This window comes from Podarcis melisellensis (assembly GCF_964234715.1).
Source record: "Podarcis melisellensis genome assembly, chromosome: 10".
NCBI classification, from domain to species: Eukaryota; Metazoa; Chordata; class Lepidosauria; order Squamata; family Lacertidae; genus Podarcis; species Podarcis melisellensis.
This window is the reverse complement of record NC_138542.1, coordinates 34,631,693-34,692,640: the sequence shown is the minus strand read 5'-3', so window position 1 is coordinate 34,692,640 and position 60,948 is coordinate 34,631,693. Positions and strand designations below refer to the sequence as shown.

Genomic DNA, 60,948 nt, shown 5'->3' with positions numbered 1-60,948 from the left:
TAGATTTAACCATTATTTTACTTTCCAAAGAAAGAAGCATACCGTATGTATCTAGGTATTTCAAATAGTCTTACGTAATGCACAACCCTATGATAACTTGACCTTTTCAATGTCTTGCAACATGGTTGCTTGACTGTGCCAGTTCTTTGATTAACAGCCATGGCAAACTAAGCATAAGAGGTTGCATGGGCAAAACTGTAAGTCACATTTCCTGCCTTTATCATCAGGCTCTGAATCAATGCGCTTGTCTCTTCAAGGCTGGGCTCAAGCCACATGTTTTGTGCCTGCGGTATTTCAGCCTTGCCACACCAGAGGCATAAGAACTACAGGCTGGTCCATAAGGTCCACCACAGGTGGCCCAATTGTGTCTTGTAATGGTTGACCGGCATTGTCCGCAAAATGTCATCTCTTTGATGAATTATTATGACAGCATCATAAACCTCTAGCAAAATAGATTACACACTCAACTTTCAGCAAACCCAATGTGTCTTATTAATTAATGTACATTTGTAAACATGAAAGTCAGCTGTTGCATTTTTAAGAACTAGCAAACAAAAATAGCCCCCAGAGTAGATGTGAAAAGTGGGAACTTTTTCAGTTTCTTTCAAGACAAAAAATATGCAGCACTAAAAAGAGAGAGTGTGAGAGAGTGGTGGCCCTTAAAAAAAGGATGAACCCCTTTAACTGATTGGAATGGGAAGGACAGCTTGCCTTGATCAAACTGCCTTACCCAATTCAATTTATGTACATACCCTTCCAATTCATCTTCTCCTAGGGGCAAAAGCTAACCTAAAACTTCTGTCATCAGTTTACCAAAGGCTTCCTCAACCTTGGCCCTCCAGATATTTGGGGCCTACAACTCCCATGATCCCTAGCTAGCAGGACCAGTGGTCAGGGATGATGGGAATTGTAGTCTCAAAACATCTGGTGGGCCAAGGTTGAGGAAGCTTGGTTTACTACAACTTGCATAATCTCTGGCAGAAAATTGCAATTGACAGGGATTGTGGGAATTGTAGTTCAAGTCCCATGATCCCCAAGCAGAAGGAAACTTGCTGTGTCAGGACACTGGCTGTGCCTCTTCTCAATTTTGCAGAGAAAGGAGTGGGAGGTGAGATAGGCCTTTTTCACCCAAGGAGTAAGCACGCTGGCTAGAGCGTCCACTGCTACCTGCCTGGTTCCAAGTTAGCTTTTGCCAAAGAGCAAAGAGGAGGAGGAAAGGAGGGTGGGTGGAATTAAGGAAGGAATCAGTCACAAGAACTGATGTTCAAGAGGGCTTGATTCATTTTCAGGGTGAACAGCCTGCTGCTTGCCTGTTCCTACACTGCATATAAGCTGAAAATGAGGACAAATTATTTATTGCATTCGTACATAAATTTCAGAAATATCAGCAACTTTTGAAATTGCTGAAGACAACACTGGAAGGCAGGACATATATTTCGGATTATATGTTACTAGTTCATCCTAACACAAGTGCATTTGTTTCAGAAAATGCATTTCCCAGGGTCTTGGCAGCCATAATATAGCTGCAGGGTGAATGAAGGCTATAGCAACATCTCTTCTTATTGATGTCACCACTACCTCCAGCTAAGTTTCAGAAGGAAAGGAGAAAAAGCAATCACAACTTAATTATGAACTGAGCCTGATCTTTATAGAGGTTTGCCATAGACATGTGATTAGCTTGAAAGTTCCAAGCGGCAGATGTTCTTGCTACAGGTTCCCCCAGTTCTGAATTGAGGCAATATCACAAACCCAGGTTCATTTTGCTTTTGTGTTTATTTCTAGTAAATGAAACAGACACTTGTGAAATGCATTGGATCAATAACACTAGGAGCAAAATTACTTCAATAATTTATGAAACTACCACAATTCAGTGGCAGCTAACAACTCTAAGCTGAACTGAGTTAAATTGGGCAGGCTGTGGGGAAATTAATTCATGCATATGACACATTTAGATTTTCTCATGAATCTAGAAGCAATAATTACTGGCAGGATCAACCCTATGTCTAAACTGGAATCAAAAGGGAACCAAAGCAAATACCACCCAATTTTCTAGCCCAATATATAGTTCTCTTTTATTCACACCCGCCCCTTTTCCCCTAATATAACTTATACAAAGGTTTCTAAATTTTGTATAACTCAAATTGTAAATATCTGTAGGTTCACCAAATAATGTGTTTCAATATGGATTGACAATATAGATTACGGGTTGTATGTAACTAAATCCTACTCAAAGTAGACCCAGTGAAATTAATGGATCCAAGTTAGTTATGTCCAGTAACTTCCATAAAGCTACTCTGAATGGGACTAATGTTGAATACCTCCCAAAAAAAATCTGGTATAGGCATTATGTTGTACACTAGTGTTATGATTTGCCAATAGCATAAGAATTTTAGAAATTTTCAGATTATATTTCATGTAAAAACTTTTCCCTTTTAGAATAAATGTACAGTTGCAGCATTTGGTGTTATTCTTACAGATTTTTTTCTTTGGGATTCCATTTGGTGTAGATAAGGAGTTTCAGATAAATAAGCTAAAGGTGAATTCACATGTTACATTATTCAGGTTTTATCTGCCATCAGCACTTGATAACATGAACATGTGGAGCTTCTGTAATCAGCCTCTGCATAAATCATTGGTTGTTATCATTTCACACCATTGTTCAATAATGGAAGTCAAGGTGGGAGGTAAATTGGCTATCACCCATCTTGAGTCTACCACTTAAAATGGATGTATGAACTTGCCCTTGTTTTCTTATGGTTTTTCACATACTGATAAGATCTACATTCTGTCCCCTTTTTTTGCTCTACTGAAAGTTTTTGTTCAGTTGTGTGGAGAGAAAAAATGGGAGTACCAATAATTTAAGGAGACTATGGTTAGGCATTTATATATTGTTTATTGAAACAGATTTATTGTCTTTATCTTGCAAGGTTTTGAACCAAGGCAATATACTACGAAGATCATGTTTGTTTCGAAAACGAAGAAAGCAGACCACATCCTTTCCAGAGAGACTGAGTCATCTGGTATGTACATTTCCCTAGAAAGACCACATATCTGCAGTTGAAATGCATGGTTTTTATTTCACTAAGAAAGGGGTGGGAAACCTCAGACCAAGGGACCAAATGCAGCCCTCCACCTAGTCTCTCGAAAACTCCCCATGCCACAGCCCTCGCTTGCCCTGCTTTGCATCTAGCTAGAATGTGTCCTTCATCTCTGACAATGCCTATTGTTTATCTGAATGGAGGATAGGGTACTACAACACAAACATTGGTTTATATTTGTTTATTTACCCAACTTTTGTCTCTGGGCCAGCCTACCATCTTATGATGGTACCAAAGGAGGGAACGCAGCCCTCAGGCTAAAAAGGGCTTCTGATTCCTGCTGTAAGACATGAAATTTTAGTGTCAGTGGAACGTTCCTAATTCCAGATTGTAGAATTAGAATTGGATGTAACTATATTTCTCAACTCTGTGGCAGGAAACAAAAACTAAGGGCTTATCCATACTTACCAAGGAAATTACAAATTGGAACAAGCTTGTTTTCTCCTGCTGTGGAGAGTAGGTCTCAAACCAATCGCTTCAAGTTATAAGAAAGGAGTTTCCAACTAAACATACAGAAAAACTTTTCCCACGAGAAGTGGTGGATTCTCCTTCCTTAGATGTTTTTAAGCAGAGGTTGGATGGCCTAATTTCATGGATGCTTTATCTGAGATTCCAGCATTGCAGGCATGACCCTTGGGTCCCTTCAAACCCTACGATTTTATGCTATTTGTTGCACTTCAACTTTAAAGAGCGGATTTTTGCAGGGAAAGCTGCAAGTCAGGGGGGAAACATACTCTCCAACAATCTTCAGATGAAGATGGGGACATTTCTCCCCCTTCCCCTCACTGACCCTACTTGACCCCCCCCATTTCTACCAACATGAGCATTTCCTGTCAGAAGACGGGTGTCACCGCTAACACAGCACAGACAGCTTCCACCGTCCTGAGAAAACCCCTTAAAAATAAAATAAAATCAGGATTGTTTTTGTTTTTGTTTATTAGGTAGATTTACAAAAAGAAAAGCACACACTACTAAACAAATTTCAGAAAGTCACAAAACTAGACATGGATGGACAAAGCATTAAAAAAATAATAATCAAGACTTATTACCCCATCATAACACCTGAAGAAAGCTGTATAAATGGCAAAAAAATGCCCTTGTTTCGCCTAAGATTTGACATCTTTGCGCAGGGCCTGAAATACAGAGCTGTTCTGACAGGCCTTTGGTCGGGGCCCAGTCTGCCCCCTACTATTTCTGGGTTAGCGGAGTCTGTAACCTGAAGTGTCTGTAACCTGAAGCGTCTGTAACCCGAGGTACCACTGTATTCTGTGGGAAGGATTTGACCACATCCATAAATTTAGATTGATGCTGATTTAGTGCAACAAATCCACCTCTTTTTTAAAAGGACTTTTTGCAGTTAAGAAAGCATATTGTTAATAATTTCCTTTTTCTTTTAATTTTCATTGTTTAATTTGTTATTGTTATATCCTGCTCTTGGGTCTTAGGGGGCGAAATCAGAAAGAGGGCGAAATTATTTTATTAATAAATAAAATAGTTGAACATGGAATTGACAGTGCAGGCTTACCAGGCAAGTTAAAAATCCGTTTTAAAAGTAAAAAAAAGCCAGGTGTTCAATCACCATCATATTAGCAGACCTTAAAAGTTGAAAATGGAGCTATTTCTATAAGGCAAATCTTGTTAATTACCAGGACCAGAGTCTGTGCTAGTGTATTTGTACTGAAATACACTGAAAACGGCTCACTGATTTTGGATCCTGGCAGCTGCAACTAAGAAAAGCAGAGAGTACATCTCATGCGTTGTGTTTTCAAGACATCTCCTTTTACAGCTATCCATATGTTCCACTAATAATTTCAGGTGTTAAGCAGCAGGGCTCAGAGAGTCATACCATGCCATAATCCCCTAAACAAATGGGGCCTTAAAATATGTTAAAGAAGCAGGTCCCTCCTCAAAACAACTTTGTTTTCTGTCTGTGTGCTCATAACAGTTGTTGCAATAGCTTGTTCATATAGGACCAGCATATACAGCATTAAGCCTAAGTAGCAAAAGTCACTGACATAGGCTCTTTGTTGTTGTTTAGTCGTTTAGTCGTGTCCGACTCTTCGTGACCCCATGGACCAGAGAAAGCCAGGCACCTCTGTCCTCCACTGCCTTCCGCAGTTTGGTCAAACTCATGCTGGTAACCTCGAAAACACTATCCAACCATCTCATCCTCTGCCGTCCCCTTCTCCTTGTGCCCTCCATCTTTCCCAACATCAGGGTCTTCTCCAGGGAGTCTTCTCTTCTCATGAGGTGGCCAAAGTACTGGAGCCTCAGCTTCACAATCTGTCCTTCCAGTGAGCACTCAGGGTTGATTTCCTTCAGTATGGAGAGGTTTGATCTTCTTGCAGTCCATGGGACTCTCAAGAGTCTCCTCCAGCACCATAATTCAAAAGCATAATTCTATTCTACAGGACAAAAAAAATGAATTTGATGGGCAAAGCAACCTCAAAATACTGGGTTTTTTCACTCAGCAAATTTGAGAGATTATGCGCAGAGGCCCTGAAAGTCTTGATTCCCAAATATCACATGAGACCTGAGAGATGCCAGAACTGCGTTCCAGGTGTAAAAGCCCAGGAAAACACAGAACAGTGTCAACACATTTTCACCACATGAGGGGGCCCTGCTAGGAAGCAGTTGAATCTTCAAGTCTCATATTATAATTCCTTTCTAGAAGCACAATATTGTATTTTTTAAAAAACCATGTCTACTTCAGCCTTATGTTTTATATAGTTTTTGCTTCTGAAGTAGGACTGGCTTTTCATAAGCACTCTCCCACCCTATCAAATAAGGCAACTAGTGGTCTATAATTCACTAGCAGGCTTGACTATTGTGAAGTCCTATTTTTTAATGCAACAGTTACCGGTAAGTGGGGAAAGGGGCACTGGAATTTATTAATTTCAAGGAATCGTACTATATTTCAGAAACAACAAAACTATCAACCATCCCTTTACACACCAAAAGTAGAGGTGGTGTCTGTTTTATGTTCTGGGTCACTTTTTCATTTTTACTTTTCTAAAAAAGCTTCTAAAAAGTTCTCCTTTTTAAAAGTCTTGTAGTTTCTTTTAGGTAGCTGAGAAACGGCTAGAAATATCTTGTAGACTGGCAGTCAAAGCTATAAGTAGTAAGTCATTTTCTGTTGAGGTACAAAAGGTCAATAAGGACCTGAAGGTCTGAACATTAGTAGAAAAACATACGTAAGGCTATTTGTCAATCCCATTTCTACCTTGAAGCAAAGTATCAGAATACTACAGAAGACATAATACACAAGAGTCTATTCCCTGCAGAGTAAAGTAGAATTTGCTACTGGGGAAGCAGATCCAGGCAAAGTGAATCTGGTGTTAAATCTGAGTCATTCCTTGAAGCATCATTGGCATCAAGCCTGAGAAGATGAACCTCACAACTGGATCTTCTGATATCATACATTTCCTGGAACAAGTGATGCTATCCAGGACCCCCACTAAGCAGAATAAACAGAAGGGTATCCAAATGCAGCCGGCCAGCTCACCACGTTTTGAAGCAAGTTAAACAACACACATTAGCCTCCAAATCAAGGGTGGGAAACCTGCCCCCCCCCCAATGTTACTGAGCCACAACTCAGCCCCAGCAAGCATGGCCATTGGCCGGAAATGATGGAAGATGTAGTAATGCAACATCTGCAGAGCCAGAGGTTCTCTACACCCGCTCTAAATGGAGAATCAAGACACACACTTTATTACAACCAGAGTCTGCACATTGCATGGAAAATCTCAGTGCAATGATAGTACACCCCAAAGTAAGCCAGGCCGAATTGAGACCTTTAGAGGTCCTAAGCACCAAAAAGATTATTGTGCTACCTGTATATGTAATTCAAAATAAAAGCAATAAAATAAAAGGTTGATTTTTCATTAAAAAATGAAACTTACAGGTATGCTGAAATTAAAATATATTCTTTCTATATTTTCTAGATGACTACTTTTATATGTATCAAATGTCATATTCCTTTATTTTGCCCCTGCTTTGTAGGTGCCCCTCGTCAGGTGCTTAGCTCGTCAGTAGGGTAACCCAGCACTGAAAGTAAGCATCTCTAAATCTTATGGGTAGGGCAGGGATCATGCACTAAAAGCAAGTTGTTTCCAGCAGCGCCCCATGAGGTCTATATACACCGGCTCTTCATTTCATGCTTCTCATAACAACTTCCTTTGGAATATTAGGGAAATATTGGTCTTGACAGAGATTTGAATTGCAGCTGAAGCATTTATCCTCTTAGCATGGAAAGAAAGGGAGAGGGAGCTTATCTTCTTAAGGCAAGACTCAGTCCTACCATAATGCTGCTAGTATTTATTAGCATTTGAGAAACAATCCTATTCTCCTCCTCCAGGTTTTAAGGTAGTCAATGTCTTTGTCAGGACTGCATAATCGCAACTAGTCTTTACTTTCTTTTTAAGCACACAGAAACATCGCCTCAACTATTTCATTGTGGCAAAGCTCGCGAAATACAGTTGTCAGACATCATAACAAAATGTATTAAATGTCAGTCAGAAATTTCTCCTTCAAAGGATAATCACGTTAAAGCTTATGTCATAGGCTTCTGAAACCCTACAGGGGAAAAACCCTCTAAAAATAACCTGGCTTCAAATACCAGTGATGGGACACCTGTGGCACTCCAAGTGTTATATTTATTTTATTAAATTTATATCCTGCCCTTCACCAGTTCCATGTTGGACTCTGGCTCCCATCAGCCCTGGCAACATGGCCAGTGACCAGAGATTATCAGAGTTGTAGCTGTAGATAACTTGGGGGGTGCAGGGCAGGGCATGTGGGACACAATTTTTTCCTCTAGCAGTTGGAGTGCTACTGCCACTACCTTCCAGTATGCTGCCTGAGGCAGTTACCTCATTCTGCCTAATGTTTGGGTTGGCCTTATCGCATCAGCAGGGCCCACCAGTGCTGATGCCTGGTCCAGCCAGACCTGCTTTTTATTGGTCTGTTGGCCATTACAGACAGAAGCACGAGGGCCATGCAGCTGACCCTGTCATGGTAAGGGTGGGACAATGTGTACGGCCCCAGTGCTCCTTTCTATGCCACTGCTGGGCTCCCTTCCCACCTGACACCACCTGACACCACCTCAGCAGCACTGGCTATCCAGCAGTGCTGGGTCCACCACACCACCATGTCTAGCTAGCAATGCCATACGTATGAACAGCGCTGCAATATGGGGAAATTAAAATGAGGAAGAAGCACATAAGATTCATGTTGTAGTCAGCACCACTGGATGCTAACCTTTGGAAAGCTGCTACCACCACCAGGTAAACTGGCTTGGAGCTCATTCCATTGGGCCCACTGAGGACTCTCTAACCAAAAGCCCTCTTGCATGTGAAACTGGCCCTGTCTCTAATAGCAAAGTCAGTGGCTCATGCTAATCAGTTTGGGAGCAAAATTGGAGAGGGGGGATTGACTGAGATTTTTGCAGATGTATATAGTGGTGTGCTGCTCAAATTGGATGACCTGCTCTCTCAAACTTGTGGAACAAATCCTCTTGCTTGCACTGAGGTTGCTTCCTCTCACCTAAGATACCCAGCTCTCAGGCACCCTGTTTGCTTTAGCAAACAGCAATAGCAAGGAACAGGCAGGTGAGTGAGGAAGGACAGCAGCACTTGGTTTCCTTGAATGCACTTCTCTCCTTTCATCTGCAAAGCAAAGATCTGAAGTATGAGCTGTGGGTTCTGTTTTTAATGTTACGTCAGTCTACTCTTGGGCTCTTAAGGTGAATGGCAGACAATTGTCTACCCTTTCAGCCAGTTTGAAGGAAGTCTGCAAAAGTTACAGGTTGATGCCAGGCGTTGCAGTCAAAATTGAGACTATAGAAGGATGACATGGGTCAGTCATTCTGCAAAGATAGTGAAAGACTGGCCTCTGGGGCTGCTCTTCAAAGAGTCTAGCAGTTCCCTAGAGAGAAAAAGCAAGAGTTTGCTAAGTTAAGAGGCTTTTGTTCTTCCTCGACTTGAGTTGCTTTGATCTAAATTTGACAACGGATATGATGTGTGTATTGCTCAGTGAAAACAGTTGTTTAGCTTTTAGATTTTTAAACAAATAGCCTGTGGGTCAAAGTCTACTCTGCAATAGGCACACACAGCTCCCACTGACTTATAATTATTAAGTATGAAAAACTGCTCAGGGATCTTGAGCATCAAACAAAGGCTTTCCTTTCTAAGAAATGTAACCTCCAGTCAAGCAGTTGGATTTATGGACATGAGACCAAACTTATTGGAAGGGATTTTGAGATCTGTGCTGCTTAAATTCAGCACCAAATGCAAACCTGCTGCTTTCTGGCAGAGCTCAGAGACACTCCTCCAGATCGAATTGATGCTATCATATTATGTCAGGTGATTCACAGGTAGGCAGACCTGCCCACCAGTCAAATGTGGCCCATGGAGAGTTGGCCTGTTTTTGATCCAACCCACTAGATAGAAATGGTTCTACATCCCTGATGTAAAACAATGACAGTACACTAATAACGAAAAATTCCTAAGGGCTGGGGCAATCCCATTGCAAAGGAATACACATATTTGACCATTTTGATCTGCAAAATTCACACTTTTACAAGTGCCATATAATGTTTGCATTTGCAGAGCATTGATATTTCAGTGCGACAGCACTTATGTTTTGAAACTCCCTGCCTATCACTTTTGATTTCAGCAAGCCTACCCATACATATAATACATCTGTTATTGTATAGTGTATATTTGTTTTAAAATATTTTGATAATTTTGATCTGTGTTTTACAGATAATTTTACTATATATACCACTTGGGCAGTTTTCTGATTAAATCATATCTACATCATTCTAAATAAAAATAAATAAAACAAATAACATATCTGTATAAAATAATTCACACATCTTAACATTTGAGTGGCATAATCAGTCGGGAATGGCAAAAATTTCCTTTGGCAGGAGCTCCCTGGACTTTCCATACAGATTCTCCCCAACACTGTGGATATCCAGAAATGATGCAAGCCATTCAATTTACACAAGTTCTTTGCCTTGACTGGCTTGTATCATTTTTGGGAATGCAAAGTCCTGTGTAGTACAAAAACCATCTACATCTTTGGCAAAAAGCATTATCCTCTTTCAATATTGTCTAAATAAATAGCAGTAATAGCATCAATACCTTCAACAATCCATGCTTTAAAGTTTCTACCTGCATGTTTTCAAGACTGACATGTCAGCAACTATCACAGTCCTTTTCACAATGTTTTAGCCATGCTTTGATGCTCACCAAGCCTCTTGATTTTGATTAATTTAGTGTGTGTGTGTGTGTGTGTGTGTGTCTGTATACCACCCAATTAACATTGTCCTCTGGGCAGTTAACAACAATTAACTGTGCCTTAAAACTATTCACTTTTAAATGCAAGCTAAGACAGAAACTTTGCTAAATAAATGACACCCCCACATGACTTTCAACTGACATATAATTCTGAATATGCACACCCCCACAGGTATTGTCAAACTTTTTCCCGTTACTGATTATATTTTTTTAAAAAGCACATTTCCATCTCGCCTCCCAAGAGACCTAAGTGGCACGTGTTACAATATGGCAAAATTAGTACAAAATGATGCAGTGTAGCACTGGAAATGGAAGTAGTAGATGCCTGCAGGTAGTGCTTTTTTTCTAGAAAAAGAGGTGCTGGTACTGTGTGCCCTTGAGTACCCCTTGGAAAAAAGGCACTAATTATATGTATGGTCCCTTGAAATCAAGTTCCACTAAATTTTGTGGGGTGCTTTTGTCCCTTGCAAGTGAGTGTGTGTACATATGATTTATTGATTTTTATCTATATTTTGATAATTTTATTAAGTCTGCTTGTTTATAAAGTATGTTGATTTTGTTGGGGGTTTTTATGTAAACCACTCAGATGCTTGCCAAATAAATAAATAAGGTTGCCCTCCCACCTTTCCCACATAGTGCTCCCAAAGTTCACAAATGATCTCAGCCAGTTTAATTAAAGTCATTTTGATCAAACTGGAAGCACCGAGCCAGTACACTTGGAGAGACGGGTTGATTGCTCTAAAATCTCTCTGCAATTGTATCTAGTGCAGCTACATTTTCCCTTCACAGTAGCTAGAGTGAATGGAAGCCTCCTATTAATTCATAGGTAGAGAAACCCTTAGTGTGTCTCTTCCAGATACCATGATAAATGGAAAATATGTAGGTTCCCTGGAGGGTTCAGTAATAATAACTCTAAAGCTATGTCATCAAGAAGGAGCCCAGATAGTAAAGTAAGAGTAACAAAGCAATAAACTTCAGACTAGCACTTCAGACTGTCCCTAGTGAAATGGTCCCTTTTTTTGTAAGTGAGAAAGCAGACTGTACAAATGGGTTTTTCCTTTCTTTTCAATTTCTCCCCTTCTTTTTAGCAGCTGCTTTCCCCTGCCCCCAGCAAGAACTTTATTCCAAGAGCCAACAGAAGAAAAACGGCTCGTTCAGGAAAGGCAAAAGCTCAGGGACAGAGGACTCCCTTCATTAAACTTGATGATCCCAGGGTGGTTTTACCTGTGAAAGGCTCCATGCCTTTCAATGTAGGGCCAGTGTGGTGTAGTGGTTAAGAGCAGTAGTCTCGTAATCTGGGGAACCGGGTTCGCGTCTCCGCTCCTCCACAAGCCAAGTGATAAAGCGGGATATCAAATGCAAACTCCTCCTCCTCCTCTTCTTCTTCAAGGAAACACACCTGTCTAAAATACTGCTAGCAAAGGCAGGCCAGTCTTTCCCAACCTGGTGCCTTCCAGATGCTTTAGATAAGAACTTCCATCAGCCTCAGCAACCATGACGAATATTCAGGGATGAAAGAAATTGTCCAAAAATCTGGACACAGCAACTTGGGGGAATGCTGGTGTAGATAATGCTGAGCTAGATAAGGCAGGTTTAAACATTATTTTTCATTTCCTCATGCACTAGATACTTCATGTTATCACTCATAGCTATGACTGCAATTTTTTTATAAAGGTAAGGCTGTTTAAATCCCACTGAAGTCAATGGGATCTAAGTCTGCACAATTCTGGAGCATTACAGTGCAATCCTATACTGTACATGTCTACCCAAATTCAAGTCCCACTGAGTTCAGTGGGGCTTACTTCCAGGCTAGCTAGTATACATTGGAGCCTAAACATCTTGCATTACGAGGGTAGCATATACAAATTCTCTCTGCAGATCTAATCCTGTAGGACTGTGTACTATGGTTCAGAGGTCTTTTTCCAATATCCTACAGTACTGATGATGTTATTAAATCATTCATTGATTTAACCAGGAGCAACATTTAATTCCAGACCAAAAAGGGACTCACTCTCAATATATACTGCTATGTGTGTTTAAGCATGGACTTGTTTTAGCATTTCCCCTGGTGTCTGAAGTAAACCTAGTCTTCCATAATGGAAATTTTACAAATCTGAATGCCCAACTTATACTTTCCTCAATATTTATTTGCCTACAGCTGACAAAAGTTAGTGGCCTTTACTGCTGGGTTTAAATAGTTGCAACATATTCTGTTTGGTAAAAAAAAATATAAGCTAAACCTGGCAGAAATTCTGAAATCAAGGTCCATAGGTTTTGGTTTGCTGGAATCAGTTTTTTTAAAAAAGCAATGGGCAAAGAAATGTACAAAGTTTGAGCTGAAATAGATTGCTCACACTGTTTTGCTGCCAATGGGTTTTTTCTTTACAGCCTCAAATGCTCTGATCAGCCAATAAATAAAAATGGAAAGAATCATTTCAAGCATTTGTCATAAGTATACAGGAATAATAAAACACCATACACAAAAAATGTTCTAAGTGCAAAACTGGCTCTCAGGATATGTATTCCTGGAATATGAAAAATAGTGACAGGAAATTGATTGCCTTCTAAATGCCCTATATCTACCTCACATTAAGTTTCAAATGCTAAGCATCAGAGAAGGGCTATTTGCTTTGACAGAAGAGTGTGAAGAATCCATGTACAATATGGCAGAGCTTAACTTCTTATACTAGTCTAACCAGATCCAGGGTTTCTTTGGATGCAATGACACTAATTGACTGAGGCTACAATTCTATACTCGCTTATCTGGGGACAAGACCCATTGAAATCAGTGGGGCTGACTTCTGTGTAGACATGTACAGGATTAAACGGTATAGGATTACATTTAAGCCATGAGTATTAAATGAACTAAATAAACCAGAGATGAGGATTCCGTGGCCCTCCAGATGTTGTTGAACTACGACTCCCAACATCCCTGGCAATTGGCTTGGGATAATAAGTTGGAGTTTCCCGGTAGTGATGTATGGAAGTGAGAGCTGGACCATAAAGAAGGCTGATCGCCGAAGAATTGATGCTTTTGAATTATGGTGCTGGAGGAGACTCTTGAGAGTCCCATGGACTGCAAGAAGAAGAAACCGATCCATTCTTAAGGAAATCAGCCCTGAGTGCTCACTGGAAGGACAGATCGTGAAGCTGAGGCTCCAATACTTTGGCCACCTCATGAGAAGAGAAGACTCCCTGGAAAAGACCCTGATGTTGGGAAAGATGGAGGGCACAAGGAGAAGGGGACGACAGAGGACGAGATGGTTGGATAGTGTCTTCGAAGCTACAAAAATGAGTCTGACCAAACTGCGGGAGGCAGTGGAAGACAGAAGTGCCTGGCGTGCTCTGGTCAATGGGGTCACGAAGAGTCGGACACGACTAAACGACTAAACAACAACAAATAAGTTGGAGACCAACAGCATTGGGAAATAAACCATATGATCCCTCTTATATCTCACGACAGGAGATCATATGACCTGTACTAAAGAACCTCTGGTGCCTGACCTTTTGAAGACCTCCAAAGAAAAACAGCCCACAAATTCCTGAGGCAGCTTGTTCCTTCCTTGAATTGCTCATACATTTGAGAAGCTGATCCTAATATTTAAATGGGAATCTACCTTCTGTTAGAAAATAAGCAAGTAAGGCTCTGTTCACGCATTCTCAGTGTGTGGATGAGAGTTCTCCTCTGGTGTTTGGAAGTCTGAGGATACTTCCATTATCCTGTTTTCTGAACAGTCATCAGGTTAGGAGAAGTTCTGAGTTCTGTCCGGACCCCATAACTAGAAACTTTGTCACAGGGGGGCATAATGGAGAATGCAATCATTGAAAGAACATACACATAAACACAGGCAGCTTGTTTTTTCAAAGCTATTGAATATTAGTACAATTAAGCTCAGGAGTGCTTGTCATTTATCCCAGAGACTATGCACCAACTGGTAAGAATGTAGAGATTTATTTATTGTAAGTATTTTTATATCTCTCTATCTTCAAGTCAAATTTCCAGGCAGCGGCAAATTTACTTTATCTCCAGCAATGGTATAGAAGGCTAGCCTGCCTCATGGTTTCGCCTAGTCAGACGAGATCAAATGATACCTGAGCAAATGATGAACCATTATTTAAGAATGCAGCCAGGGCTGGCAAAGATGTTTCCCCCCCACCCAAAGTGTTTCTATGGAAAATAAAAATCTTATCATCATGGGTAAATTTTCTCCGTTTTAAATTTTACAGTCCATACACGCAAGCACTATGAAAGCATTGTGCTTCAAATATAATAGTCCTTCGAGAGTGTAGAATATAGCACAATGCCCCTACAATATTTTCAGCTTAACTAAAGCACCTTGCTAGTAAGCTAGCAAGGCAGGAGCAGCCACCCCACCCACAAAAGAGGGGCTGCTGCGATGCAAGATTTTAGCTGTTACCACACCAGTCACTATAAACTCTTGTTACATACTAATAAAATACTAAATAATTGTCTACCCTCCTCAGGTGGTAGAACAACTTTTGTGGGACTTAAATAGTGTCATTCCTTTCAAGAATATATTTGAAAAACGTCTAATGCACACAGGAATCTATCAATCAATATTTATATTTTATGGAATCTATCAATAACTAGCATTTTGGGTCAAGAGCTTTTATAAGAGCGTGGAGGCTAAAGCAGATTTTATAGCAAAATAAAGCAACAACATTGTCCTCTTATTGCAAACGGCAAAACCAAGGGATATCCCTATTTGAAGACATATGTTAATTGAAAGCCCTGGGAAAGTTATCCTCGTTACACACACATATGCGTTTTCCTCACATTTTCATAAATTATTAGAAAGCTGTGATGTCAGTGTTCGAGGAAGAGACAAGAATAGGTAAATATAAATTAGCTGAGGGAATTAAAACACCTCACAATAGCGGTGCTTGGTGCATATAAAATAGCATTTGGAAAAGGCCTTTGGCATCTTGGGTATAGAAGGAACCCCTCAGAACTCCAGCAATGGATTTTGAATTTCAAATATTTCTTTTGGGTCCTTTTCCAGCCTCATATGCATATTAGTCCACCTGCTAATTCTGCTGCAGAAAAAGAAGTCGCACAAAAGATAAGAGGCTTGTAAAAATCAAGAACTGAATGTGGTGAATGGAGTGTGTGTGCATTTGTATTGTATTCTCCAAGGCACAAAGCCATCTATTTTATCCTAAATTGAGTGAGAGCAGAAAGTTAAGAGAAATGAGATATTAAAAACAAATCCCTTTGGGGCTTGCTACTCAGATGGCTTTAGCCAAACCTAAGCAGATTATTGTTATTGTTTTTATTTTGACCTCAGATGGTATGCAATTAGAAATTTTAAACTTTAGATATACACATGAATTAACACATGTAGGATCTCTTATATTAACAATAGAATGAAAAGCATTGCTGTTTTTTTCTTCTCTTTTTAGGGCCCAGCCCTGATATTCTGATATCCAGAAATTCAGCAAGTGAAACTTTTTCTGGCATGGAGATAAGTAGTAATTTATCAATAATCTGGGATGTAAGATGGCGCCATTTTCTGTTCTGGTCTGTATTCATTGCATGCAGTGCTGTTTCCATTCCGCTCCAATTCACCTTCCACCAAAACCTTCCATTGTGGCAAAATTATGTAACTTCTGATTGTGTTATCCCACCCCATTAATTTCAGTGCAAAGGAAATAAAGATACGGTATGTATCATTTGCAGACAGAAAGCAACAACAACAGCAAAGACCGAATGTATTCACTCAATTTGTTTCTGTTATGGACGTGGAACAAATAAGTGAATTCAGTGGTACCTCAGTTTTCGAACGTAATCCGTTCTGGAAGATGGTTCGAGTTCCAAAATGTTCAGAAACCGAAACTCAATAGCTGACAACCAGGCTTCAGGTATTGCACTCAAAGAAAGCTGCATAGCATGTTTGACTTCCAAGGCATGTTCAAAAACCAAAGCATTTACTTCCGGGTTTATGGCGTTCGAGTTCCAAAATGTTCGTCAGTGTTCAAAAACTGAGGTACCACTGCAATTTCCTCTCCCATTTCCCTTGGAATTCTCCAACATCCCTACCAGTAACATGTCATGAAAATATGAATAGCCATTGTATTGTTTTCTCTCAGATAGGATGGCAACCCTCCCCAAGTAGGAAGGTGGCTGAGTAAGAGCTTCGCCCAGAAAACTGAGAGGAAACGGATAAGAAGAAAGAAGAAATGAGCAAAGTAATGGCAGGAAAATGGTGAAAATGCTGACTGTTGGACAAGCACAAAAGCTTGGTTCACGCCACATGGTAAGCCAGAATATGGTTTGTCATGTGGTTACAGGTTGTGGTTTAAGGCTTTTTGTGCTTTTTGAAAATGCCGTTTCTAGTTGCCTAAATAGCAGATTGCATGAGGCTTAAGGTTCACCATTTAATCTTGTCTCCATTGTTCAGAGATCAATAAGGTTTAAAGCACAGATGGAGATCATGCACACATTACAGAGTTCAGGTGTTCATTACACCATTCTAATGGAATCTCTGGCATGTAATCTACAGGGTACAGGAGCACTACCCTCGACAAAATGTTTTCTTAGTCACCAGCTGCACCGTGGTAATATGCGTTATCATTCATACAGTGCAATCTTTGCGATGCAGGGCTGCATTTTTATGTGTAGATTTCTATAAAATTATGTCCGGAAATCAATCCCTGACTGTTACTGAGCAACAGCAACAGTTGCTGTGTTACAGAAAAGGAATGGCATATATGAACATCTTCTCCTGTTTTGCTTCCGCCTTTACAATTTACCTTGCCTTCCCTCACACTGTTTTATGCTGGCATTAACCCCATGCTAGTGAGGAGAAAGCTTCAAGGGGAGAAAGATGAAGTGCAAAATCTTTACGGCGGAGCCAGATTATTATGTAACAGAGAATAATTCACGGTGGGAAGTAGAACTTGAACCTAAGTCAATAATTGAAGCATATCACGCTCGCTAACGCATTTGTCAATAATATCCCCTCTGAGCTAAGTGTATCCTATCCAATATTCCAAAAAAAATAATGCTGAAATAAAACAGAGTTCTATTTTTTTATTCATTTCTTTCTAAAGCAAAGTTGGTGGCCCTATGTCAAGCAGTGTAGGGGGGGTGGACAGACCCAGCTACAAACAAGAGGAAAGTTTTTGGCGGTGCTGAAGGCAATCCGCAAGATTGCTGGCAACTGTAGTTTGTTAAGGGCCCTGGAAATTGTAGTTCTATGGGACTACAGTTCCCAGAACTCTTTGGATAAAGCCATGTGCTTTAAATATATGGTGTGGGCGTGACCCTGCAAAAATAAACATGGACATATCCAGCCATTGTGATGAGCTATAATATTGTGTAGTTAATTTATTTATTAGAAATATTTGTTCAGATTAGACTCAGTCACTCAGTGGATGCCCATATGAGTAACATCTTGAGTTGGGAGATGTTATGCCAGAAAGACAGTGGTCTGCTTGGCCAAGTAGTCCTGAACTGAGAATCTTATAAGACTGCCATGAAAGTAGGGAAGAGTTAAACTGCATACCATTTTGGTCCCTTCCAGCTCTTTGGATTTCTTTAAAAAGAATGAGCACATTTACAGGCTCTCACTCTTTTGGGTGGGTTTCAATCACAGAATAGCAAATTCAGGTTATACAACTAATATTGATTTGGAGCTCCTGCGCAACAACCACCCTCTCCCCCAAAACCCCCCGACTTCTTGTGATAAGGAAAGGGATAGGAAGATGCACTAGAATTTGACAGACATGTGCAACAACATCTAACCACCTCACAAAAAATCCAGAATGAATGCTAAATACATAGTGTCGGCTAATCTCCCTGCAAACTTTGTGCAAACAAATCAAGTTGAATGCTCATTGAACAAGTCATTGGGAAGAGACCTGTAAAGCAGAGAGAAACATGAAGAAAATGCCACTATTTCCAACAAAATGCATGAAATAAAATCCTCCTTTTCTTTTTCTCTGCAGTTGAAGCATAACCTAACCTTGTATTTTACAACTGCAGCCGGCGATAGGTCATTTTGCTTAGAAGTTGACTCATTCCTCCTATTCAGGTGCTAGGAATAAATATCATTTCAGAGCAAAGCAATTCTAGTATTCGCAATAGCACCTTTTTCAATCAAGGCTCAATGTTTATTGCACATTTGAAAAGGCAGATTATCACCTTGCATTCACTTCTATTTCAGGATCTTCTTCACACCTTCTGCCAAAAAGCCAGCAATATGAATCACTACTGGCTTAATTTTTCCATAAGCAAAATTAATGTAATTTTACACATCCCTCCTACATTTAGCCTTGTTAACCAGATTAGGAAAACTTAATAAAATTAGTTTATTCTAATTACAATAACATGTTGCCACCCCATATAATCATGGGTCTAGAGGAGGTCAATGAGGTCCAATCCTTTACCCTGAGGATGACCACTCAGGGTCTTTCTGCACTAATCATTTTTAGTGGTGTAGTTGTTACTTTTTCAGGATTTTTGGCATGCAGCCACAAAGCTTTGTCATTATTCAGCTAGTATTCTGGAATAATGCACTAAAAAAGTGCTTTCTATATTGCAAAAGGTCCAGACTAAATCTTCAGTGTTTTCATTTGTGTGGCATATGTGCAAGCATCTTCCTGCATTTTTTGTATGGAGGGGTTGGGGGGCATGGTTTTGGAGAGACATGTTTTGTCCCGTTTTTCTCTTGACTAACACAAGTTGTCCACATGTGAAGTCAGTTCAAAGAAGAGATATAGCAGATAAAGATGATGGCACTGAGTCAAAGTACTGCCCATGACAGCAATCATTAGCTGCAGACAAAATTTTGTCACAATAACCAGGCTGGCCATATTTCAAGCCTGGATGTTGGCCAAGAAAGTCAACGGGCGTCTAGCTTGTCTGAAGTATAACAGCAAAGGATTGTGGGAGTGTCTCTTCACTTTAGCCAATGGGCTTCTTGGCTGGGCAAGATACTGCAAGGCACTGGCTAGAACCCAATCAGGTTGCAAAGGATCATGGGAGTCGCCATGCCTTTAGGACTTTAGTTTCCTGCTTGGCAGGGGGTTGGACTCGATGGCCCTTGTGGTCTCTTCCAACTCTATGATTCTATGATTCTATGTAGTACCTCTTCTGATCTCCTACACTTCCACAAGATTAGAATTCCAGAATGCTAGGTATTAAATATGCACACACAAAAACTGCAAAATGTCTGTCTCCGTGTGCATGCTGGTAACTCCAACATTTACTGGCTCGAACTTGAAGATCACAGCCATGGAACTTTTCTCAGTTTGGGCACAATCTACCATCAGTGTGCACAGGAAAAACCCTGCATTCACTCTCTAATAACAGCAACATGCACCAACAAAGCAGACAATCATCTTCAAATGACCTCTTAATAACGTCAGCTCAGACAGAAACTATGCCACTATAAATGGCAAGTGTGGAAAGGCTATCAGTATATCAATCACCACAGTTTAGCCTACATATTTCAGAGTAGGCAAAATCGCCTGCACCTGACCAAGATAGCTACAGGTGGCATCTGTGCAGTTTGTACAGTTCTCAGCAGTGTCCATACTAAATAAGTGTCATTTATCATTGCCCTTATTATCTGTTGCATCTCTGCTAGTATCTCTGTCTCTTATTATTTGTAGGCTGTAGGACTTTATACACATATTATATGTAAACAGGTATAGCCCAGGAGCAGACTTGGCCCTGATGCATATTCAGCAGAACTTGTGAAAGACTGGCAAATTCAAATTAAAGTAATTGAAGTTGATTTGCTGTTCTTGCACAACAAACCCACTTCTGGGGGGGAAGCACACTGGAAGGTGTGGGGTTGCATTTTTAAATTTTTTTTTGAGGTGGTGCCATATAACCTTCCCACAGGCAAAGTCCAATGAACGCTCAATAATTACCCAATATAATCTAACTGTCTGCCCTGCAAACTTTGTGCAAATAGATCAGGATGAATGCTCAGTAAACAGACCATCTGGAAGCAACCTGCCTCTCATGAGTGGCTGGGATTGCCCAGATTGGCCATTGCCTCTCGCCACCCACAAACCCCGACCTGGAAGGACTATGGAAGACTTCCTCTTCAAACTGGAACTTTGCCTGGACTGCAACAGTGGTTTGTGACTTGTGGCAGCCAGATCTGACAGAAAGGCCTAAGCTCTGTGCTCTATCCTGAAGCATTAAAACATCCATTAGCAGCGTTCTGAGGTGTAGAAACAAAATGTGCTGCTTCTTGTAAATGCAATACATGGAACATTTAAGAACAGGGGCTGAGTATGCAGGGTCATACCATACCTTCAAGGCCCTGTGTATCAAGAAAAGCTGGTGTTTTTGCTTCTGCTGCTTTCAGTGCATGCCAGCAAACTGGCATAGACAGAGGTATCATAGAACTGCAGAGCTGGAAGGTACCAAGAGGGTCACCTCGTTCAACCCACCACAATGCAGGAATCTCAACTAGATCATGCACGACAGATGGCCGTCCAACCTCTGCTTAAAAACCCCCAAGGTAGGAGAGTCCACCACTGGACTCCCAAGGGAGTCCATTCCACTGTTGAACAACTTTTACTGTCAGAAAGCTCTTCCTGATGTTTAGTCAGAATCTCCTTTCTTGTAACCATTGGTTTGGGTCCTAGCCTCCAGAACAGGAGTAAACAAACTTGCTCCATCCTCCATGTGACAGCCCTTTAGATATTTGAAGGTGATGCACCCTCAAGTTGCATGCAGTTGCTTTTAAGCTACATTCTAATTTCATGATGGCTGGCAAACTGATAATGTACAGAACAACATTGAAATAATCTCAAAGTATCAGAGTATAAAACTACAACAAAAGACCTACAACAAAAGCAGCCAGTCTGTTTGTGCTGCCGCAACCGACATCTCATCCGCTGTCGCTGGTATATCTCCTAAGCAACAGGGCCCAACCCCCAAATCGGTTTCCATACTCATCTCATTCCTCCTCCCACTATCACTAGCTCTGCCAAGAAGCCTCCATGGGGCTTCTAGCAATAATACGGCAACTCCATAGCTGCTTCAGATGGAAAGCACAGTGCAAAAACAACATAATAAGTATGGGGGGAGTCACTGGAAATCCCATAACAAAGGGGCAAAAGTAAAGGAGTGCCTACAGGTTGGTTCTTGTGCCCGGCACCCCATGAGCAAGCAAGAAGCAGTCCTGGGGGGGAGGGTGCCCATGTGGATTGGGTCCCAGTGTCCAGAACGCCTGGAGTTGTGGTTGAGCAAATAGAATAGTTTACCATCTTTTATCCTTGTCTTGACAGCTGTCTGACACAGAGATTAGACAGATGATTCCCCTCCCCCCCCAGTCTAAATAAACTGATGCTGAAAGCTTCACCTGTTCATTTCTTTGTGTCAACTTCTGTTACATGCACAGGGCCAGCTGTGCAGGGGTGGGGACTCTCTAGAAGCGAAGAAACTTTGGAAGCCAGAGAATTGTGGACCAAAAAATCATAAGGTTATCTGATTTGAAACTGAGTGGCTTTTACCAGCTTAATATCTCAGTAAAACCAAGGATCCCAGTGGTGTTTTTAAGGGGTCCTCAAGGAGTCTAATATTAAATTACAAATTTGAATGCTATACTGAGTTCTTTAATGCTAGAAGTTCATTTTTTAGCATCTTCACTCTCATTCTCTGTTCTGCCTGCCTCTTTCTCTACCCATATATCAGCTAGGCTCCTCTTTAACTTGCTCCCAGGGCACCCAAAGTGTTGTTGCTGTAAATTATTGTTGTTGAATACACTAATTTCAGGAGGGAAAATAATGTAACATTTGATCCTTGCCTGTGCAATGTTATTAGACGTGCACGTTTCAAAATCAATCAAATATTACATGGGGGTTTTGTCTGTGTGTTCTTGACTTTGTTCAGATAATATTTTTCAGAGACCAGAGCTACAATGCTCAACACATTTACTAGGCCAGGGAGGAAGCATCATCAGACATAATGGGACGTACTTCTGAATAAATGCCATAGGATTGCGCAGTTAGATTTTTTTGGTAGAGGTTGCCAACCTTTTCAGGCCTGTGTGCACATTTGGAAAAGTGAAAAATTCCATCTTAGCCAATGGTCAAGAATGATGGTAGTTGTAGTCCAGCAACAACTGATGCCCCATGATTGACGCATACTATAACTTGATTTTTCTACCTTAGGCTGATGATGAGCACAGCTAGCGCAGACTGTCCAAGGTTCCCTATTTTCCAGGAACAGTCTCAGATTTACAGAAGTCATCCCAGTTTCTGATTTGATCCCGGAATATCTCACTTTACCTTAGGATGTCCCTATTTTCATTGGAGAAATGTTGGAGGGTATGGAATTATGCGACCGCCGAGCCAAGGAGCTAAGTAACTATACAACCTTTAGAAGACATCTGAAGGCAGCCCTGTATAGGGAAGTTTTTTAATGTTCAGTGTTTTGTCATGTTTTTATATATGTTGGAAGCCGCCCAGAGTGGCTGGGGCATAAAAAATAAAGCTATTATTATTATTATTGAATAGGACGTCCCTGTTTTCACTGGATAAATGCTGTAGGATATGCTAGCGTCATGACTGTGGGGGAAACTGAACCAGTCCTAATTTAGCAGGTTTACCACTACAACACAGTGGCTTCCACAGTTGCCAGTTTAGGACTTGGGCACAATCTTCATTTTCCCTCATGGTTGCTGAATTTACCTGTTGGAATCAGCAGGCCTAATTCTGGGCATGGTTTTCTCCACTGAAGATAATGCATGGCTCTGCCAAAAATCTGAGTGCTGTTGCAGTCAATGTTGGTTTCAGCAAAATTGCTCAGTTGAGACCTCTGCAGTGTTAGCCCTCTAATGCTCAGCTGAGCCCTTAATCAACATTGCCACCCCAACAGCAGCCTCCCAGGTGTGCTGAATCCAGGTGCCCACCAAATTGCCTCATTAATTCCTGTTTCTTCATCATTCTTTTGTTGAGGGTCACTGCCAATAAGCATTACAATGGGATTATTGTTTTACACTCCGCGTGAAAGAGGCACTTAGCAGGAAGAAATATGTTTAATCGAGCTAAAATCAGTTTAAGAAATGAATGCAAATTGAAATTATTTGGAACACTGCTAGAGTTTGGAAATTAATGCCATGTAGTAAAGGAATTAAAACATCTCACTGGCTGAACTGGCTGGTGCATCAGTCTGTAGATTTCATTAACACCCACACAAACACAAGCACAGCTACAGCCCGCTAATAAAACCCACCGTCCAAATACTGAATCCTCATGAATACTTGTACAGACAGGTTTGTTAAGTGTACTGTACGCCCAAATGTACCGTATTTTTCCGTGTATAAGACTAGGTTATCTAACCCAAAAAATAGGTTTAAAATTGGGGCTTGTCTTATATATGGGTAGTGCTGAGGGTGGTTTTCTTAATTTGGAGTCCCCCGAAACAGGGGGCATCTTATACACACAAAAAATATGGTAACTAGCAGTTGTTTGAACTTCTGATTATCCAAATGGTTTTGTAGGGCCTACATACTGATATATGTTTCATAGAAATGGGACTGTAATGGACATAGGTCAAGCTGATAACGATTATTTTTGCCTGGTAATGTGGCCATTCAAAGCAAATGAAATGGGCCTGTTGGTAAAATATTCATCATTGTTGAAATGTTTCGATCTCCTTTTAATTATAGAATCAAATAAGTTGAAAGAGGCTATTGTATTCTGCCCAGCTTGCCCCCCACCTGAACCCCCTAATGGCTCAGATCCAAGGCCAGACAAATACCAGAGGGAGAGTAGTCTGGCCGTGTACACCATGTACAGTGGCCTCTCCCACTGACAAGTTGGCTAAACAGAGAAAAGGTCTCAAAGCTTCAGAGAATACATTAGCAGGGGAGTGGCTCACACTACATTTCCGCTATCACCCTGGCTGCAGAGCCCTAGCTCAAAGTGCCTGCAGTTCCCTTCCCTGAACTGGGGGGGGGTCACTATGTGACTCCCCTGAGCTCCCAATTCAACACCAGCAACACCTGACTCTAAAGGCAGCATTGTCTACCACCCACTGATAATACGGATCACCTGTTGGAACAGAGGGGCCACAACCTGGTGCCCTCCAGTTACCATTTCTATGGTGCATTCATGATAATTTGTGTTGCTTTTGCTATGGGGGTGGGTCACACACAATTCCACTCTCAGTACTGTTTGCACTTAAACATTTTGAACCTTGCACGCTGCTTCCTTTTCACTCGGCACCGATCCCGAAAGTTCCTCCTGGAATCCCTTAACTTTTTTAATACCCCAAATGATTTATCTTTGTTCCACCTTTGTTGAATCACAGGACAGCAATAATGCGAGGGGAGCATCACATGACAAGTAATAAAGCGGAATCAATTCACCACTGGTGCACTGTTATTGTGTCAAGAACATGTTGCAGGATAAACCCACAATAAAACACTAGTCTGGAGGGGGGCACTAGTCCTTAACAGGCAGCAGTAACTCTTAGGCAGAATAGGATGGATGCCTGGCCTACTCAGCTGGCCTAGACAATGAATAGCTTTGAACAGGCTGGAACAGTACCTGGCAAGGTGGCCATTCTAGCCCTTTCCAAAGCTTTGATAGATGGTTGGAGGTACTTGATTTAGCAGACAGTAGCATGGAGTAAGTGATGAGATGGAGGGAACCCTTCTTAGCTAAAGGATTTCACTACAAATTAATCTTTCCATTTCAGTCTGTTCTAACACGGGATGCCAGAGTAAAAAAGAATTACTGGTGTCAGTTCACATATTTAGCTACAAATCATCTCAAGTACCGAGTAATCAAGTATTGAAGTGATGTATATGCATGTGTGAACCATCCCTTAGAACTGCAGGCCGGACAAGAAAAATACGTTTGTGGTAATGAGAGATTTTATTTTTTAAAAAAATCCCAATGCTTAAATTACAGCGGGGGGGGGGGGCCTTCTTAGCTGTTGTTTTTACAAAGCAACAGAGGGCATGATTTGGCTAAACTTTAGTGAGTCCAAGGGTGGGGTTTCTGGATTTCATTAAGCCTCTCCAAACACACAGGCACATTATATTTGTATTTGTTGGAAATTATCAGTTGAAACTACAGTTATCCGGTGATGGGCTTACATGTGAAAACTGGAATACTGAAGAACCCTGTTAGTAAAATTGCAAAATAAAAACAAATATCAACAAGAACTACTTAAGGTGGGTGTAAGAAAGTAAACAAATCAATTTGTGCAAGGTCAGGCTAGGTGCCACCTGGATAAAATAAAAAGATGAACAGGCACCAGTGCTCACTGATGCAAACAACCCATTCTCCCCTTTGTTTAGTTCCTTTAAGTTGCTCCCCTCTCCCCACCTTGCACTTAGGTAGCACGTGAGACAGGATGTAAGAATTGGAACCAACACACCTGTTCAGCATCAGTACAGGCATATATGAACCAGTACAAGACAAGAAACAACTCAGACTTACACCTAAGTCAAAGATATGAAACAACAGTACAATTGTAAGGTGCCATAATATATGTGTGCCTCAAATTGGGGGCACCAGAAGCCAGTTACTTCCTAATACTCTGCTTTCTCCTCATACCTGAATGACTAAGCATTGCAGCACAAGGATACCAGGTCAGGCAGCAGTAATTGTGTGCTGACACCATCACACCATGTCAGTTGTTGTTCATCTAGCCCTAAAAAGCTACAGCCTCAAAGCTCACACATCTGACTTTTATTAGGAGCAGCAGCAGCCCCACTGCCTTCTCTAGAACTCAGACTTTGGCTCAGTTTTGACTATGCTGCTGCCTCTGGCCCCTTGGACTGTGATCTGCTTTCCTGAAGCCTGACCTGGCCCCTGAGACCCTAATCTGCTTGCTCTGACCTAGACAGTGCCTGTCCAGACCATGCCCTTGCCTCAGAGCTTGGTGACCAAGAGCAGAGTCTGGTTAAGGCCTGACAAGATGTGACCTGAGTCCAAGGCAGGAGGTTGAAATGGAAAATTAATCCTCATGACTGGCAGGCCTCTTTATCAGCATCTCTCATGCCCTATCGGAAGCAGCAAATTGCCTCCATTGCAGCATATTATCCAAAAGAAAAATAGATATTTCATGCTTCAGCTAAAATAATTAATGCAAGGGAATGACCTGGTGGAAATGGGCCAATTATGCCAAAGACATTGTGAGCATAGAGTGCTGTAGCGCTGCTCATTGTCGATGTGACCTTGTCTTTCCATCACATATTAAGCATCACAGTGTATTTGAGATAGTAGAAAGTTGCTGTTGATAGAAGGTTCCAAGGCAGGGCAATGCGGTAGGTGAGAATGTTTTCTCGCTGTGTGATCTCTCAAATATTTTGAGACAAAACACTATTCTGAATCAAATGTGTTCAGTTTTCTTTATTAATCCCAAAGCTAACACCCAAAACTGTGCTTTACATTGACATGTTTTCATTCTTTGGCACAATCCTAGTCCCAGCTCCTAGTATAAGCCTAGACACATATAACTGAAATAATGGTGTTATGCACACCCCGACCTCCAAGCGGGGTGCCCAGAACATACTTGGTTTGGGTTTCCTTGAACAAAGGTAACTGGAGAGGGCATTTTCTGCAAAGTTAAGATGTATTTACACACATTATATATGCAGCCTGAGCATAAGATGGATGGGCTCATAGTATTAACTCTCCAACAGATCACGATCCCCCATTAGGAGGGAGCCACCAAAGCAATAGTTTTAGATTATGCAGACAGCAAGACAGGCCTCCCTCTCTCTTTTTTCATCTCTATTACCAAGACTGTTCTCTTTCAAACACCCCAGTGACATCACCTCCACTCAGGGGAAGGGGAGGAAGAGAGACACGTTCCCTTCAGCTAATCTTCCAGAAGAACCATTGCCCTAGCCTACATTACAAAGCAGACACTTAGCAGACCTGGCTAAGTGGGAAGCTAGAGGACATCTGAAATGCACAGCATTACGTGCTTGTGGTTTTCACTGAGAACGATAGAGTCCAGCTGAGCCTGGGTGTCTGAATAGCACAGGCCCCATCATGACAAAAGTTGAGGTGTTCTGGGCCTAACAATTAAAATCCCTGAAACCAGTACAAATGCTGCCAATTCTTCCCCCTCACATTCCCAATATGGTGCTTCGTTGATCATCACACAACATGTTGATTACCTTCTTCAGGTAATGAGGGTGAGATTCCCATGTGGGCTGCCCTCTGGAACTGGGGTGGATCTAAACACAGGAAAAAACGCTATAAATAAGAAAATTAGATTGTTCTAATAAAAGGGGGAAAAAACTCTGACGGAAAATTACGTTTTAATATTTCCTGCTCTCTGGCACCATCTGGTGTTGCATGTGTATAGCGCATACAAATTGCTGTTTCTTTACTAATGTAGCTGAGTCCCTGCATACCAGTAGACATTGCAGCCAGAGAGAAGAGTGGGTAGGGGAAGAAGCAAAAGTGGGTGGGGCAATGGATGTGGCTCTTACTTTTCTACAGCAGGCTATATTCCAGCCAGGCAAAAGCCAGAGGTGTCTGTGCATACCCACACACCTCTCTCCATCCATCTAGGTGAGCGAAATGCTATTATCACATTCTGGTCATGTGAAAGCATCCAAGGAGCAGGGCTGGGTGAGGGATATGACCTGAAGAGACGATGCATGGCCCTGGAGAATCCCAAGCACTGCTTATCCCTCCACTGGCTCTATTCCACACAGACCTTGTGTGGTGTATACAGTGGTACCTCAGGTTACATACGCTTCAGGTTACAGACTCCGCTAACCCAGAAATAGTACCTTGGGTTAAGAACAGAATGAGAACAGAAATCATGCTCCAGCGGTGCAGCACCAGCGGGAGGCTCCATTAGCTAAAGTGGTGCTTCAGGTTAAGAACAGTTTCAGGTTAAGTACAGACCTCCGGAACGAATTAAGTACTTAACCTGAGGTACCACTGTATTATTATGGCATAAATACTATAGAAAGCCCAGTCGGACATATGTATGATGGTCTGTTAGGTTTTGTGTTTCTATGTATCCAACCTTTAGTAAATATTTTTTACTTAAAGTCAGGGCAAGGGAGAGATTCAACTGATGTCTCTGAACAATCTTATTTCTCTTTATGTGGGGTATATTTGCATTAATGAAAGCCAACACTTTGAAAAGAGGCACAAACAACTCTTTCTAGATGTTGCTGGAAACTCTCATCAAGTTGCAGACAATGTTGTTTGTAGACTGGGCACACCTGCATCCAGCTGTTAGCCCACGTTTCCTGAATTCTATTCAGCCCAACAATGGGCAAAAACATTGTTTTCTTATTATTTTCCCCCTCACAATATTGCACGTCACTTGTATACTGTACTGATCTTACCCTCTTCTCTTCCAGCCATTCCAACAGAGCGGGGATTTGCATTGTTAGTGGATAATTTCTGTTAAAAACAAATGGAGGAAAAACATAATTTAAGCCTTTCCTCACAGAGGGTAAACACTTATACACTGTTTTGTTTTGAAACTGATACCTAACCACTGGCAAGCAAGTTCAGCTCAGGGGATATTTCTGAGCATGAATCAAGGCCAAAGAATTCCTAAGCTGGCTTTCATAATGCAACCTCAGTTCACAACGGACAGGGCCTATTCAAATGATACATGTTTTCCACTTCAGAGTATTATCAGGCCCACAATTATTATTACTATAGCTATTTATATATTCGGTGTTGAAAGTGAACTAATATTTCCTAAGAATTCCCATGATGTTATTTTGGCACATCACGTTTGTTTTTGCATTCATTCATTCATTCAAAATAGTTTTATTTAGCTGTTCCATAGTAAACAACCCTCAGGACAGCTCACAACATTTTAAAAGAACAAACAAATATAACGAAGATTCAAATTACAAAATAAAAGGCAAGTCTCTTACTTTGTTTTTATTATTATTGTTGTGTTTTAAATACATAGCAAGCCACCTCAAGAACTATAGTTGACAGCCAGGCTTTAAATACTCCAAAATAAATCAAATTGTAACAACTTACAGTGCAATCCTACAAACGTCTACTCAGAACTTAATCAGTTTTGTTCAGTGAGGCTTACTCTCAAGTAATAGGATTGCATGCTAAGCAGTCAGCAAACAGGCACACCACAAACCAATACAGAAAACAAGGAAGGTAGCAAGTTCTGATCCGTTAGATTCACCTAGATGCCTCAGCTACCAAATCAAAAAAGACATACAGTATGTACTTATTAGTTCTTTAACAGGATTTACAGTCTGCTTAATAATAATAATAATAATAATGATGATGATGATGAAGAAGAAGAAGAAGAAGAAGAAGAAGAAGAAGAAGTAGTCGTCGTCTTGGGTAAAGGACTTACATAAAATAGCATATTCATGAGAAAATACTGAAAATGTATAAATTTTAAAACAAATAGAATATAGATAAGATAGAGTTTAAGAAAAAGCACATAATAAAATTACATGTCTGCATAGGCTTGCCTAAACAAAATGCTTTTTAGCGAGTGTCAAAACAATACAATGATGGCTATTATTGCATATGGCTGCTTGTTGTATTGCAGACATTGATATTTACAGAGGAAATATATGGAGCCACATGCAATTAAATGAGTCTGGCCATGTTACAGCCTTGACTGATATTGTGACTTCCCATTAATACCAGTCCTAATATTCTTTATGCAGCACACTTTCCCTGCCATGCTGCCATTAATAAAAGCATGTTCAGCTCTTTGAGTAGTAGTTCCTTGTTTGGATCTTCAAAAATATTTAATAAAAGAAGCTTAGGCTCTAAGAATACTTTCTGATTAAGTGTGACAGACTTCTGCAAACCATAAAAATAGAAGAACAGCAGTCACAGTAGACAATAAAATTTAGCAGAGCAGATAAAGCCACGGTTAAAAGCAGCTTACATCACATGCTAGAGTGTAACTTTTAAGAAAGCAAACTCACCTGGTGCCAGAATGACATGAGAGATGAAGAGGGCATTCCATAAGTGATGGGCCTTTCCTCCAGTCATCCTCTGCTTAACATCAAATGATGGGAAGATGCAGAAAAGGGTCTCTGATGGTTCTGATGGCAAAACATTTGGGTGTGTTTTGAATTCTAAGTGAATCGATTTCCTGAAAGCAAACATATTTCTTTCAATTGTACTCCAAATTTCCCCTGAATCCTCCTGCACTTACAGGTGCTCTTGTCTTGTTATATACTACGGTTAGAAGGATACTTTGTTTTTATTTTGGAGAAACTGGAATGCATACTAATGTAGCATTATTTGAGCAATAGGGTCAACCGGGATCACGTTCGGTTCAAACAAGCCATTTTCTCACCACTATCAAGCGAAGGGTGGTGGTGGGGAAACACAGTTTGGTAAATTTCCAGCAGAAGCCAGCTGTATGCAGTACTGATTCACTGATCTCTAGGGTGGCCAATTATGCATTGCCAAAGAAAGACAGGCACACTTCACCAAAATAATGACATAGTTGCGTAATGTTTGCATATCTTAATATATATTAATTTATATTAATTTAACACATGCACATTTTTGAATATAATTTAAATAGAACTATAATTTATAATAACATAAGAATGATAGAACATTCCACTCTAGCGCAGATGATTGTGGTTAGGTTGCCTGTGGTTGTGTTCAGTCTGCTGCCCAGGTGCTTTTCTACCTGTTGATGAGCCAGCATGCTGTACTGATTAGAGTGCCAGACTGGGACCTGGAAAACCATACCTGTTCTGCAAAATAAATGAGGAGGGGGAGAACCATGTATGCCACCTTAAGCTCCTTTGAGACAAAGGTGGGATATAGATGTGATCAACAAACAAACTTCATGGCCCACCCAGTGGTGGAGCTTCATGCTCTGGCACGGGGGGGGCAGGGCAGAGAGCAGGCAGGGGCAGGGCTGGTCGCATCCCAGGGTTGTGGCACCCAGCGCAAGTGGGGGAACAGCCATGATGGCACCCCACTGGGATCACGCTGCTGGGGGGGTGCGGTCCCTCCGCACTCCTTTTCCTTTGCCAGTGGGCCCACCCTGCTCTCCCTCTGTCACAGTCTGGTCTACAAGCGATCAAAGACCTGGCTGAGGACATCGGGACCCAAGACAAGATGGCGGACTGGGAAAAGGAATGAGAGTCCAGAAGTCAGGGGTCCAAGGGTCAGGAAGCAGGGAATCATGAAATCAAGGGTCAAGAAGCAAGGAGCCAAACGCAGCAAGGCAGGAAACATGTTGCTGAGGCAAAGAGCCGAAGGGAAATGCTGACCTTATATCCCTTCCTGGCTCTTGCTACCAGGTGCAGTGAGTTACCAAGTGGCCTCACCTGTGCGGCCGCGCCTTGCCTCTCCAGAACAAACTTAGAAGGCCCCAGTCCTGTGAAGCTCTACTGGTCACAGGGCCTGGCTCCTGCACGCACTCCTGACACCCTCTTTACGGTTGTACAGTGGTACCTCGGGTTACATACGCTTCAGGTTACATACACTTCAGGTTACAGACTCCGCTAACCCAGAAATAGTACCTCAGGTTAAGAACTTTGCTTCAGGATGAGAACAGAAATCGTGCTCCGGCGGCACGGCAGCAGCAGGAGGCCCCCATTAGCCAAAGTGGTGCTTCAGGTTAAGAACAGTTTCAGCTTAAGAACGGACCTCCAGAACGAATTAAGTACTTAACCTGAAGTACCACTGTAGATCTTCAAAGAAGACTTAGACTGGGCAGCTCTTCAAAATATAGGACTGTGCTCCGCAAAATTTGACATCTAGCCCACCCTACGCAAACTCATGTCCTTTCCATCTCTGGATAAGTTTTGCATGAATATCTAACAGAATAAAAACACTTAAAAGTATATAAAGCCAAAGTGGACAATGAACCATTGTTGGTAGAACAAGACTTAGAAGTGAAGCACCGTTCAACGTGGTGATTTGTTGGTCTGTCACTTAATATTGCAGAGACAGGAAGATGATGGGCTTCCCTCAGGGGAAAAAAATCTGTCATGACTCTGTTTTTAAGGTTGGATCTATCTAGAAACACAATGAGGTGCCTCCAGATGCCTAGATGTCCAATTGTAAGGGAGGGGAGGCAATATCTGTGATTACCCACAATGGTGGGGAACAGTTACAACCTTTATTTGACATTTTTCATTTTAGCAGGGTCATGCCCCGTGGACTAAAGCAAGGGACCACTCTGCTGTGCCAACACCTTACATTTGAAACAGCAGCAACAATTCCTAATCAATCTTGCAAGGAGTTTAAGCACGCTGAGTGCTAGTGTGGTGATTTCGGACCTAGATCTTACCGTAAGCTCTGCATGAAACCTGCAGCCCTGCAGAGCATAAAATGCTGTTGGTGTGCTACTAGCTCTGCAGGGATTATCCCAAAGGCGAAATTGCTGATTGTTCTAAGCTTGAGGTAATATAATTAACGTGCATTCCTAGTCCTTCCTGAGCTGTTAAAATAATTTCTATGAGGATGTAAAATTACTTCACACACGCACTTTCTCTCTGAAACGCTTACAGTGAGGAAAGGAAACAGATAATCTCTCTAGATCTGCCCCCCTCCCCACTCCATACCTTTATTCAGATATATAATATCCAACCCCTACTGAGGCTTTATTTACAATCTATTTCATCTTTTGAAATGCACACAGTGGTTTGCTCATTATACCAGGGAGGCTGTCCTGTGTATGCTTACACGTAAACACTGCGACTTCCAAAGAGATTTGAATTGATTACTGGAAATGCAGAACAAAATTGAAGAGGCAGCATGATTTGCAGAGGAGGGCCAGGAATCAGTATGAATCATTTCAGCACTAACCAAGTTCAGTTACAGAGCGATAGGTATGCCTCTCCTCTGTCCCCTTCGCCAACCCTGATGAGATCACGTATAGTACTGCCATTAGCAACAGGAAGATTTTTTTTTTAAAAAAAGAGCCAAGATCTTAAAACTGATATTTTAAAAGACTTCACTGGCAATTCCAGTAACTTAGATCACTCATTGCTGAAGCATAAATTAACGCAAATGTGTCAAGATTCCAGGAGGTATACATTTCAATGAGGAAAAGAACTCCCACCTAGATGTCTTCTCATGTTCTGGGTAATTTGCCATGTAAAGCAAGTTTTCACACAATTGCGTTACAGTGATGTACATTTTCTGGCGGCATGACAGTCACAATATCATTTTTGTATGAAAGCGAGCTGTTCCTGAGAGACATAGGAGGTTGCTAGATATAATATATCCATAGCACAGAGACTCCCTCTGACAATCACGCGTAATCAGTCCTGTAGGGAAGGCGGTCATCGCCCATGTCACATCTGCATAACAGCAGCCAAGATGGCGATGTGTGATATTGGCTAATCGAATTCTGCAGCGAGAGAATAGCACAGGGCTCATGATAAAATCCAGTGGGGAGAGAAGAATAAAACAGTTTCAATCAGCATGGGCAGAAAACTGGGAGCTCTTCAATGGGCAGGTTCCATTATTGCGCTTACAGTGTCTGTGCAAATACAATTTGTACATGCACCATTTTTTTCATAGGGGACTGGATCAGTGTGCATGAGCTTGCTCGCTTCAATAAGAGCTTGCTTGTTCAACATAGGCCCCATGGGGGGCGGGTAATAAAATGAAAAAACTTTGTGGGGTTGGGGGCTACCGAAAAAAGCTTTTGGCATCATGGCATCATTTGGGGAAACAATAGGAGCAATTTTAAAAAGTTAAGGTAACAAATTGGAAGGAGTCTTGGGAGCTCCAAAAGCATTGTGGGTCAGGAGTGGACCGTGGGTTATTTGCACAAACTTAGGGTGTGATTTGTTCTTAAGTGAGCGGGTTCCTGCTGCTTTCAGCATATGTCTAATCATTCATATCCCAAAACCATCTACAGTGGTACCTCGGGTTAATAACTTAATTCGTTCTGGAGGTCCATTCTTCACCTGAAACTGTTCTTAACCTGAAGCACCACTTTAGCTAATGGGGCCTCCCGCTGCCGCTGCGCTGCTGCTGCACAATTTCTGTTCTCATCCTGAAGCAAAGTTCTTAACCTGAGGTACTATTTCTGGGTTAGTGGAGTCTGTAACCTGAAGCGTCTGTAACCTGAAGTGTCTGTAACCCGAGGTACCACTGTACTTCTAAATGTTTAATCTTTCTACATTTTACAGTAGCTCAGGTAGGGTTTGCTTGTTATCCTCACGTTGATAGAAGTAGGGTCATTGTCTTCCTAGTACCTTTCTGTCCGACAGAATGGCCTAATTTTTCTAGTAAACCCCCAAAGAGTGGACCAGTGGTTACGCAGCAAAATGAGCTTCCATGTGTGTGTAAGTAGAAAAACCATAATTTTAAGGCCAGTTCCCATAATGAGGAAAAAATTGTATTTATAAAACAAAGAGCTGTTGATCGGTAGGAAAATGATTGAATAGAGCAAAATTCTTATTTCAAAAGCTTCCTAATGTTAAGAATTAGTCGTGGGTCATACAAATAACATCAAATCCAGCAGTGTTGGGGCTGCTTTGCTTAGCAAAATCTAGTTGCGTGTTGAGTCCCACAAGCCACCCCCCAAGAAACTCACACTTCACACATCAATTTTGTTTAAGGTTTTTGGCATAATTTTGGCCACAACTTTATTCAAATACAAAACGTGAGTGGTTGCTTAGGCATTGGTTATGACTATCTGTCCTTGCCCTCAGGGACAGAGCTGGTCTTCCGGACTCCGGCGGAAGCCAGCGCGGGAAACAAGTATTGGGTGAGAATGAAGCTGGGAATCAGACTAACACCTCTCACCCTCATGTTCCGGTGGGGTCTTGACCGGCCCAAGTCCGACTCCGGGGACAAGGACGAAAGAATGCCAAGCCCCTGGATTTCCTTTAACGGAATTCCCATTCGCATCATTTGGAGGGGTAGGCACTTACCCCTCCAAGCACCATTTAACCAATGCCTAACCGCCAACCTTACAAGTTGTGACGATTTGCTACGTAGTAGGCAAAAACCAAATGGCACCAGCCAATCAGCCAAATGGCAAAATTCCTACTAGGCCCCCGCTCAAAGGCGAACGACCCCATGACAGGCAATAGCAAGGTCAAGCAAGCAGAACCACCCTAATAAAAGGGCGGGAGGGCGGGTGATCCAGTTCGAAACGGCCAAGAGGGAGTTCCCTCCTCTGGCCCCTGTATATATATGGCCTCTGACCCCTCCTCCAATTGCCAATTTAAATCTTACCCCAGCAACCCAATTAACTCTTAAATGCTTGGGTTGCTAACAATTTGCCAAGTCATTGTGGAGTGGCCTGTTCCCCCAACCGCAACACGTGCTCTCTGTTAGGGAGAACACGCTTTGCGTGTTGAGTCCCACAAGCCACCCCCCAAGAAACTCACACTTCACACATCAATTTTGTTTAAGGTTTTTGGCATAATTTTGGCCACAACTTTATTCAAATACAAAACGTGAGTGGTTGCTTAGGCATTGGTTATGACTATCTGTCCTTGCCCTCAGGGACAGAGCTGGTCTTCCGGACTCCGGCGGAAGCCAGCGCGGGAAACAAGTATTGGGTGAGAATGAAGCTGGGAATCAGACTAACACCTCTCACCCTCATGTTCCGGTGGGGTCTTGACCGGCCCAAGTCCGACTCCGGGGACAAGGACGAAAGAATGCCAAGCCCCTGGATTTCCTTTAACGGAATTCCCATTCGCATCATTTGGAGGGGTAGGCACTTACCCCTCCAAGCACCATTTAACCAATGCCTAACCGCCATGGAGCCCTCAGCTCCCCGCCAACCACTCACAGCCCCAGCCAAGACCTCAGCTTGGCCACCACTGCACTTATCCAAGCCTCATTCCCAGAAGCCGACAGGTGCACTCCATCAGCTCTAAAAAGGGCTGCCGCTTGAAAGGTGATGTCAGGATGAAAAATCACCTCTCCACCTAACTCCACAATCCTTCTGGAAACCGCAGCATTGATGCGCTTCCTGGCCCTTTCGATGGCTGCTGGGGAACGACTGCCCGTCCAAGCACGTCGTTGCAAAAGCTTGGACCAAAACAGTTTCGCTGTGGGCACCATTGCCCGCAGTGTCTCCAAGTCACCCAAGATTGCAGCACGTAAAGAGAAACAGTCTGTTGACACCAGGTCATTCTCCCCCAGCTGCACCACGATAGCAGCTGGCGGCTCTTCCAATAGCAGCTGGCTCCGAATTCGTGGCAAAAACTCTGCCCAGCGCATTCCCCGTCTGGATAGCCAGGACAACCGAATGTGCGAAGGAAGACCGAGACCTGGACCCAATCCAGACTGCCGTGCTGCGACACCAGCCCAATGGATGATGCTGTGCCCCACCATCCATATGCGCACGGTATCAGAACCTGGGACAAAACGAACAAAGAAACAACATCAGACACCACCATTAACGCACATATCCTTTAAACGCATTCGATTTCCAACGGCCCAAATCCTTAATTCTGGCAGCTGACAATCCCCAGTGAGCAGCCGTCGTGGCAGCCCCTATTCTGAAGGAATGGGGGGCGAAATCGCTAGCCGTGCCCCCACAGGCCGCAATTGCTTTGCGCAATACTCTCGCAAATTGGTGTCTAGATAACGGCAACCCATTCTCATGCCGAAGCAGCGGGCCATCCCCTTGCGCTCTCAACTCCAGGTATTTGCTGACATCCCTGACTGGGCAAGGGCCCGCCTCCCCCGTGGCAGGGAGTCGAATCAAGGCACCCCTGCCCCCCTGATCCGTCTTTGAATGTCTAATAGTAATTCTCAATTCAGCAGGGGACAGCTGAATGTCCTGGAGCAGAAGGCCCCTAGAACGACCATCCCTGTGGTCTTCCACTACTAACTCACCCACCCTTAATGCGCCAAAGAATGCGACGGAAAAGGCAGCCGAGAACAGGCGAGCCTCATACCCAGACCAACAAACCACCCTGAGCTTTTTGCGTAACCTGCTGAGCAAGTCAAAGGAGATGGGGTGTCGGTTTGCCGGCCTGGAGGGGCAAATTCTACCCCATCCCTCAAGCGCCCTGCGGACAACAAACTTTGAACAAGGGTCTTTATCAAAATATGTTTTACAGAAAAAGGCTATGGCAGCCGCTTGCATCCTAAGTGTCCTGGCTGCACGTCCCAATTGAAACAAGTGCGCCAAGTACTGCAACACCTGCGATGAGGTGGGAGGTACCCCAGACGCCACTCTGTCTGATAAGCTGGCAAATGCCAGAAAATCAGCCCAGGCTTTTTCATAAGATCGCAGAGTAGAAGGGGAAACCGATGCCGCTACTCCCTGAAAAACTAATTGCTGCCAAGGTTCCAGAGATGATCCGGGAAATATTCCGGACGTATCCGAGCCTCTGGAACCAGGAACCTGAACCGCTCCATCTGAAAACGGGACAGAGCATCAGCAATATCGTTAGACACCCCTGGGATAAAACGTGCCGAGAAAACTATATTATAACGTAAACAATGCAACACGAAGTCCCGCAACAGGGCCGAGACCCTGGGGGAGCGCGATGACAATTTGGCTAGGACATTCACCACCGCCTGGTTATCTGTCCAGAAGCAGACACGACGATTCCTGAACTCCTCGACCCATAAATGCACTGCCACTGCAATTGGAAAAAACTCGAGAAAAGTTAGGTCACGCGTGATCTCCCTTCCCTGCCACCCAGGCGGCCAGCGTTGAGCACACCAGCGACCTTTCCAGAAAAGGCCGAATCCTAAAGAACCAGCGGCATCTGATTGCACCTGGAAATCATTATGCAAGTTCAAGGTGTCTTGCCACAATGAAACTCCATTGAATTCCTCCAGGAATTCCAACCATATGCGAAGGTCGGTCTTCACCTCCCTGGAGAGGCGAACCCGATGATGCGGGAACCTTAACCCAGCAGTGAGGCGCGCAAGGCGTGAACAGAAGGGGCGCCCAGGAGCCACCACCCTGCAGGCAAAATTCAAGTGTCCCAAAAGCGACTGGAGTTGCCTGAGGGACACTTTTTTCAGTGGAAGCAGTTCCTCTATAAGCTTCCTCAAAGCTTCTAGCTTGTCCACAGGGAGGCTAGAAGTTTGCTCAACCGTATCCAAAAGGATACCCAGGTAAGTGAGCTGGGTCGAAGGACCCTCCGTCTTGTCAGCGGCGAGCGGGACCCCCAATTCCCGCGTGAGGTCGGCAAAGGCTTGTAACAGCGCCAAACAATCGCCGGTGTTGTCCGCAGAAGCCAGTAAAAAATCATCCAGATAATGTGTGACTCCGCCCAGTCCAGTTTTAAACTTCAAGGCCCACTCCAAAAAGGTGCTAAAAGTTTCAAAAGCGGCACACGCTATTGAACAGCCCATAGGCATAGCTTTGTCAAAGTAATACTTGCCCTCAAACTGGAAACCTAGCAGCCAAAAATCATCTGGATGAATTGGCAAAAGGCGAAACGCCGATTCAATATCACATTTTGCCAATAAGGCACCACGACCAAACTTCCGAATCATCTTGATCGCTTGATCAAGAGAAGCGTACTTCACGGAGCAGAGCTCCGTTGGAATAACGTCATTAACTGATGTACCTACAGGGTGTGATAGGTTGTGAATTAAACGAAATTCACCCGGGGCCTTTTTTGGCACAATACCTAAGGGGGATATATGCAAATCGTGAATGGGTGGTGCGTCAAAAGGACCAGCCATGCGATGCATAGCCACTTCCTTTGCTATTTTCTTGCGGGCGACCATAGGTAGGTCACGAATCGATTTTTGGTTAGCAGGATTCCGTGCCACGGGAGACATGGCTACCGGAATCCTAAAGCCAACGGAGAAACCATCATTCAAATAAGCCGCAGCCTCCCTGTTGGGGTAAGACTGGAGCCAGAATTGTAGGACCTGCAAACGAATAGGGGTACGGGCTAAGGATATCAATATATTACTTTCCTGCTGCTGCGGCTGCAGTAGAGGGGGTTGGTTTAGGGTTTTGCTGAGAACCCCCTCTGCCTCCACGAAAGGGCCGCCGTCCACTAAAGCAAGCAGCCGCTGCGTGTGCTCCGCCACATCTCTCACAACTGTGGGCGTACTTACACCCCTGGCGCTGACATGATCCCTTATTAAAATCCCAGCATAGCATACGGCGGCCAGTTTTAACAGCTGCCGGCTTGGGCTTCTGCTGTTCCGGCACTCTTTTGTCAATAAGTGGGGCCACGTGGGTGGTCCACACATCGAGATCCCTACGATCCCAGCGAGCCGACGGGATCCTGGCCGCCCGACGCCTAAAGTTCTCATCGTATTTTATCGCCGCTTTTTCACCAGCTTTGGTGAAGGCGGAACGAACGATGGATAAATAAACAAACAAGTGGAGAGATCTCCGAGGATAAGCCGCCACCACTATGCCGGCGAAGACTTGGAAACAATCAAGCCAGTGCTCGAAAGTTCTGTCAATCGTGGGGTTGCCAGGGCGCTTTTTGGAGAAATCCACTTTCTCCTGGTCCTCAGAGGGTGGGGCCAGTTTAAACATATCTACATACCGGCCGTTGAGTATTCTAGACCGCAGCTTCGTTGCCAAGTGCGAGCCCGGAATGATGTCTCTGGCCGAATTGGTAGAGACCTTAACGTCCAGTACCAGGACACCATCCCTACACTCTTGTACTGCCCCATATTTCGCCCGGTGAGCATTGGCCCTCCTTTCCCAAGCCCACCTTGGAAGCCCCGAAGCCGCCTCGCCGAAACCCCAATAAAGTTCGATTGAGCTACCCGCCTCATCGTCAGAACTAGAAGACGTACCCGTATAAGAAGAAGAAGAGTCCTCCCTTCTGCGTTTGGCATGCTTCCGGGAAGATCTCCTGTGGCGGCGCTTTCCACCCAAGGATCTCCTAGCAGGAACTGGAAGGCTGTCCTCCATGGAGGATCCTGAGTCAAGGTCTTGCTGTGAAGGACCTGGGGCCACAGAAGATACAACATGTGAGGTACCTGAACCCGAAGCCACCTCAACTAAAGGCTGGACAGCCTCGCTCCGGCGGGAAGCAGGCGTCGAAGGGGTCTTTCCTCGAGACACCCTCCTGGAAGACAGCCTTGTCCTACGCGAACGGGCACGCGTAGCAGGTAAGGAGGAGGGTTGGGTAAGCCGGGAAACCACCCTAGCATTACTAGTTGATGGGCCTTCTCCCCCAAGCTCGCTAGACAGCGATGAAGCTGGTGACGATGGCACCAACGGCTGAGGTGGCCTTGCGGACGTAGAGGGCCGAGTGGAACAACGTTGGAGGACACCATCCATTTCAGCCGCAAAACGAGACATGGCCGCTGGATCATCAGCTATGCCTGCCATAAATGACTGAACCCGACCAAGTGATTGATTCGGGGCAGGTGAGCGCAGTGCTTGGGAGGGACCCCTGATGGGTCGCTTTGCAGTGGAAGACCGGTCAGCTCGGGCCGAAGCCTTCTTCGGGGCCATGCCTGCTAGTTTAAAAACAAAGAAAGACAAGGAAGGCCCTGATTAATAACCCAAGCAAACTGTCAACCTTGTTGAAGGATTGACCAAGACCGGCCAACGGCCTTTGACAATGGCGCTTAACTGGTAAGTAAAGGAAATGAACTATTACCAAAATTAAATTCAAAGAACACTAATCTATTGAAATGTCTTTTATAATTATTTATTAATTATTTAATTTATTATTCAATTATTTATTTATTTATTTATTATTATATACCATTAATAATTAATTATTAATTATTTAATTATTTTCCGGATCAGCGCGCCCCCTAAAGCTGCCCTGCAGGGCAGTGTAGTCCCTGCAGGGGCAGTAGCAGTGCCAGGCCAAGCCACCAGGTGGACCTATAGAAAGTCAGTTACAGCAAGCTGCTATACCTAGGTCACCCAGAAGGTGGCACTATTCGGCTTGTTAAATACAATACAGCTGCAGTGCTGCGCTGAGCCACTAGGGGAGCTCGCGAGCAGGCAGCCTGCAATAGCCCTCCACGACCACTAGAGGGCCAGCAAGCAGTCAGTCGACAGACGCTGCAAATAAAATGGAGGACCCCAGAGAACCAGGAGGTCCCTCAGGTAGAAAATGCAGGCCGGGGCTAGGCCTCGGCCTGCACGCACCTCTGGCGCGCCGGCGCGGTTAGCGGCCCGCACCGTCGCGCCGCCCGCGCTCCCTGGATCGGGCGGGAGCAGGCCGCTCACCCCGCCGCGCAAATTGCGAAGCTCTCTTTTCTTTCCCCCCCCAACAGGGGTCCGGAAGAAAAGCGCGGCCGCCGCGGCAGCCGCGCCAACGGAGCCGGGACCGGGAGCACCCACAACCACCCGACCAGGTAAGGCAGAAGGGGGAAGGGGTCGGGAGGGCGGACGATCCGGGAGCGCCCCGCGGCCGCGAGGGCCGCGATCCCTGCAAAAAACGGGAGGGGGGGAAGCGCCGTCCGCGGCCTACCCGTAGCCGCCGCAAGGCCCACCTCACCCCCGGGAACACCAGGCCCGCCGGCTGAAAGGGGCCGGGCCTTATGCCGCCGCAAGGCCTCAGCAACGAAGGAGGAGGCGGATGGGAGGGGGAGGGAGACGGCCGCGATCCGCCACCGCAGCGCTAGCAACCGGGGGGGTGGTGGTGCTCCAATGGCACCAAAATCGGCCGCAAACCTGCCCCCCACCAAGCCTCCCCCAGGCCGGGGGGGGGTCCCCACCCACGGCCTTCTGAAATCTACTAGGGGTTGTTAACGCAAGATTAAAATTAAAATAAACGACAAAATAAGAAACTGAATAAAACAACCAGCGGAATGGGAGAGAAAAGGCAAAGGGAAATTAAGACAAGGGGTATAGAAGGGAGGGTAAGAAGACAGAAAAAAAAAAGGGGGGCAAGGAATCAGGGAATAAGTCAGGCTTAATACAACCGTCTCCAGGCTGCTCCTTGATCCAGTTCGAAACGGCCAAGAGGGAGTTCCCTCCTCTGGCCCCTGTATATATATGGCCTCTGACCCCTCCTCCAATTGCCAATTTAAATCTTACCCCAGCAACCCAATTAACTCTTAAATGCTTGGGTTGCTAACAATTTGCCAAGTCATTGTGGAGTGGCCTGTTCCCCCAACCGCAACACGTGCTCTCTGTTAGGGAGAACACGCTATACCACAACCATGCTGAGCTTCCAATTTCTAATTTTTCAATCTGCTGGAAATCAGACTTTCAATGGCAATGGGACAGAGACAGGTCTGATTGCATTCAAACACAGGAAGCTGTCTTATCCTGAGCCAGACCCTTGGCTCATCTAGTTCAGTAGTGTCTGCACAATAATGAACTACACAATAGTGACCAAGTAGGACCATTCTGCCCTTTCAACAGATGGTGCAAGACAGACTGAACTGACCCCATGTAGACATCATGTTGCGTGACTGTTGGTCTCCAGGTTTCATGCAGGGGTGTCTCCCAGACCCACCTGGGCGTGTCAAGGCCTAAACCTGAGACCTTATGCATTCAAATCAGGAGCTCTGCTGCTAGTAATAGCCCTTGATCAATCTGAACACACACATTGCTGTTGCTGCGACATGAGAAGAATGTTTATAACCAGCAGCTAATAGCTGACAGGTAGCAAAATTAATTCCTCATCAGTTGCACAAAGTAACCACCAAGTGGCTGCTCACGTGTGGCTAGTCGAGAGATAATCCTACAACCGGATATCAAGGCAATGTAAGGGACTGATTTGAAAGGGAAAATGAAGGTGTGCGTTATTGGGTGGGGGTGGGAGAAAAACCATGTATTCAAAGCACGCCTCTTGCCTGTAACAGCTGTACTATGCTAAGAACCGGGGAAGGGGGATTTGCATTACAGAGGATCTCTCTTCGGATTCTCTCGAGTAGCTCAGCATGGAGGCACTAGCAATATCACAACAAACGCAAAAGCAGCTTTAGTGTATTCTTGGTAGTGGAATATGTCTGAGGAGACTTTAAAAGTTAAGATGCATTCTGCTCACAGGAAAAGAGAGACATTAACAAAGGTTGTGGGATTTGTGTGGGTGTGTGCGTTTTCTTGCTTTTATATTGTAATAAGTCCGGTTATTACAAAGAAATTCAGAATGTTAAAACGTTGGAAGACGAGGCAAGTCATTAAAGTGGACTATGGACTATCTTATAATATTGTCCATTTGTTTTAATACAGATTTGGTGCTGGTGAATGTTTCTGGAACTTTAACTTGAGTTTCTATGATTCTGAAATATCCATTTGTAATGTTGTGTTTACAAGATACAAAAAGTGTGGGGGGTTTTTATCTGATCAAAGGAAATCTAGCATTGTAGTCAGCCATACATTTTCAAAAGCTTACCAGTTCCCCTGGTTTTTTGTCTCCCTCACCCAGGAACGGAACATTGCCTCTAATCATGGAGGCACCATTTAGTTTTCATGGCTAATATAAAAGCCATATCTTCAACTTGATTTGCCAAAAAAAAAAAAAAAAGTCTTAGCGCTTATTTAAAACAATCAGAGAATGAAATTCCTATACCCAGGGTCTGTTGGGTGAAGGGCTACAGGATTTGGTGGCAAACGCTGGCAAAAATTGAGACAAACCACCAACACAAAAAGATATGCCAGCTAATGAAAATAACCAGCTGGTGAAAATACATTGGCAGAATGAAGCAGCAGAGTTATGGGTAATCCGAGGGAAGGCACACTCATGCCAAATCTTATGCTACCCCAGATTATGACCACTCCCTTGCCACTGGTGCAATTTTACAGCAGTCTTGGATGTAGTGAAAATAATTTCCATCCCAATGGGAAAATATTTTAAAACCCGCCCTGCATCAACAGTTGCCCCACCCACATCACTATGGCAGAGCACACAGCACAGATTTCCCCAACACAGGTTGAAGATACATATTTTCAAGCTTCAAGTTTTTAAACAAAAACTGCAGAAACTTGCACTTAAAATATATATATTCTTCACCACCAGGAGGTCAGTAGTTACTCTACAGATCAATAGCCTTGCACCCATACTGAGACCACCGCTTCTTTAATAGCTAGCTGGAGCTAATATCTCCACACAAGTGTCAAGGTTACTTGTCTAAATGGCAAATTGGGATAAGAGTGCCTCTGTTAAAGACCTTGCCCCTTTAGGTCTTGAGCACGAGTCCTCTTCCTGATCACTCTTAACAGGATGCCAGCTGTAATTTTAGAGGAATCCAAATCCATTCGGTAAGCCAATCAGAGCCGTGTAGTTCATATTAAGTCATTTATTAGCTAAACATTGATAACAAAGACATCACGACTAAGAAGGCTTTCTCCTTTGAACTAGAATTTGCACAGCTCAAATCCCATTCCCTCAGTCAGTGGATTAATGTCTACATTATCTGCTTGTATGAAGGCATCTCTGTTCTCCGGGCTTTGTAAAAAAAAGGGGGGGCTGTTTTCCTCATGTTGTCAGGATATACAGATTTGTGTGTTATTTGCCAGGAGCTCATACTCCAGGGCAGCACAGCGTATCTTTGGGGGTGGCATGTGGGATAAAGTGTATTACCATTAGAAAGCTCCCATGCTGGGTATTAGACATTATTTCTCTCCTACATTATATGTTGTAATAGGATCTGAATGCAGTAATGCCTCTTTGAAATATAGCTGGAAGTAAGGCCCTGCAGAGAGCAAGAGATAAATCCATTTTATAAGTGAACCTATTCCATGCTAGTACCATCTTCAGCCAAGACTACATGAGACCCTTCTGCTGAAATTAAGACAGAGTGTTTATATAAATTTGGAAACACGCCTTAGCCTTATCTGGTTTGTAACTTAGCAACCTCTAATTTAGGTTTTCTTGCTGCTGCTTATACGGCAGCTGATAAATCTAGCCAGGTTTGCACTATATACTTGCGCTGGGTGTGCACACAATGTACTGTAATTTCACACACGTAGCTCACAAATACCTGGCGCTACATCGACTGCGCCGACGTTTAATTCTACCTATAAAGACAAGCACAAAAACACCCACTGTTCAAAGTCATGTTTAATCAGGCTGAATGGGTTTATAAAAGCTGACACTGTTGCTGGGAGGAAAACAGAAAATTTTGGGCCACAGAAGCTTCTTGGGAGAAGATTTTGGCTTGTGAGGTTTCTCCGTCTCATTTGAATCCCCCATCAACTCTCCTGAAAGACATTTCTCTGTATGAAATATCTTGGCACTTTGTTCCCTTTCCAATTAACCTCCCCCCCCCAAACCAAGGGTTTTGAAATTCATTATGGCTTTATATAGTGCTCCCCCCCTTAGAAAAATAGGTGCCGGTACTCACCATGAAGCTGTTACAGTAAGTGCCACACATTTTAACAACAACAAAAAGAGGTGCCAGTACCACGTCCCCTTGAGTACCCCCTGGGAAAAAAGCACTGACTTTATATTCATTAATTTATCTATGAAGTGTTTCTGAGTGCCAATTAGCTGGGGAATTTCATAATTATAAGTAGTAATACTACTTTAAAAAACCACCCCTTCACTCATTTAAACTGGGGCTCTTTATTTAGAGAGGGACCTAACCTAATGCACGTTAAAATAAAGTAATAAAGGCAGAGCATGATGAACATCTTGATTTTGGCATTATTTTGGCCCCCCACTGAATAAGATGCTGTGCTATAGGCAGCCTTCTTCATCCATAAAGAAAAGGCCATTATATTAAACGGGGCCTCAGAGCTTTTCTCTGTAGTGTGGCAAAGCTCTGAATGACACATTCATCAAAGGTGGTTGGCATATTCATTGCAGATGTTCACCTTTATGAAAGGCATTTGGTACATGGCGAAAGGATTCCTCTTCACGTACTGGCAGTTGCAGAACAAGCTTTCCTTTCTCAGGGCATTATTTAGCCATGTTTCCTCCTGGAATTGTATTGTATCCCACTGAATGTCGAAAAGGTACGTTTGAAGAGCCAGGATGCTTCCAACAAACCTAGTACAAGGGTTTCAGGTATATGCTTTGGCTGAAAATCTGCAGCCCGTTTCTCTTCTTTTCTTTTTCACAGCAAAGACATTGTTTACCAAATCTCCCTATCCCATTCTTTCTTTCTGAAAGCATTTTCCTCCCAAAGGGTATAAGCACCAAAGCACAAAGTTTTATTTGCTACATGTATATCCCACAGTTTCCTTTATGCACTCAGGAAAGCATACCTGGATTTGTCCTCCATTTATCCTCACACATAAGAGTGCTTCCCCACCAGACAACAATATTGGGATAGCATTGGAGAAGCACTGCAGGAGAAACTAAAGTGGAAAAGTCCAGCACAATGAGCTACCATTTTGTTAAGAGCATGTTGCAGGCTGTACCTGCAATAAAACATCCTGGGAGGTGGATTTGGCTGAGAGACAATTATTGGGTGAAGCTTTATAGCTGAGCAGACATTTGAACCCAGGTCAGCCTGATTTAAAACCTACATTCTATCCAATTCACCACTCTGACGTAAGTAATAAATGGATAGTTCTCCATGCAAGCGTACATTGAGTTCGGGATTGCCTTTAGGTTCACTAGGCTTGGCATACGTCAGGAAAATTCCTGACATGTCCTGGTTCTCACGTGTAAAAATGGCATCGGGGGTGGGGCGATTTCGCTAAAACATCAAAATGTCAGGGAAAACCCGGATGTATGGCAACACGATGGAAAAAGCAGCAGAAACAGCTCCCAAAGCTGGGAATGGAAGGCATTTTGGGGGGAGGTTTCCCCAAAAAATCTCAGCAGTTTGGGTTTGTTCCAAAAAAAAGAAAAGAAAAAGAAAAAGCTCAACAATTTTGCGGTTGTCAGGAATTTTGTTTTTTAAATATGGCAACCCTAGTATCACAGGGGCCGGAGCCTCTGATGTGGGATCCACATAAATGAGCAACCATATAAATAAATAAATGGGGACTTCTGGGATAGGACATCCCCTTAGCAGGACTTATGTGTTGTCAAACATTGAAATGCATCACCAAAAAAAAGAGGTCAGGACACTGAATTGCCTAAAATTTTCTTATGTTCTTGTATTGATACAAATTTAGAAATAATTGCTGTAATTTAAATATAAATATAATACATCTCAGTAGGGAAGACTGGCCAATTGGCCCGTGTGCCTGCATGGCCTGCTGCCAAAGTCCTAACTGCTGATGGGCAACTTCAAGGCTCTCTTCTTTGTTGTGGTTCTTTATCTTCACAAAGCATGTTCTCCTTCATGGAGAGCATGTGTTGCGGTGGGGTCTGCTGAGCCACCCCTCTGTTACCAGGCAGAGTCTCTAAAGATGGCCTGGGGCAGTGATTGGTTCACTGGGTTGCTGGGGTAAAAGTTATGTTGCAATTTTGGTGGGAGGGGTAAAATGTTTAAATACTCTGCACGCAGCCTGGAGCTTTCTCTTTGCTGCATGCAATGGATCACCTGCCCACCCGCCCTTGAGTAAGGGGTTGTTGCATTGACCTTGCTATGCCTGTCATGGGGTTGTCTGCCGTTGGGGCAGGGGCCTGGTAGGAATTTTGTCCATCTGGCTGATTGGCTGGGCCATTTGGTTTTTGCCTACTGTGTAGCAAATCGTCACAACTTGTAAGGTTGCAGTTAGGCATTGGTTATAAATTGGTGGAGGAGGGGTTAGGATAGGCTGGGCCTGGCCCTCCATGGTTGCTGCGGAAAGGGAATTCCGTTAAAGGAATCCTGGGGCTTGCCATCTTTTCGTCTAATCCCTGGAATGGGACTAGGGCCGGCAAGCCTTCGGGGAGCATGTGGATGAGAAATGAGGGTCTGTGACTCAGCTCCATTTCTCCCCGACTTGCTTTCCCCTGCACTGTCTTTCGGTGGTGCCCGGAAGTCAGTTCTGTCCCCAGGCGGGGGGACAGATAGTCTTAACCAATGCCTAAACAACCACTCACGGTTTTGTATTTAAATAAAGTTGTGGCCAAAATTATGCCAAAAACCTTAAACGAAAATTAAGTGTGCGTTGTGAGTTATTTGGGGGTGGCTTGGGGACCTCGACACGCAACTTATTTTGACCAGACAGCTATTCATAATATAAGAAAAGCCACAGATTTGCTTCATTTTTTTAAAGAGGCAATAATTTCTTAATGATCTATAGTGACAAAATTATTTCAGAGAAACACAGAATCAGACCCCAGGCGGGTGGACATTCTCTCTGCCTGGTGGAACAGTTCCAAAATTTTGTGCACGTTTAAGCAGATAATCTTTGCTTCCTCCTGTCTTGTTTATACTCGGTTACCCAAATAATCCTACTTCCAAGTTGTAAAATTGTGCCTGCTGTAACCCGAGAAATCTATAGGTTTCATATCACCATGCATCAGCAATATTCTTTTGCTCAGGGAAAAATAATAATCTATTTCACATCCTCCAGTTATCCACAGATTTAGAGGAAGGTAATTTAAGATTGCATAAATTGTCCGAGGGAATAAAATCCCTATACAAAGTTCTTTTGGAGCGGAGATCCCATACACCCCCAGCTCAGCTCTCTCACCTTGTATATGTTATATACAAGGTGGGTTTTTTGTTCTGCTTTGGTGCCAAACAGGAGGGTTTGCAACTATCGTTTCCATTTATAGCCCGTTGGCAGGCACACAACTGGAAGCAGCTGTAACCGAAATAAAGCAGCTAGAAAGAGTGAATCAGGCTGTGTACACACCATACATTTAAAGCACATTTAAAGCTTATTCCACCCTCCCAGGCCAAAGAAACTTGGGAACTGTAGTTTTTAAGGTGCTATGAAGTGAAGAAGAGAGCTCAAGTGAAGAAGAGAAGACTCCCTGGAAAAGACCCTGATGTTGGGAAAGACTGAGGGCACAAAGAGAAGGGGATGACAGAGGATGAGATGGTTGGACAGTGTTCTCGAAGCTACCAACATGAGTTTGACCAAGCTGTGGGAGGCAGTCGAAGACAGGAGTGCCTGGCGTGCTCTGGTCCATGGGGTCACGAAGAGTCGGACACGACTAAATGACTAAACAACATGAAGTGAAAAATTGTGTGGGATAAACTACATTTTCCAAGATTCTGTTGGGAAGGGATGCTTTTAATGTTCTTTAAATGTAGAGCATGGTGTCGTGTAGTGAAAATGTTGTCTACTGCACCTACGTTATGAGATATATTAAGAGAGAAATGGTAGGCGGCTTCTGCCATTTTCTTAGATGATCCTGGAAAATGTGTTTTTGTGTTCTTTTTCTCTCTTCCTTTTATTCCCTATAAAGCAACCTGTATTACCTTGCGGGAGTCTAAATTTCGCTTTGCTAATGTGACATCCACCTTCAGGCAGGTACACTAAGGATTGAATCGCAAGACAGTCATGGCTAAAGGCACAGCTCTTGACAGAGATAGGCTGCCTCAGAATGTTAATTCTGGATGGTTCAGGCGCCGAGCACAACTTGTAAGCTTGCCTTCAGCCCTCAAGGGATTCCCGCTCCCCTTAAACTCGGCCTTTCATGTGATGTGCAATTTCCCTTCCCGGACTAGGCTGCACAAACAATTGCTTCCGCGGATCTGATAATTAGTCACATCTCTTCCTCCAACTTTCCCAATTCAGCTTCAGTTAACCTCAGGCCAAGATGGGTTCAACCATCCACCTATCATCATATTCATTTCAGCATCTGACAGGGAGGTTTGACAGGGAAAGCAATTGGAACGGTTTCCCCTGGAGCTTCACTGTATCGCTTGCACTCACTCTTATGCTTCCTGCCCTCCGGAAAAAGAGGCATGTTCATATCACATTCAGTACATAGACACATATCTGTGATCTTGGCTTACGGGAGCAGGAATGGCAATGTCCTTCTCTCTGTACAAGATACGGGGCTTTTTTGACTTGACAAAATATAATTTTTTCTGTTTTCAGTCATCACATCGATTTAACTAACCTTCTCTTCATTCAGTAGGGGCAAGTGGTCTGCAACGCAGGCGCTTAATTGATTCTGACAGCACTGCCTATCCAAATAGGCGTCAAAAAGGCATATCTGCATTAGAAGTGAAAAGCAAGCAAGCAACACCTGAGAACAGGTTGCTATTTGCCTTGCGCAATCCTGTGCATGCTTACTCGGGAGTAAACCCCGGTGGGGCTTACTCCAAAGGAAGTGTGCACAGGATTTTGGCCTGTGTGCTTGGAATGTGGGAGGAGGTGTTATCTAACAGTGTTTACAGGTAGGAGGATAAAGTGAATTAGAAGTACGCAGGGTCTCTTCCCTTTTATAGCCCTTCCACCATTCCTTGGGAATCTGGTGGCTCTGCCACTGTAACCAAGACCTGGATGAACAAGCAAGCGCGTTGGGTGGGTGGGGCAGACCTGATTCAGCAGTGCCCACTAAGGTTCTTGAAGAAGTAAACTGGCACGAGCTGGAAGGAGGGTCGGAGGTCATTGTGGTTCATGAATATTCCATCTCTTTCTTCTGGGGTGGCATTGAAGGACCTACATCTAAAGGGTCAGATGGAGGGTGCTGCTGGTGTACCACCCAGCCAGCTGTACAGCAGCTTCGGCAGATGAAGTCTTAGGTCTTGGAGAGTTCCAGGACAACTGGTTCTGCTCATCTCAGGATTTTGTGGCTTCAATTTCAACCATGGAGGTGTCTCAGCTTCTTATGGGGCCCATTCACAGGGCAGGACATGCCCTGGATTTGGCTTTTATCCCAGGGTTTGGGAGGGATGACCTGAATGTAGGAGGACTTCTGATAAGCCTCTTGGCATGCCCCAGTAGTGGAAGGAGAACCATTAGGAATCTCCAAGCCCAGAGACTTATGGAATTTTAGAGATTCCTGAATGCTATTTCACAACAGTTAGGACTTAGTCTTGTGGGATGCTACTAAAGCGAAGATCATGGCCACTGGTCCCATCACTTCCTGGCATATAGAAGGGGAAGAAATAGAGGCAGTGAGAGATTTTACTTTCTTGGGCTCCATGATCACTGCAGATGGTGACAGCAGTCACGAAATTAAAAGACGCCTGCTCCTTGGGAGAAAGGCGATGGCAAACCTTGATGGCATCTTAAAAAGCAGAGACATCACCTTGCCAACAAAGGTCCGTATAGTTAAAGCCATGGTTTTCCCAGTAGTGATGTATGGAAGTGAGAGCTGGACCATAAAGAAGGCTGATCGCCGAAGAATCGATGCTTTTGAATTATGGTGCTGGAGGAGACTCTTGAGAGTCCCATGGACTGCAAGAAGATCAAACGCATCCATTCTTAAGGAAATTAGCCCTGAGTGCTCACTGGAAGGACAGATCGTGAAGCTGAGGCTCCAATACTTTGGTCACCTCATGAGAAGAGAAGACTCCCTGGAAAAGACCCTGATGTTGGGAAAGATTGAGGGCACAAGGAGAAGGGGAGGACAGAGGACGAGATGGTTGGACAGTGTTCTCGAAGCTACAAATATGAGTCTGACCAAACTGTGGGAGGCAGTGGAAGACAGGAGTGCCTGGCGTGCTCTGGTCCATGGAGTCACAAAGAGTCGGACAGGACTAAGCAACTAAACAACAACAACAACAACACTAAAGCCCTTGTTGCTGGAGGCCCATGTCGCCACAGGTGTGAGAAGCACCATTCCTGGACAAGGACAGCCTTGCTACAGCGGCTGACACATTTGTCGTCTTGATTACCAATCACTTTAATGCATTCTGTATGGGGCTGCCCTTAATATTGGTTCGGAAGCTTTTGCTGACTACTCATGGAAGCCATTATGAAATTTAAGGAGATAGTTCCTGCCAGATTGTTTCTTTCACTGTATTTTAATAATTTCAGTTGGATTTACTTTATGACATTGTTATTGTGCACTGAGATACCTGCATAACAGGCAGTATCTAAGTATTTTAATAAACAGATATATAAATTGTGGGTGTATTTCTCTCAGTGATGTTGAAATGCCCTGCCTGAATGTGGGAGGAAATAAGTAGGTGCCAGTGACAACAGGAAGGCTATACTTCAGGTATCTTTGACAGGGATTCTGGAAATTGCCATGGAGAATTATGGATATGCAAATACTTCAGCAAATCTAGGATAAACACTTCCCCCAGGTAAAACAGATAGTAAGTATTCCTCTTATACCTGGCAGCTCAGGGTAATATGCACTATCAGCATATCTGCAGGGTAGTCTGACACAGCTTTCCAGCAAGGACTTCAAGTGGTAAATGTGGAGAGACTATTTCAGCTTTGAGGGGTGAGAATTGTTTCTGATATTTATGAAAGTCAGCATAAATTTATGGTCTCAGGACTTGATATACTTTGCGGGAATGGAAGGTATAGTGGTGGAAAATGACAGACATTGTGCTATGAGCTATGAGTTATTTTATGTGCTATGTGCTATTTTATGTGTTATGTGCTATGAGTTATTTTAAGAGTAATTCCAATGCTCTTGATGGAGTTGCTCTGCCTGTCACAGGTAGCATGGTGTTCATGGTGTTCCAGAGCCAGGACATTATCCCATATCCTGCTTTGCTGGTCACTTTCTCACATTAAAAATAAATAATTTATAATTGTTCTTTACAGAAAAATAAATTTATACGCACATCACTATTACACTATATGTAACAAAACAATAATGATTCATTGGTTCATAATATTCCACCACAAATACTATAAATAAAATTAGATTTTCTTCATTCACAACACAAGGTCAGTAGGACCTTTTATCAGCTCTTTCTTTTGTTGCAAAGTCTGCACCCCATTTTGAACACAAAGGATCTTGCCACACTTATCCATGCTTTTATAACTTCTATAATTGACTGCTGTACTCTGTTCTATGTGGTGTTGTCATTGGTGATAACTTAGAAGGTAGAGCAGGTTGCCATGGCTTATCTCCTGGAAAATTATGGGAAACAAAAGTGTATTCTCTTTTTGGCACCCACACTGGCTGTAAACCCACCTGTAAACTCCAAGCCCAGTTTAAGATTCTAGTGCTTGCCTTTGAGCCTTTTATGATCTGGAACAAAAATGCATCTGAGAGCATTTCTGCCTCTTCATGCCTCAGCACCAATTGCAGTCATTAGTTTGGGGCCTGCTCTGTATATTCTCATTATGTGAGGTAAAAATGTCATTGCTTTGGAATGATGTCCATAGTGAAGTCAACCATTGTTTTCTCTCATCATGACCTTTTAAGAGGGTTGTCTAATCTAGCTGTTTTGGAAAGCTTCTGAGCTGTCAATTTGACTACAAACTGTTTTGATGATGCTCAGCTGCCATTTTTAATGGTTCTGTGCTTAAATACTGTTTTAATTAATTGATTGTTGTTCATTGTAATTATCATCGTAATGATCATTATCACCTCAAAACATAAAGAATAGTGTTAATAATTTGTAACTAATTGCCTTGCATAACCTGCTTGGAGTGAGGGGAAACCAATACAGAAATATTTTAAATAGATAGTGAACAAACAACTGTAAGGTTACCTTCCCCCCGCCACCCTCTGTACCCATCATTTAAATGAATATGAAGGTCTACTTTAAGGCAGGGATAGGGAAAGCCTTTGGCCCTCCAGATGTTATTAGCCTCCAACATCCATTGTTCTCATCCATCATAGTCAATGGTCAGCGCTGATGAGTATTGCAGCTCGTGTGAAGGTATCTGAAGAAGTGTGCATGCACACGAAAGCTTATACCCAGAACAAACTTAGTTGGTCTCTAAGGTGCTACTGGGCAATTTTTTGATTTTATTTATTTTGACCACAAGCACTAGTTTTGCTCCAGTTCCAGTCTTTGAGGGATACTTCCATACTGGACATTTCGTATGGAATTGCCATCACCATTGCCACTTTTTATGGTGATCCACCCCACCCATCATGCTTAGCACATGTTCCTTATGTTTCAGTAGGAAGATTTTCTTACACTGGTCCATCACTCAAACCTTAGGGACCATAAAGAGAGATGATAAAAGGCAGCGGAGTGAGGATTGTTTGTGGATATTACACTTATTTCCACAAGGATCATAAGAGATTCTGCAAAATCTTCTCCAACTTAGTGTAATCTCTTATCCAGGCCTTGTTGTCAAATATACAATAATCTGGTGTATTATCTCCCTTACGTATCACATGTCTAATGGGACCATTTTTCCTTGAGAACCTCCATCATGTATGAAGTTTAATAACAGATGAACAACAATTTGGATTTGGTTTCTTATTGTTTTCTCCTCACATTTACCCAGCATACACAGCTCTGTACATATTTTAAATACCTTTCAGGGCCTTTTAGTTAGCTAGGTTGCCACTTCTGTGGAGTATCTGAATGGGTTTTTTTTCCCTTCAAGATACAGCCTCTAAAATTATGCAGTCCAGGCTGCTTATATTGTGACTACAGCCAAGCGCTACTTAGATCCAGCAAGTGCCTTGTGTCTGATTCTACTGGCACTTGTGCAGACCATTACAAAACCCCATCTGTTCCTTAAAACGATCAAGTTCTCATTCTTTCATCTCATGTAAGCACATTGTGAAGAACTTGCTGGCAACAAAATAAGCTATCTATCTCTAACCCGTTTGCTCTTGCATCATAGCTTCAATTCTTTGGGTATGCTTCTCATTGTTGTTGTTTAGTCGTTTAGTCGTGTCCGACTTCATGACCCCATGGACTAGAGCACGTCAGGCACTCCTGTCTTCCACTGCCCCCCGCAGTTTGGTCAGACTCATGCTGGTAGCTTCGAGAACACTAACCAACCATCTCGTCCTCTGTCTTCCCCTTCTCCTTGTATGCTTCTCATACATCTCTGATATATGTAATAGCATGGTTTGAACCCTGCATTCACATCAGATTTTTTTCTGGGGTTTGAGTAAAATGAGCTCTTCTAAAAGAGAACTTCAAATGCCCTGCCCACCGCTGCAGCTCATGCACTCTAAACTAGATTACTTCAATGCAATCTTTGTGGGGCTGCCCCTGGGCCTGGTCTGGAGCAGGGAGCAGGGAGCAGGTCTTCTAGGACTCACAGGCAAGGTGGTCTCTGGGCTCTTCAGCAGCCTCAACTTTTTTTTCAGCTGCAGTATCAAACCCCAGTGCAAAGTATAGCTGCCTGAAAAGCTAGTGAAATAGTGCATGCTGTGAGACTAAGTTAAAACATCAGCGTATACATCCCTTCTGATTGCCTATCTGCTGACATAGCAGATCTTAGGAAGATAAGTTGCTTCTTACATGAGAATAATTGTTTTTCATAGATGTTACTGCTTCTTCTTCAGATAGGCTGCTGTGTGGCGTTTTGTATTTGTGGTTTTCTCTATCTCTCAGATTTATATCTTAACTTATTCTGTAGGCTATTCACATGTGCCCTAATATGCAGCATTTGCAAATTATCAGCTTCTCTTCATACTTCATTTGTAAGGACAAATAGGATCTTTCTGGATGGGTAAATAATTGGAACTATTAATCTGTTTGTAATCCTTCCAGACATTCTGGGTCTTAGATGCCACTGGAGGATTCTTGCAGGAAGCCTCTTTTGTTCACTGCTGCGCTCTGGAATATATAAACAACTCGGTTTTCTTTCTTGGACAAAATCCATTGGGGATTGGTCTTATGGAGGCCCCACTGAAATGAATGGATGTTGAACTAGAGTACTGTATACACACCGTTCATTTCAGAGAAGTTCGCAGAAAAAAAGGGGGGATCTGTTTTGAACAAGTCGTGTTTTAAGCACATTCAATTCAATCAATATTTCCAGCACAGCCCTTAAACTCTCCACACAACCCCAGTTGCAATTATATTTGGTATTTAATGCCAGCAATAGTGTGCTTGTATTTTACTTCTTTATTGTCTTGCACCAAATGGCAATAATCCTTTCTTTTGGCTGTGATCCTAAGCATATTCCGTTATAAATTCTAACCATGCAGAGTAAATATGTTTAAGCTTTGGGGTAATGACAACACAAATAATTTTGTCAACTGATTGTGATATAGGAAGTAAAGGACAACTGTTAAACTGAATTGTCTCAGGTGGCAGAAGGAGGGAATACATAGGGCAGTGTTTTTCAACCAGTGTGCTGCGGGCAACACTGGCTTCTGTCCTTCTTTTCTTCCCTCCGTCCTTTTATGCCTCTGGGGCTGACCAGGGGGTGCTGGTTGCCAGGAGCTGAAGTGGCCTCAGAGTAAGCAAGCAAGCAAGCGGGCAAGTGAGCCCAGCAAGACACTCTGCCAGCCCTTGCTGTTGGGAATGGACAGATAAGTCCCAGGCTCCTGTGGGGCAGTGTGAGGAGGAACCTCTCTTTGGGGTGGCAGGGCGGCGGGAGGAAGTTCAGAGATCAGGAGTAGCAGCAGCTGTTGCCCAGAGGACTCCCAAGGAGAGGGAGAGGAGGCTGAGAGAACACTCCACAAGGGAGGGTGTTCAAGAAAGGGTTGAGAGGCTACCAGCTTTGTAGTCAAGGGGTGACATAACTGGGCTCCTGAGCCCCACAGGGGTGCCACAGAAAGAATGTACAGTGGTACCTCAGGTTACATATGCTTCAGGTTACAGACTCCACTAACCCAGAAATAGTGCTTCAGGTTTAGAACTTTGCTTCAGGATGAGAACAGAAATCGTGCTCCGGCAGCATGGCGGCAGCGGGAGGCCCCATTAGCTAAAGAGGTGCTTCAGGTTAAGAACAGTTTCAGGTTAAGAACGGACCTCAGGAACGAATTAAGTACTTAACCCGAGGTACCACTGTAGTTGGTCAATGGAGCCATGGATTCAAAAAGGTTGAAAACCTTTGACATAGGGAGTTGTGGAATACACCACCCAAGCTATTCTAAAAACATAAAAAGCTAAGAGCCCTATTGTGATTATGTCTTTCAATTTGGTAAAAAAAAAAACTGTTCAAAAGCTTGCAAAATCATGCTTACAGTGCAATAACCATACTTTCTTGCATATGAAGTAATCAAATTAAGCAAAAGCTATCAACTCGTCTTGCCGTTGATGTCATTATCAAGGATGTTTCGGCATCCACCCTTGAACTCAAGCCAGAGGTCAACTACAAGAAGCCAAAGTATACTGAAAAAGTATGGTGGGATAATGCACTGTGTCCAAGGCAATAAATCTCAAAAGAAAAAAGTGTGATATCTAGAATACTGACACCCTGCTTGAATGATAAGGATGGAAACTCTGCATTTTGAAACACTGTGTTTGACTCTAGATATTATGAGTGTGGAACGGTTGCCACCAGATTCAAGTTAGGTCATTATGCCAACCAGGTGCCCAAGAGGCATAGAAATGGCTAACAATATCATTACACGTATTATGGCTTTAGCTCCCAACATAAAGAAGCAGGTTTTCAGTGGCAACCATACTGTACTCATAATATCTGAAGATACGGTAATCTAAATTAAGTTTCCTGGAGTGTAACAAAATCTGAGTTCCATTAAGCTATATTTCAGTGGACAGATTTTACAGTGGAAAACGAAGTTCACTATTTCAGCTGCAAAGCAGCACATACAAAGAAATGCTGGTGTTTCTTAATAGTTCCAATGTATCCAAATTGGGCGTAATAGAGCTGTTACTTACTTTTAAAGCATCTGAAGAGTTTAAAGAATGGCATCATTATCCTAAACATTTGCCACAGTACATCTGGCTACATATTTTGCTGTCCCCTTCAGTTTATTGTAGCTTGACCTGCTTTGCTTTCTAAAGTGCTTTTTACCTTGCTCATCTGGCACAATGTCTGGATTGTGTAAATTGATCTGCGATGGCGAATAAATAGCCCTGCTTTGCAGCAAGGACTGATACAATGCAACAGTGCAGCATCATTGCAAAAGCCATCTAGTTTTACGTTTTTGCAATGAAGTGGTGTGCTTCGGAACAACTGTGGCTCATCTCTTCTTAAGATGGGGATGTTAGGCTGAAATCATGCTCTTGAAAAACAACTTACAGTGACTAATCTAAGAATAATTGTATAGCTGTAGTGGTTCTCATGCTCAGCATGTTGAGAACACACAATAAGCACCTGGATGCAGTGCTATTTTTTGAGGAAAGGAGGTGCCTTGTTCTCTTATAATGGTAATGGCGCCCACCTGAGAGGTGTCAAAACTGTGTTCCAATGAGTTCCAGCTGAAAAAAGCCCTGCCTCAATGTATGCAGCATCCATCATCAGACATTATTTGTTGTGTGCGCTGTTCAATGACCTAGGAATCCATGAAGAAAAAGTGTGATACTCTGGAAATCAATCAAATGTCAAGTTTAGTGTTTCATCCATGCAGCCACCAGGACTCTCTGCAGTCCCTCCCCTAGAGCAGTGTTCCCCAACCTTGGGCCTCCAGCTGTTTTTGGACTACAACTCCCATCATCCCTCGCTAGCAAGACCAGTGGTCAAGGATGATGGGAATTGTAGTCCAAAAACAGCTGGAGGCCCAAGGTTGGGGAACACTGCGAGTATCCCCACCCTGCTCTGTCAGAATGGGCTGCTCCATAACTAACAGAGAAATATGGAATACCATACTTTCAAATTTCAGCAGTGTCTCCTGTGCAAAGCCAAAATTTGAGACCACCTCCCCCTGCCTCTTCCCTTCTGTTCTGCTCAATTTACTCTGTCATAGTTGTGGCACCCTGCAGCACCCCCCTAAGCTCAGCGCCCAGTGCGGTGGAACCAGCCTTGTACAGTTGTACCTTGGAAGTTGAACAGAATCCATTCTGGAAGTTCTTTCGACTTCCAAAACGTTTGGAAACCAAAGTGTGGCTTCTGATTGGCTGCAGGAAGCTCCTGCAGCCAATCAGAAGCCTCGGAAGCCCCATCAGACGTTCAGCTTCCCAAAATAGTTTGCAAACTGGAACAGTCACTTCCGGGTTTGTGGTGTTCAGGAGCCAAAATGTTCGAGAACTAAGCTGTTTGGAAACCAAGGAACGACTGTACAGCCATGTGTTGCGGTGGAGGTGGGAATAAGTAACTTTTTCTAGATTTTTATCCTCTTTCCCCTAAACAAGGAAAGTCTTAGAATCATAGAATTGTAGAGTTGGAAGAGACCACAAGTGTCATCTGGTCCAACCCCTTGCAATGCAAGAATCTTTTGCCCAACACGGGGCTCCAATCCACGTCCCTGAGTTTAAGAGTCTCATGCTCTTCTTTCACCTTGAAAAAATCCTAGTCTGGTCCCTTTTCTTCCATTCAAAATCCTTCAGTTAATGTTAAGTGTGTTCCTTTCATAATTCTTCTCAAGCTCTTCTGGCTGCCCTGTCCTCCTAAAGCATATAAGAAATGCCTTGTCTTTTAAAGAGATAGACAGTACCTTAGAAAGCAGTTGTCAAATATATCTTTTCCAAATGCAGTGGCAGAGCTTCATGCTCTGGCACAGAGGGCAGAGAGCAGGCGGGGGCGTGGCACATGTCCCGGGGGCATGGCATCCCACCCGCAGGGGCATGGCATGTCCCGGGGGTGTGGTGCACTGTCCGCAGGGGCGTGGTGCATGTCCCGGGAGTGTGCACGCTGCCTGCATGGGGTGTGGTGCGCCTCCTGGGGTGTAACGTGCCGTCTGCAGGGGCGTGGCACCTGGGGGGGCCAGCCACGATGGCGCCCCACTGGGATTGTGGTGCCGGGGGGAAGTGCGCTTCCTGAAAAGAACCCTGATTCCCCCCCCCCCCTCTATGCCAACTCATAGAGCTAGTTCCTATTTTATGAAATGACCCAGATTCATGGGAGCAACTGCCCCATATGAAAGGGAACGGAGAACTGCAGCCAGAAAGTATCCAAAGTATCCATGTTTCTCCCATAAGTACTCTGACCTCACTCCTCTTATAAATCAACTTCTATAACATGCCACTGTTTGTATCAATCAGGGTTGATTCACACTGTGTAATCAGCTCTTAAAATGCCACATAACTTCTTTTTTTACTTTCTAATGAATCCCATTTTAAATCCAGATATATTGTGGAGTTGTGCTTACTTAAGTTTTAATTCCATGCTCCAACGCTCCATCCATCTCTCTTCTCACCAAAATGAAGGTCTACAGTCCATGTCCACCTTGTCATCCTATTGGTTCATGAACTGTGTGTGCGTTACCATTCTCCTACAGCATTATTTTTTTCTAGAGGCACCTTGAAATAGAAAAAATTATATTAACTCTTCCACAGGGACTAACATTTCCGAGAATATGGTTGAGCAGCATTTGAAAGCACAGCAGGTCCCTTGGAACAAATTGACACTTATAGGATGGTGATGGTAGAATGTTGCCTCAGGTTGGTATCAGGAATGGAGGAGAAATTTGATCCAGTTTGCATGTAAAGGGGAATTTATCTAATTTGCAGTCTATGAAGCAATATGCGAACCGAATCACAGCCACCTTTCAAAATCTACACATGGCTCAATTTTGCTTTGCAGTTCTCTGGCGGAGTAATACATGCAAAAATGTGTATGCTAGGGTGAGGTGTGCATGGAAATGCATATAACAAGGAATCTAGCATACATGTGCATTATACAAAGGAGCATTGCTTTGCAAGAATGTGTATATTTGGTAAAGCTATCCAAGCAGAGTAAAAATCATCACTAAAATGTTGGTGAATTTTCATAATGACTTTTTAATATAAAATAATGCAATGGATTTGGAAATGTGGAGAACTGAAGATTTGAAAACAAGAATATAAGAGAAATCAAAACTGGCAGATTTTCCCATCCCTATTTGGTATCCAAATGAATCAGGTAAATTCAACCACAGAGCATGGATTTAGCGGACCCGTAAAGGAAGTTGAAAATAAGAAACCAAGGATGGATGGTGGAAATGGGAGCAGGATAGGAACTGCCTCTGTGGACCAGGCTGTGTGATCTTTTTAAGCAAGATAAGAGAACA

The 60,948-nt window shown here is 43.3% G+C and overlaps 1 protein-coding gene and 1 long non-coding RNA gene across 2 annotated transcripts; both read right to left on the bottom strand.

Moving 5' to 3' along the window:
• Window positions 1-2,960: 2,960 nt before the first annotated feature.
• On the bottom strand, window positions 2,961-30,421 carry LOC309379712. The gene is made up of 4 exons (XR_014172616.1): window positions 30,316-30,421; window positions 28,732-28,789; window positions 3,918-3,992; window positions 2,961-3,034 (listed from the first exon to the last, which is right to left on the bottom strand). It is a non-coding gene; the product is annotated as an uncharacterized lncRNA (long non-coding RNA).
• A 5,120-nt stretch (window positions 30,422-35,541) lies between these two features.
• On the bottom strand, window positions 35,542-40,745 carry LOC309379821 (uncharacterized protein; the record flags this gene model as incomplete). Its single annotated transcript, XM_081929274.1, has 2 exons — window positions 35,542-36,696; window positions 40,079-40,745. The coding sequence occupies 2 exons, from the start codon at window positions 40,743-40,745 to the stop codon at window positions 36,122-36,124; spliced, it is 1,242 nt and encodes a 413-aa protein (XP_081785400.1). The 3' UTR covers window positions 35,542-36,121.
• Between the last annotated feature and the right edge of the window lie 20,203 nt (window positions 40,746-60,948).